The 59,309-nt window shown below is 40.1% G+C and overlaps 2 protein-coding genes across 2 annotated transcripts; both read right to left on the bottom strand.

Moving 5' to 3' along the window:
* Positions 1–4,996: 4,996 nt before the first annotated feature.
* On the bottom strand, positions 4,997–24,202 carry LOC104518898 (Xg glycoprotein (Xg blood group)). The gene is made up of 8 exons (XM_010168364.2): positions 24,142–24,202; positions 13,034–13,075; positions 12,635–12,691; positions 10,057–10,092; positions 7,104–7,169; positions 6,140–6,196; positions 5,448–5,486; positions 4,997–5,151 (listed from the first exon to the last, which is right to left on the bottom strand). Exons 1-8 carry the CDS (start codon positions 24,200–24,202, stop codon positions 4,997–4,999), a joined length of 513 nt encoding a protein of 170 aa, XP_010166666.2.
* Positions 24,203–30,885: 6,683 nt separating this feature from the next.
* LOC114818596 (CD99 antigen) lies at positions 30,886–38,497 on the bottom strand (the record flags this gene model as incomplete). The annotated part of the gene is given in 9 exon segments (XM_029085059.1): positions 30,886–30,911; positions 31,363–31,416; positions 32,245–32,355; positions 32,879–32,926; positions 34,220–34,291; positions 35,994–36,035; positions 37,550–37,582; positions 38,072–38,122; positions 38,456–38,497. Coding segments are annotated over 9 exon segments (479 nt in total), but the record flags the coding sequence as incomplete, so codon positions are not given.
* Positions 38,498–59,309: the final 20,812 nt, after the last annotated feature.

Below are 59,309 nucleotides of genomic sequence, written 5' to 3'. Positions count from 1 at the left end.
GAAAGGCGACGGCGGCGGGGTGACAAAACGGGGGCGTGTGGGCTCCGTCCCAACACCCGGGCTCCTTCCACTGCAACACAGCGTCCTCCCCACGCACACGGCTGTGCGGAGAGGGAGGGGCAGAAAGATGAGCTGGGGGAGACTCTACCGTGCAGCCCTTTGAGGAGAACATCCATGTCCTTGGTGGTGAAGGTTGCAGAGCACGGAAGAAAGACCTTCAGGAGCGAGTACAGTGACTCCCGCACGGCTTGCGGTACCCCAGGTACTTGGGATCCACCGCGAGTTACAGGAGCCTACCCTGTAACTTCTCTGGAGCCATCATAACCCCTGAGGATGCACACGGTCTGCTGACTTGTCACCCAGATAAACAGATAAATGTTTCAGAGAGCTTGTGCTGTTCCGAGCGCTCTGTGTGTATAAATGCACAGATATTCACACAGGATGTTTTTGTCAGTAATTTAGAAGTGAGGTAACGGTTACATGTAATTCAGCCACGCAATGTCTCCGCAAGGTACCTTTAGGCTGACGTGGTTCAGCTGAGCCATTTTTGCACCAAACTGTTCTGTGACCACCAGTAACTACTTAGCAGAGGACAACAATTTAAGACAGCGTGCCACCGAAGAAAATGCACATACCACTCAACTACTTAAACCTGTATTTCCAGCCATTTGCAAAATATTGGTATTGCCACTCCAAGCTGCAGCATTTGCTCTCTCAGTACTGAGAGTATCCTAAAGGTCCACCAGAGAAGAGGATGTCATTGCTCTGGTAGTGGAGAGGTGTTGAAGGAAGGAAGGAAGGACATAAATGCGTAGGAAACCAAGCTGCACTTAAACCCTGCAGCCACAAAATTCTCAGGAAATGTGTTCATCATCTGCTTATATAGATGGGTGAACTGAACAATAAACTTACGAGTTGCAAGGTCACTGTTGTAGATAATTTTACTGTCAGATCTATTTCAACTGGAGGACTTTGTAATCAACAAAAACATTTTCTTGGTACTAAAAAAGGATGTCTACATTTAGATAATTTTCTGTTCTACTTTTGTGCCAGCAACTTTTTTACTGTATGGAGCAGATTTTAAATGTCAGAGCCAATAATACAAGCTAGAGTTCTGATGGTCTAACAGCCAGTTTATATTCCTTCCTTCCCTTCCAGATTTAAATAAGTTAGATGTTCCCTACATAAACTGCCAATTATCTGAAATAACAATTATTATTATTATCATCATAATCATCATACTAGTTAAAAGGGAAATTAACACTGAAAAGTGTGCCTGCACACCAGTGTATTGGTTGTATGTTGATGTAATTAGACCAAAGGGCTTCAGAGCTCCACTTGGGTGGGTGGGGTTTACCAATTCAGGTTCATGGTTTTTGTTCAAATTCTCCATAATGAAATCTGCTTCTTGGCTAATAATATTAACACAAGTAAAAAATTATTTTGAAAATGCTATGAAATTTAAATAAATTGTAATAATATTTCAAAACTAAAATTGTTAATAGTGCACATAGATCCTTCTATGGATATTGGTCCTGCAAAAGAAGGATTCTTAAGCCATTTTATTTTTTTCCCTAAAGTCCTTAATTTGAAGCATTTCTCTCTATTCTTCAGCATTCAGCAGGACATAGATTAATTTGTATATAAAAGGTATTAGCTGGCATATGTCCCAGAAAGTAACAACAAAACCAAATAAAACTCAGATCATCTTAGATAAAACACAGTATGTGTTTATTGAAAATTTTCAAGAGAAAGAAGTAAAATTGTTAATTTCATTGTTAAACAAACAGTGTTAACCACAAAACACTTTAACATTTCATTAATCAAAACTTTGTGTCTACCTGGCAAAATATGTATCAATCTGTTTTAACTATTAACATGGAAAATTAGTATTTTTAAAAGAAATACCAAGTATCCTTGAAAACCATATTAAAAAAACATTATCATTCATAAGTTGAAAGTGATAGCCACAAAAGTGCTAATTTGTTTGTGTGTTGTCAAGATGTTTCTGTATTTAAAGTGATGTACATTATCATTTCTTACTTTCAGGATCAAAATAAATATTATGGTAATCTCCTCAGCAACCGGTATATTTATCCATTTAAAGTATAATTTAGATAGAATAGTATTTTATTTTATGAAAAGTCCTTTTTCAGATGATGTCTTTCTCTCAAGAATTTAATAAACACAAAATCATGTTTACCTCCATCTACATGGAATTTCACTATGTAAAAGCATGTTTCACATATAAGATGAGAAAAAAACACACAGATTTCCTTTATGCTTCAAAGAGTTAGTTAAAATGGCTGTACTGCAGAATTTTGTTGGTAAACTACTAGTTTTGACAGCTTTCATCTGCGTTTCATTAATGTGCTAGTATTTTTTATTCATTTAGCTAAATGAAGGAGGAGACACAGGAAAAGAGTTTTTGTTGAGAGACTTGTCTACATAAGGGCATTAGTTAGCAGAGCAAGGCTGATCAGGAACGAGAAAAAGATGAAACAGCCTTGCTAGCAAAACTGTATCAAACATACCTCCACATATGTATGAAGTTTAAAAGTTGGTGTGACTTAGATTTTATAGAACAAAATGTCACAGACTCATTCTAAATAATGCTGAAAGCTTTTTACCTGCTTTTCCTTTACAGAAATTATTTATAGTATGTTTTTTTTAAAAAAACAGCCTGCCAGATTAATGTCTTTAAAGGCTCCTAGAACAGGATCTAACTTTTCTAGAAAAGAAACAAAATTTATGTCAAATTCCAGTCCCTGAGAAGAGCTAAACACCATTTCAATGATAAATAAATAAATAAATAAATAAGTAAATAGAATCAGCATGTGTTCCTCTCATTTTTATTTTTCTTAAACAGTGGTTTGTCAATGTACATATTCTTTTCATGCTATATTTTAAAATTAAGAATGGTTTTTCCATCTGTAGCTCCTTTCACTTTGATAGAATTCAGACATAAATGCAAAGTAAAGGCATTAAAACTTTTAATCCTTTATACAACTTTAAGTTTTCCTTGAACATTATAGACAATACAGAAATATACTAAAGAAACCCAACATGTATGAATGGAAACAGCAATTTCCTTGTTCCTATTCTATCAGAAGAATTAAGTATTTTGGCTAATTTTGAAAACAGGAAAAAAAAAAAAATTGTTCGATGACTTAAATGCTCGCAAACCAAAATTGTTCAGCTTATATTAGACTTGATTTCTTTGTTGTTTAAAATAACTTCCGGATCCAAATGTGTATTCAGCCCTTATGAATGCAGGTCAGATAGTTTGATACTCTCCCCAGATGTTTTAAGCACGTCTTTGATGATCTAAAGCTCAAGGGGCGAGAGTGATGTCAGGTGAAGAGAGTAAGATTACAATGTCTCCACAAAACATTCATTAAAGGAAGAATTTTGTCAGAATATTAAAGTAGAATAAACTTGTTGGATCTTGTGGGCTGAATGTCACCAACTACAGGAGCCTGTGATCAGTGGGCAACTCCTCTTTCAGCGGTTTACACTCTAGCCCCACCTGAAAAATGAAGATAGAACATTCAGCATTTCCACCCTTTGTCAGCTCTTCTGGGCTTTTTTTTTGCTCCAGTCCTTTCAAGGCAGCAGGTGGGAAGGAACCTTATATCCCCAGAGACGTATGGACAGCCTTCTGCTTTGTGTCCCTCGCGACTTCCAGAGGGCCACAGGATCACCGACCTGATGCTTTAGGTACACCCCAGCCATAGCAACAGAGGAAGATAATTGACTGTCAGACCCTGAGGGCACAAACAGCCTTCAAAGCCCTGACCAACCTCCCCCAGGGCACCCTGGGCTCTGCTCTGGCTGGATCTCCCCTGGGTAACCCTGCCAAAGTGTTCCCCCGGCACCTGGCCAGCAGCAGCCACCCCAGAGCTCGAGGCTTTCTGAGGCACCGGGGGATCCCAGCTCTCTCAGAAATGCCTGTGAAGCTTTTCCATACACCTCCTGCATTTTACTCATGTCACAGAATCACAGACTCACAAAATTGCCTAGACTGGAAAAGACCTTTAAGATGATCGGGTCCAATCATAAACCTCACACTGACAGGTCCTCAACTGAACCATGTCCCTAAGCACTATGTCTACAGGACTCTTCAGTCCCTCCAGGGATGGTGACTCCACCACCGCCCTGGGCAACCTGTTCCAATGCCTGATAACCCTTATGGTGAAGAAATTCTTCCTCATATCCAATCTAAACTTCCCTTAGCACAGCCTGAGGCCATTTCCTCTTGTCCTATCACTTGTTACTTGGTTGAACAGACCAACCCCCACCTCTCTACACTCTCCTTCCAGGTAGTTGTAGAGAGTGATAAGGTCTCCCCTGAACCTCCATGTCTTAGTCATTAGTCACATTACTGAACAAGAAACATGAATTACAGGTTTAAATTGACCTCTGTGGCAAAGGGCCGGGGCTGGGCTGTTCCTGAAGAGCTGGGAGCTGAGGGGAGCCCAGACTGTTGCCTCCCCAGGGGTGGGCATGCACAGAGGGGCAGTGATGGCAAACAGTCCCCATGGATGGGCCAGCCATTGTCACCTGAATACACAGCTACCATCCCACCTGAGGACAAGTCAGGAAACCCAGCCATCCAGGCTCACAGCCGGGACAGAAGACCCACCCCGGCTGGAGCTGAAATGGAGGCCTCGACCAGAACATACACGAGGATGCCCCAGGCGAGGCAGATCTGGGCCACACAGACTGGTTTCCACACACAGGGCCACGACAGTCAGTCACCTCTGTGATGGCAGAGAACTCATGGCATATAATTTCCTTCATAAAGTGACATACATCCATCTTCTGGGCACCTTATCGCTTCCTTTACTTGTCCTTGATGATGAACATTAATTACCAGTATCTCTTACAGACCAGTGATGTTGTTTAGGATGAGATTTTCAAACGCCCACATCCCTGACCAATTTCTGCCCCCACTAAAATTGTTTGTAAAGTTCCTTTCTGCTCCAACGCTAAATCAGCTCAGAAAGCTGGAAACCAGTTCGGTCTTACCTTGTGGTTTGAAACAAAGTTTCTTGTTCTTATAAGCAGAGTAGGCTGCTATTGATCCAACAACTAATATCACAAAAGCAGAAATTATAGGAGATGTAACTCCAGCTACTAATCCTGAATCTGTGGAAAAAGAGAGATTTTTTTTTTTTTTTTCAGACACCATCTGAAATGGTTTGAGTTAAGCTTATTCTCTACTAAGGTGTGTTTTTGCCAAGCTATGAGAATTCTTTTGTGAAACACTGGAAATTCATTAAATAGAACTGAGCAGAAGACTAGAAATTATGTTACATTACAGCTGGTGGGAAAATGTTGTCTTAAAGCCTAATATAGCATATGTGCTACTTTTGTAAGGCTAGCATTTTCTTACTATTTTATGATGATTTGAAACAAAATATAGAATAAATTATTTACTATACCTGTGTTTCCTCCATGATTGAAATTATGCTCCTCTTCTCCTGGAATAAAAGGTGAAGTTTCATCAAGAAAAGTTTTTCATCTTGTTTTGAGAACAAAGTCTTTACTCAGCCAAGTGTGATTTCATACAGAAGGGGAGAGAGCGTGGCTGGGCAGGACTGTGGGAGAGGAGCCCCCATTCCAGTCCTGACTGACAGCTGCATTGGCCAGAGGAATTACCATCCATCCTCCTCTGACACTTCGTTTTTGGGGAAGAATATTATCTTCTAAAGAAAGGATAATACTTAGCAGTCTACATCAAGCTGACTTCACAGAGAGTGGGAGGCCAGTATACTCTGGCTATTGTCTGTTGACAGGCAATCAGATGATTTATCAATAATTTAAGTCAAGATCATAGGCTCAGTGAATCTACTTTCACTTCTCAGCAGAAGCCCCTTGTTTTGGGACTGTCCTATTTAAATTCAAAGGGATTAAATGTGCAAGGTTCTGGAATATGCCAGAACGCTACAAAATGTTTAGGAATATGTTTCAAGTTTGAGCTTCAGGCTCAAAGCCATGGTTTGTGAAAGATAACTAATCCAAATAAAAATATCAGAGTCTTGTCCTATACCTTCAGTGACAAATATATTTGCCAAAGCAAAAGGAGCCAAGTTACAACTATTAGGGAGAAGCTGCAAGAACTGGCAAATACTACCTGTTACGTGTGGTGGTAAAGGCTTCCCATCAAAGAGATCTGAGTCATCAAAACCTCCTGCAAGACAAAAAATAGGATTTCTGTTGCAAAATTATCTGATCAATGGTAACCCGTTCAGCTCCCTTGTCCAGTCTTTTTGTAATGTACTAGGTAGTGGTGAGAGACCTTTGAAATTCCAGTTTCAACATGGCAGATGGGTGAGGTGTCTTGCACTGGATGCTCATTTATTCAAATTCACCTGGAAGCTGGACTGCTAAACCTGTTGATATATACCCATTCTGCATCTGTATTGGCACTTGTGGGAAGCGTGGGCTGGAGATCTCAAGTAGCATGAGCCTTTATATAATATGGTCATTTTAAATCCCAGTGATTCCTGAAGCAGGATTTCAGTGGGTCCTTTCTAGGAAAGACTCCAGAAGGACCTGTCCATGGCTCACCACCACAATCAGAAGTAAATATGGGATACATGGTGATAGCTGGAATAGATGCATCACATCCACTTGGTTTAAGTGGGTGTCTGGGACCACCCTCAAAAGCAATACAGGCTTACATCCATCTCCCTAGTCCTACCCATTGCATGCCCCAGGGCCGTCTCAGATGCACACCTCAGTATGGATTTGAACACAGTCTTATCCACACGCTGTGGCTAGATGCCAAATTTGCACCTTAGCATGGTTCAGTATATACATAGCCAAAATGAAAAGGTATACAAGGTGAGTGTTAGACTCATGCCACTTAGGAGTCAACGTGCCACATTTTGGGCAGGTAGAAAAACTTTATGGTACTAACACTAAAACTCAGCAAATCTTTCCAAGTCTTGCGTTGGGAACAGTGATTACAAAAGGGAGATGGAGGGAAGGGATGATAAAAACTGTTAATAAATAAATAAAAGAGGAAACTATTCAAAATACCTGCTCTGAACATTTCATAGTGCCAGAATTTCCTTAGGAAAAAATATTCTTACCAGAATTACTATAGCTTCCTGGTCGTGGTGGAAGAGGTGGGTATAAAGGTTTTCTTGTGATGTCACCTATTGATAAGTCATATTGTTAGATGGTTTGACAGGCAAAAACGAGAGCTGTAAATAAAGAGTATGATAACCTGAGATTTTATACCGATTTCTAATTTGTCTTCTGGTGAATTAAGAAAAGACTCTTCTCACTAGTTAAAAAGTTTCAAGCACTATATTAACAAATAGCTAGCTACTAAAACTTATCAGAAAGTGGAAAGGGAATATTTTCAAAATTAAAATGAGAAAAGAATTCATAAAAATGTTGAAGGAAAATATTTCATGCAGTTCTGGCAAGTGCTAACATTGTGTAATGCTGACAGCTGTGAAGCACAGTGTGTTACTGTAGGTGTCAGTGCTGCAGCTATGCAGAGCCGACAAAGAAGCTGGTGTTCTGGTCTGGGCAGGAGGCAACAGGCTATCTCTGTGCCATCAGCAGGTTTTACTAAAATCTGGAGATTAGTTTCATCTAACAGATGCTGAATTCATCCAATGCGTGATGAATTTTCTACTCTTGAACAGTGCAAAATTAAGTCAGACTTCAGCTTTGTTTTTTAGGACTTGTGCTGGTATTTGGCCTTAATTTTTGCCAAAGTATTAGGAAGAGATGCATTGGACAGAGCAGGAGATCTGATGACTAATAGCAGTTTCCAAACTGCACGTAGAGTGCTGGAGTAGCAAGAGCTAACTCAGGTCAAACCCTGACAAAGTTAATGTCCAAGGCTGTTGCTCTGCATATACAGAGTAGGTCCCCTCCTACCATCCTTTCTCCAACCAGTTCAGTCACATATTTAACTGTTTTCACAGCCAGACAGTGAATTTAGCTCTGAATAAATCAAAGTCAGGTCACAGAAATAAATACCAGCTTCCCTCCCTCTCCTTCAGTCTTTCACATTCAATACATGCCAGTTGCCCTTTTATCATGTTTTCTTCTTGCCTAGTTGGTAAATATAATGCTGCTGTTTGTGAGTAACACTTAGGTTCTGATTCAGCAAATTATTTAGATATATGCTTAACTTCAGGCAAGTTTAGCCTACTGCAGTGAATGGATTTTAGGTAGAGTCTTACAGCTTTGCTGAATCAGACTTTGCCCAATTAATTCTATTCAATAGAAGAAGAGACTTCTTCTGTTCCAGAACTGTGTGTAACGAACTAAGACTCATCATCACACAACAGCAGAAAAATACTGATCCCATTATTCATTTCTATTATGATGCTGCACTTATTCAGTCTTCTCTAAGCATAAGAAGATATATTCTATGGCACAGCTAATGAAAAATAAATGTCTTCAGAACTATTGACGAGGTGCATATCATTAATCCCATGTAGGAATGTCAATTAAGAACCTGAACTGAAAATAGAGCAATTAAATAAAAGCGGAGGGAATCAGAATTTGCCATCCTCTGAATGAAAAGGTGAGTTTTAGTGAAGATACTTAAGCAATTCATTAGTAAGTTAATCAACATACTAAACCCATCCTCTTATAAAAGCACCCATTAAAAACTTACAGGAATGGAACAATTAGCACAGGCAGGAAGAAGTGACAGTATAGACATAGGAATTATAAACAAAACTAGATTCAGCTTTATAAAGTGTGGGCTAATGTCATTCAAACACAGGCATGAAATGCCACAGGGGAACCTGGAAATGCGTAAAGCCTTGGAAATGGGAAAAAATAAAATTATGATTCTCCAAGACTGAAACATGAGCAAACCAGACCACTGTGACTGGAGTCATAGTTCAGGAGTTCTGTGCAATGGGCTGAGAAGTAATTTTCTTTTGTGCAGCCTCAAGGCTACACAATTTAAGTGGAATCTTAGGCTTTGATTCAATACTACTCGCATTTTACATAATTTCAGAGTACAAGAACCTTTCTGGAGTACTTCACATCCTTGGTATACCTCTAAACACACTAAACAAAATGTGGTGCAAAAATTCCCAAAGTTGAGGATTTCCTATGCCTACACAGCTCAGCACAGTACAGTGAATACTTCCTGGGTCAGTTCTGGATGTTATAGAAACACCTGGAAATTATAGCAGGTTACAACAGCTTTACTGCTTCAGGCTTAAGCTATATCTTGTCCATCGGTGCTCCTCTCTGAAATATATCTTCCAGCATTTCTGATTTGGGATCAGCAGAGTTACAACAAGCTCACATTTCTCTCTATCCACGGTTACGTCTGATGCCTCATCTTAGGCAGGTTCATTTTTGGTAGGTGAAGAAACTACTGCCACCCTGAACCATCACGGCTGAATGGGCAGTACATCCTCTCCGCAGCCATGACTCTGGTAGCCTACCACGGTAAGGTAAACCATAGCTGATGTAGTTCAAGCAGGTAGGCCAGACTGCAAGCAACCAGACACAGCCCAGACCGCTGTCCCTGCGCTGCATGATGGCCTCTGGCAGAAGGGCTGCCTGTACTTGAGTTGTAATGACTCCCATTACCACAGTTCCTCCTACAATCTTGAAATCTCACAGAATCACAGAATGTTGGGGATTGGAAGGGACCTCGAAAGATCATCTAGTCCAATCACCCTGCTGGAGCAGGGACACGTAAATGAGATCACACAGGAAGGTGTCCAGGCAGGTTTTGGATGTCTCCAGAGAAGGAGACTCCACAGCCTCCCTGGGCAGCCTGTCCCAGTGCTCTGTCACCCTCACCGTAAAGAAGTTTCTTCTCAAGTTTAAGCGGAACCTCCTGTGTTCCAGCTTGCACCCATTGCCCCTTGTCTTATCATTGGTTGTCACCCAGAAGAGTCTGGCTCCATCCTCGTGACACTCACCCTTTATATATTTATAAACATCAATGAGGTCACAAATTAATCTCTTCACAAATTAGGCAGACTTCAGAAAAAGCCTGTGAAAAACACCCAACAATTATATCTGAGAAAAAAAGGGAATACTCACCCCCACCAAGAGCATCTCCTAAATGCAGATCATTGTCTAAAAGTGAAAAGGAGTAAGACATAGAGAAGTGAGTTACACACAATTCTTGAGGGAAGTGTTTGACAAACAACTTTTTCAGGTCAGTCACACAAATTCAAATAAGATATTACACTTTTCTTGAAAACTGTTATAGAATTTAATATTTGCCTACACAGTAATTGACAAATGATACACTATTTTCTACTCAAAATACAAAAGGTTTCTTCCTGCTTTAAATAAACTCAGAATAAAACTCATAATGGAATCAAGATCAATACCTCTTTAATACAGTTGCAAGTACATAAATAAAATTAGCTATGTTAAGATATTAAAATGTACCTATTTTTAAAAATATACTTATTTATAAATATTTATGTCTCTGGTTAAAACTGATATGTACATATGCGGCTCAAGTGTAATTTGTTGAACTGCAAAATCTGAATACCTGTTTCAAGAACAAATACTAGGGAGCAATAAACCTACTTAGGGAGAGAGAATTGAATCAACTAATTTATGTAAGGGTCACAGTGACATAAAAAATTTTGCTTCAAGCAATCATATGTGCCTGTCTGAGGTTGGGTGACAGTCTGTTTTGGGGTTTTTTTGGCTAAGCTATAAAGGTCTTAAAATATACTTAAATATCTGCATGTGCATGTTATGCACTGAATCAACAGGCTATTGCCATTCTCCCAGCACTGTATATGTGTATCCCTGTATCTGGGCTGAAATTTTCTTTCCAATAAACAATTTGTCCATGAGCTGCAGATGCATAAATGAGAGGAACTCCATTTCCAACACTTAGGTGTGGATATGAGTATTTGGGCAACATCGTAGTGTGTGTGTGGAATGACACTAAACTCTGAAAGGTCACTGAGTAATAGGCAGAAATACATTAGATGGATATCATAACTCCAGGGATCCCTTTCTTACTCCTTATAAATGCGGAGTGCTGAAATGAATCCGAAGGGACAGCAAAATCTACCTAAATTTTGATACCAATCCTTATTGCCACACAAAATTAGATAGACACTCAATTTTATTTTCATTATAATTGCATCAGAACTCCTGAAACACAGGAAAATCCATCCAAATGCATCACCATGCAGAAGTTTGCCTTCATCTGTTCTCTATATCCACAAGAAATGTGAACAGTATCTAGTCTCCTTTGTGAAAAAACTCAGAAATGCCTTGATGCCACCAGGAAGTCTGGCAGGAAAATAATAAAATTCAGACTACATGACTCGGTTTGTTCTTGTCAAGCCAGGTGATCCTGTCCATGTCTGGCCAGCAGAGAGTTGCATTTCAAAAATACCTTTACCTGTCAAATGCTAACACTGTAAAAAGCAACAAATTGCAAACTGGATTCAATTTATTATCAAAATGAAGAATTTAGGTAAAATGCAGGGTTCCACTCTGGAGGGTTCATGCAGGGATTTGTGACAGAAATGCTAAGGTTGATATGAATGAAATACAAATGGAAATGCATGTTCCTGTAGGGACCAGAAGAAAAGGGTTAACAGAACAAACAACAAAGGTCACCATTCCCAGCCATAAAATTGAGGAATGTGTTGTTTCTGTCAAAACCAGCAGTCCTGTGCTCCAATAAGACAACAGCACAGATAACTTGTCAGCAGAGGAAAAGCAGAAGGGCACTCTAAAGCCAAAGGCTGCAGCTCCTCACCTCTTCCACTACTTTTCTTGTTTGCTCACACAGAAAATCAACTGTAGACATAGTCTGTGTACCCCAAACAAGCAAAACCAGATAGTGGGCAGCAACCTGGCCTAGAGGTCAAAGATGTTGAAGTAAGCAAGATTATGAGGCAAAGGATCTGTCCATAAAAGCTGATGACTCCTAAAGGTTATAAAAGGATCTGTACATAAACTAGCTTGTCATTTCTTGTCAAGAAGAATCACAGAGACAGGATGAGGACTCAGTAGCTGGCATACCTTATCCGCGTTGCACATGATGCTCACCAGACATCACCTGATGCAGGTTCTCACCTGAGCACACACATCTTGTTGCTCCTGAGTATGTGGGTCTGAGGGTGTGGATGAGTTAACTCAATGGCAGGAGGAGTGTCAGTGAGTAAAATCAACTGATTTAGAGATTTGGTAAATAAATATCACCTTCTCCTTCCATTACATTTTGTGTTCAGTTTTGTTACATTAGATGGGAGGTACCTACAGGAGAGCTCCAACTCATGCAGAAGTTTCTGTGTGGGAAGCGATGCCCAGAGGACATGGCCTGTTCAGTAATTGGCCATAGCTAAATCAAAATCATCATCTCAGCCAGCTTAATTTCTCAATGATACTGCCTGAGTAAGACACAGAGGGAACCCTGAGGTTAAGATGAAGCATCAGGCAGATGCTAGGACAAACTTTTGTATCACATTTCTGCACATATTTCCAAATCTAGTAACATACTTTGCATACAGAAGACAGCTAGTATTCATACAAATTATCTCAGCAATGGTACGTTAGCGAATATGATCCAGAATCTCATGGAAGACAGTTTCTACATATGGAAAATCAGTTATGACCCATTGTCTTCTTTACTCACTCAGCACAGGCCTTGTCGGTCTTCTGATCACTGTAGGCCTCCTGGTAATTATGTCGTCTGTGGGACACAATGACATGCCAATAAACAATGACATTTTAAACTTTTTCAACTTATCAAAAGAAGGTATCTGAAAATCTAGAGAACTGCATTCAATAGATCTTTATGTATCATGGCAGAAGCTAAAAATGAAAGGATATATTTTCAAAGCCCTTTTTTGTTTGTTTGTTTTAAAGAAAATTTTAATTTTATGACAGAAACATTGAAATCTAACATTTCTCAGTTCTGTATGGGTTTAACTTCAGTACTAGCCACTTCATATTCCAGTCTTCAAGGAAAAGGACTTGAGGTTTATTATTGGGTCTAAATGCCACGGTAAATAAGGATAGGAGATTTACCTACCTGGGTGATCAAGAGCATCAGCTAAATCAAAATCACGTTGACCTAGATGAAGGTGACAGAAGGAAAGAGACTAAGTCAGTGGGCAGGTTTCCATGATCTCGAGGTCTGAGGGCTCTGGACAGAACCAGAACACCAGTAAGAGGCAAAAGAAAAATCCATCCAAAAAGGAGCAGTGCAGAGCAAGCTGTCAGCTGTTGTCCCTGCTCCGTGCAGTCCTGAATGACCATATGAGATGGGCTCATTTAATTCAAATAAGCTGTTCATTCAGGTAACGCAGAGAGAAGCTGCTCTCTTGTGTTATCCCTATTGAGCCACAGTGCAAAAATGCCTTTGAAGAACATGGGTTGCCTGTTACAGGGCACAAGGGCTATTACAGAGAGAAAACTGAAGCCCCAGTCAGCTCGGTACTTGCAAACCAAAATCATTAGATGACAACTTTTAAAATCTTCACTATTGTTTTACTAATTCAGCTTCAGAGAAGCAGCTTTACTGGCAAACCTGCCTGGTGATCACTTGTAACATGAATCAGCCTTTTCTTTTTTTTTTTTTTTTTTTAATTCTTCCTGTAACACGTGCCAGCAGTAAAAGATACAGAGATGTGTTTACCTAATTTGGTTTCAGCTGTACCTTAAAATATCTGAAAGGGGAGAAAAGAACCCTTCCTATTCTGAGTTAGGTGACAATGATGTCATTAAATGTCACAGCAGAACAATTAGCATCCTGACTATTGACATTGGCAGATAAATAAAAATGGAAAATATTTAAAATGTATTAAACCGAAGCATATGACTTTGAGTGAACAAACACAGTTATTCACGTGAGTTTTACTTTTCACTCTCTGCATTCTGCTACTTTCATTTTAATACACAGCCTTCATGAATCACCTCTTTGCAGAGTCTGCATCCATTAGTTTTCAACCAGACTGAAACTTCACTGTCCTTGTGTTTGCACACCAAATACAAGACCAGCCTGCACAAACCTGCAAAAAGTCATGACATGCCATGGCTTCCCTAAGCAGAACTGTTTTCCTGCGCTCTATTGAGTAAGCCTTTTGATCTGCATCTATTTATTATCCTGTCTAAAAAACTTAATACCCAACTCTTCAGTGAAGTGTTTTTCCTGGTAAGTCTTGAACATTTCACAGCAGGAAAGGCATCAATTGTTCAAGCAGGGAAACTGAGGAACAGAGAGAGGTTGTGAGAGGTTCTCCAGCACAACAGTGCTCTGGGTTCAGTTCAGCCTTCTCAACAGGTGCTGTCCATCTTCATGGTATTCTTCATGTTAATCACTGTTCCTGAATAATAGCTCACGCCTGTGTCAAAGAGCTCCTGGGAAGATTAATTATCAGTGGTAAAACACTGTGTGATCCTCAGATAAAAATCCGTGCAGAACCATAAAGTAGAAATGTTTTGATTCACATGAGGATTTTCATGTAAGTCTGTGAACTTAATTATACCTGGTGGCTGACGGAAAAGATAAAATGAAGCTGGAATGCAAAACAGCGAAAGGTTTCTAAAGCAAAACTGTCCCTATAAAATATTATGACAAACCTGTGTTTGGAAAGGAAAAGCAGATAACAGCATAAGGCTTTCCTGGTAATGTTTATTAGAGTAGCATTTTATCTCTTATCATTTGAACTGATCATGGACTGTCACCTCATCCAACCGCATCTCCTTCCCCTGCCCTGGCCACTCAGCCAACCTAGCTAAGTCCAGTAACCTTTGGACTGGGTCCTTAGATGGATAATATTCCAGGACCCTGTCAGGTTATTTTTTTTTATATGAATCTATTAAAATATATAAAATTAACAAGTGGATTCCTCAGAAGGTATTCCCTGCCAGAGCCCTGAAGACATCGCCAGTCCTTACTGGCCCTCAGCCCCTGCCCGTGGGCTGTCACAGCCCTGCTGCTGCCCACCCATGGGACCAGTTGATCCTGTTGCAGACCCTAACCTGCAGGCTGACTTCCTGCTTTGCCTCAGTGTATATGGTCATATTTTATTTTTCTGAAGCACTTCTTCAGTGCCAACAATACAAGCTACTTAAGTTTGACTGTCCTTTGATTTTCTGCTCTGGGTAAATCTTCATTCTTGCTCAATATCCTGAGTACTGAAGGAGGCTGTCTGACCTCAGCGCTGCTGCTGCAGGATACTGCCAGCAGAGTTCAAACCAATTCTCATCAAGGTGAGTCATCAGAACTAGTTTTGTACCACCGAAGAGCTGTTGGCCAAACCAGCTCCTTTGTTACAGGTCCTGACACGCAGGAACTAACAATATGGAAAGCAGCTACCAAGGTTTTAATGCTGTAAAGAGGACATGACAAAATCCTCTTGTGAAGGGGGACTCTGGAAAACTTTGAGGTACAATATTTCTTTGAAGTTAGGGAAAAGAAAAAAAATAAAAGGAGGAATTTAATCAAAATAGAATATGGAATTCAAACAAGATGATGCAGATGCTTCCAATTGCATAAGAACCAAAGCAAAACAATGGACTGAAACAGTTACTAACATCTGCCCTTCTCTTGGACAATACTGATGTTTCCCTCTCCTGTTGCATGTTTGCTCTGTTATCAAAAAAGTGGGAAAAGACAAGAGGTGTTCTTTTGAGACAGCAAGGGAAAAAAAACAGAAATAGAAATAGAAGACAACTACAGAAATTTTAAGAAGAGAAAAAAGAAGCCTGAAAATCCCCTGCAGAAATTATTCAGATTGATTTTTTAAAATTATTTCTCATGGTAAACCAAGTAATAAAATAAACAGCCACCAACACAGAATGACTAATTGGGAGTAAAACAGGAATCTACACTGAAATCTCTTTGGCTGTGTAAATATGAACCTTGACAGATGGCTAGATTGTATGTGGACATCTGTGTAGCATGGTAAACGATATTCCAATAAACCAAAAGACTGCTTGAACTTCCATCCTGACTTCCTCCAATAATAACATCGAATGACCGCAAGGAGTAAGATTTTGTGGAGCCGAATTTTAAATGCTCATTATCATTTCTGAGACTGCACCTAGACATTTTAAGAATCTAATTTGGAAGGATAACAGATGGTTAAATAGCTGAACAGCCCAGATTTCATCTGCAAAATGGTGGGTTTATAAACAAAAACACATTAGAGACTCAGAGAATATTTAGCTCAATAAGAACTGCAGTCACTTTAGGGAACTCTGAAGATAGATGACAATGGAAATAAATTATTCAAGCTTCTTCACAGAACAAACAGACTGAAAGAAAATCATTTTCTATGTATAAAAATGGCCTTTTTTTTGGACCAGCTTCCATAATAGAAACAGCTGGAAATATATCGATGAAAATGACAATGAAAGAAATTTTAGTGGGGAGAAAACATCTTTGTTCCTTTGGGGTTTTTTATTTGATTGAATTTTTTTGTGTGCAGTTTTTGTTGGCTTTTTTTTTTAAAAAAAAAGGGATAAAGTTATGAAGAAATTTAGCTATGCAGGAGATATTATCTCAAAGTTGTCTCTGTTACAGCTTTGGGCTAGCATGCTATTTCTTGGCATCACTTCTAGTCTTTCTTCTGGGAGTATCCCTGTTTTTAGATAGAAATAAAATTATGGTAATAGTGGTTTTTGTTGGGTGGTCTACAATGATTCATAACAGACAATTTGAGAAAATGCTTATAAGCTCCTGCCTGACACCACGGAATAGTCCTTATCTGCAAACGAGAAAAAGCCAAGCTAAGAAAGCAAGCCTTCCAGATGGATATAGTTTGTATCATGAAAGGACCTATTTTAATTACCTTTATGCTAGCTGCTCAAATGCAATGAACTATACTAGCAGCAGGACTTTTGCTGGCACTACCAGCCTCATTTGGGATGAAATTCCTTCATCTCCACCCAACACATGTAGCTGTGCCAGTAAAAATCTGCAGTAGTGTAGATGTGGCCTACATAGCTAACAGTAGATTTCTCTGTAGCAGGCAGGCAGGGGAGAACAGAGTCCATGAAGCCAAGCACCAAAACACAGCAGCTTAAATTTCAAAGTTACTACATTTATTTTTACAGGTTTGATTCTTCTGGGTAGGACATTTGATTTCACTAATACCCATACTTTCTATGAGCCTTTTGTATATCATATGTGGAAGGCTGGTGTTATAAAATCCTTTTAGACTGCTTGCTCTACTACGGAGACTGTTACGGCTGCTGTTTGCCACAGAGATACTGAGCCAGTAAGTTTCTAACTTGTAGTAAGTTCCATTGAATATAAGACACATCCTGCTGAAGCATCACAGAGCTGAGGTTGTCTTATCCCACCCACCAAGGCAGCCCCCTGCAAAGTCAAGTCCTCAGGCACATGTGCATTTAATGCTTGCAATTTTTGCCCATGTTAGTTTTCTGAAAATGTGACTGAAATATCCAGTCACTAAAATAGAGAAAGCAGCATCTTTTGCCCATGGTTGAATTTGTGACCTATGTGTTAAATAGATCCATCACCCCTTAGCTATGTAGCTGATTGATCACAAGGGACTGAGGTCCCACAGTTTTTGAGAAGGATTTACGAGAAACAAGGCTGGATTCTGCAGGGGGATGTTACCTGTTCATCATCACAACTGTAGTCAGAAGTTTTCTGATAAAGGGCTACCATGGCATCACTCTGCAATTTTTAATCTCCGTAAGTAGGCTCAGTCTTGCATTGGATCCATATGAACACTGCTTGTGGCCATTAAAATGATGCACATTTAAATAGGACAACATGAATATTGCTAAGTGAGAGTCAGGTTATGTGACAAATTAAATTAACTTCTCAAGCATTTAATATACATAGTCTAGTATCAAAAATTAAGCTAAGATCCATGAGAAAATGTGTTTATATGTGTATATACATTTATCTGGCCATGTATCTTAAATGGATACATGCACATGTGTTAGATAAATCCTTTTGTCATTAATATGATTAAATTAATGGGTTTTGAGTGCATTGCTAGCATTCATATGATTGGGATGAGATTACCTGTGTTACAAATAAATTAAAAGCAACTAACTTAGAAATGTGAGCTAGACAGAAGCAAAAGAATGTTGATTTTTCATTATTTTAAAAAAAGAACAAAAAATATTTCTTCAGTGTAATTAAATAAGAATTGTTTTGTGCATACAATGAGCTTAAAACATTATGAAACTGGCAGAGACTGAGGAAGAAGTGAGTGACTCACAAATGAGAACAAAAATTTTCTAAAAAGGAACAATATGTTACCAAAATCACTTGTGGGACTCATTTTTTTGTTCTTTTTAGCTGAAATGGTAAGTTATTCTTTGCACAGATCATTTCTGATTGTTATACAACCATGACACATATTTCCCCTGTAGTGAGAAAATGGGAAGTATTCCCCAAGTACGTGATTCAGAACATATCCGTTTACTGATCCAACTTTATTCAGCAAGCAATTATGTTTGTTTAAAGGAAATTACTCATGTAAGAAAAGTTGTGGGAGAACATAAAGCTTTACACCCCACAGTGGACACAGTGGACAAAATCTCTATGAGTGGGTACTATTTCTTTGATGTAATACCCTTATGATCCATATTTCCTGATGAGGTTACTGTAGCTTTTTTTCCATCATGGCCCTTTCATTCCATAAACAACGATTACCATTACAACCCCTTGATGTTGGGGTGGAAAAATGAGTATACTTTAAAATCTGTAATTAAGGTCTAAGTTCCAGCCTATAGACCACAGCATATGGACCTGATTATTGGCTTCATGTTTTTCTAGGCCACTTCTGTTTATAGTTTGAATTCAAGGGAAATGAAAAGGTCTCACTTATTCATACAAGAACATATTTAAATAATTTAAATAATTACCAGCAAATAAGATGTACTAATAAAGCAAGAGTGGCAATACTGCTTTAGGTCTGTGCAGCATGGTCTCATCAAACATGAAAGAAAATCTTCTAGTTCGATGGTGTTTGTTTTGCTGTGGACAAACAACAGCTGTTCAAAGGTAGCTGCTGTTCTTTATGATGTGATATGCCCTACATACATAAAATAAACCATATATAATTTTCTATATTTTGCTTCAGAGTGAGTACAGAATAAGCTGGTGTGTGCTATAAAATTATAGGCAGAGCAAAGGAGTTGGGACCTCCGATGAAGCAGGACCAGTTGTTTGCAAATCTTACTGAAACTCAGATTTTCAACTTTTTGTCATGAGGATGCGAAGCTTAGGTCATAGCCTGGGCTGATTGGCCAAATGTTCTCTCTGTCCATGTGTTGTTATTTGCCTTTTTCAGGCATTTGGTCTGAGGGTGTCAGGGTTAATGATGGTCAAGTTACATGAGGACTGTACAAGCAGACAGGCCCAAACAAGAGACCTATATGAGTGTTCCTACTGAAACCCTATAGTGTGGCATAAGCAACAGCTGCGTTGGGCTTTCTGGGTGACCACTCACTCCCTAGTTAAGAGACAACAGAGGGAGCTGAAGATAATGTGGGCAGTCAGGGAGATGCCAGGCTTTTTTATTTCTGTTGTTCACAAAGTCTCTTTTAATGTTGCTCCTCCCACCTTCATCCCAAGTACACTGGCAAAATAAATGCAAAATAACCTTTATCTCTTCAATATGAGTAGCACAGATCTCAGTAGTGCTATTGGGTAACTAACGTTGAGTTGAATTTGTTTCAGAAATTCTGTTGTATAACTAATCCTGTGCTCCCTGAAGTCATGGTAGCCCACTGGCATAATTACCTATGTTGCTTCCAAGAGGTTTAGTAATACTGCCAATTCAAAGTGGACAAAGTGGACGATCAGGGCATGTTATACAGATTCTTTGCTTGTGTATTTAAAATGCAAGACAGCAAAGAAGCAAAGCCTTCTCTGCTTCATGCCATTAAAAACTTGTTTTCTGTAAAAGAAGAATGCAGGAAAGAGTTGCTAGACGTCAGCAAGCAAGTCTGTTCAGCAACAAAGTCTCCATGGAGTCTCAGGAGCCACCATCTCCTTTCATTTCAACTAAATGAGAAAAGTAATTAGGCTCCCTTTGCAGAGCTGAAGAAACCTCTGTGTATGCTGCTGGAGCACGCAGAGAAGCCTCTCTGAATGGTCTTTAACAAAGGGTGGTGGAGCATCAGTTGATATCTGGACTTCAAAAGCAGGAGATTCAGAAGAGGATCTGGCAGCTTAGCCTTTGGAGGCATCAGAAATCAAGAATCTGGGCATGTAGAATGCTCTGTAAATCTGGGTTGGATTTATGAACAAAGAGCCAGCTATCTTTTTGTTACTGCTATGCTCAGGAAACAAAATGACCCTTACAGTCTTTGTGGATAGAAATATCTGCCTTGTATCTCAATTTCTTCTCCTTGCAAATGGGAACCTGCAAGGCAGGATTGCAGTTTTGATGCGATATAGAGTGTGATCTGAGAGGCTTTGTTGCTGTTAATTCAGGACTGTTCCCGGTGTGAGGTGCATGTCCCTGGTTCCTCCACCACTGATGTTATAAGACCTGGGATGTAAGGAAGGACTTTGCTTCAGTTTACCTGCTAATCTTAATGCCTAGTCTGGCCTTTGTTTTCATTTAATCTGGAGCATTGTTGCCCTTTGAAACATATTGCTGTGATTTAGCTTTTTAAATAAATTCCTCAGGAATTAAAAATGCATTGATTACAGGCAAAACTTATATAGTGTAAGTGGAATTGTTATATTTTCATAACCTGTTTGAACCCTTTCTTTCAATTGAAATGGCCTATTTGCCTTCATGAGATATTGTGCTACAGACAAGATTTTAGATGGTGTTTTCCCATAACATTCATAGATGTCAGCTCCCTGTGGAAAAGAAGACTTTCCTCAAAACAATCTGAACCTCTCTCCTCCTAACCACAAGACAAAATGCTACAGAAAGACATATTTTTATTGATTTTTAATCTTGAAAGAATTATAACATTTACTTGTATAGTTATTACCCTCAGTAATATGAAAAGGGATAGACAATCACTGATGCAAATGAGGGAAAAATACAGACTGAAAACAGGGAGTCTGGGCACTGCTACCAGGCTTGCAATGTGGCAACAATGTTTGAAAAGTGAACCCAAGAAGCTGAGTAACCACACTGGCTGTTAGCTCTTCCCAAGCTCTGATGTTGCAATAGCTCTGCTACTGTTAGCATTTCAACTAGTTCAGGTATGTCTGTTTATCAAGCTGCCATCACACCTGTGGGTGATAGTGCTGACATGCCTACAGATGATGGCAGGTCTGGTATTGGGAGTGAAATAGTTTTGGTGCCGAGCAACAAAAGAATTCATTGTCTGACATATCCCTGCTGATACCATGAGTGCTTTGGCACATACACAGGGACCTCACACAGAGGGACAGTGAGGACTGGAGGTTGATGGAGCAGTATAAGAAAAATAGAACTGTGCTTTGCATCTCTCTCTCATTCTGTCTTTTAACTCCAGTGAAAATGACATTATTCATAAAACTAAGACACATAGTGTCTCAAATCCAAACAGGTTTGTAATTTTCTCCCCATAAAGTACCTCGTTAATTAACTGAGAATGTAATTAGCTTTGAGTCAACATCTTTGTAAGCCTTGGCTGGACACTGGTATGTGCTTTACTGGCTAGAAATAAATGCTGTTCCTTTTACCCACATAGCATGCAATACTTGATATAATAAAGTTGGTATGTCTTAAACTTCATCAACCTTTCTGCTGTCTTTGTTACTGACTAAACATGTGATCTATCAGTTGGTCTTAAAGACCATGGACATGTAGAATATATCTGTATTGGGAACCTGAGGAGCATGTCTGAGCAGTCAGGTCTGAGTAAGATTCTCAGCTGCTTTCCAGCTTCACATAGGAGAGAGCTCTCAGGTTGCACTGCTTCCCTGCTGCAGGTGTGCACACAGGTGTACAGCCCGAATGGGACCTGCAGTATGTTTTCAAACTGAGGTGTATGGCCCAAATGGTACCGACAATATGTTTCAAACAGGTGCATGATCTCACTTACTGGGGGGCTTGGACCTGGGCTGTGTCTACACTGCCACATCCTAAGTGGGCAGTGTAGACACAGCCAAAGCTGAATTACCACAGGTCAGCTGAGCCACAGTAACTGACGTGGGACGTTAGCATGAACTTCAGTGGAAGAAGTTTCTATTAAGTTTCTTGCATTTGGCTTGGGCTAAAAGCTACTCAGACAATTAGTTGTTGAAACTCAACTTATATGGGAGACCTCATGTAACCTTCCTAAGCTTACAAATAACAAGAGCCAAAGTGTGTAACTGAAGGTATGGAAGTCTGCAGTAAGCATGTTAGTTTCTGAACTGTATCAGGTCTCACTTTCCTTGTCCAATGTGGTCCTTGGTTATGCCATGCTTATGTTGAGATGTGTCCATCAAGGTAGTCTAGCCAACTAACTGAAGATAGCCAGACATAAAGGAAATGCTAGATGGCAAGGGGAGTGATGTGATCTGGCCTGGCTGTGATGCTTCTAGGAGCTATCACAGATGGTTACAGCTTAAATAAGAATTAAAAGGTGAATCATGCCATAGACATTCCTATCATAAGGATTTTGACCAGCTTTTCACCAACATGGCCGAGCCTTTCTCATATCATGTCTTGATTAGGACTGAGAAGTGGTTCCTGTAAACATCCCCTGAAAGATGGTAAATACTTTGATGATAAAATTCAGTGGCTGTTGCCATAGACATAAAATGCTTCCTTTTGCTTTCCAAAGTGGACTATATAGTTTCCACAGTCATAAGACTGTGCCAAAAGCCCACAGCAGCTTTCAGCACTGACTTCTTCCCCAAAGCAAGGCCTGAACTGGCTCTGAATTAGTACAAGAAGCAAGAATGTTTAGGCTGACTATCTTTCTAATTAAAGTAATAGAGTATTTGGAAATTGGTTTGCCCATGCTCAGACTGTTTGAACAGAAATATTCAACATCAGAGTCCTCCAGAACAAGAAAGTCCACATGCCAGTGACGAGAGATCCTGTGAATCATCGCTGTTCACAAGATACTACAGGGCAGACCAGCACAGTCCTACTTCTTCGCTGTTTCTATGTCACTTTACCTGCTGAAGGCCTCCAAATAATTCCTCATTTGTTAAAATGGAACTTTAATTTAAGGCAAGACCATCTTAAGGCAATTTAATTTAATTTAAGGCACTGCCCATCTCTGCAAGATCTGCTAAGGACTCCGTTTAAACTGGGGGTGGTGGGAGGATAAGCAGCAGCGGCTATTTTGGAACTAGTGGTTAATGATTGATTACATCCTGCAGTCAAACACTGTGCTAGAAGTTTTTGAGTAATGCTAATACACAAAAAAGAAAAGGTTATAAGTATACTACATGGCAGATACACAACGCTGAACCTATTTGTTTTTTTAATAAAAAAAATTTACAAAATGTTTTAGTAAAAGAAAACTGTGCTAGAAATTATAACAGAGAATCAATGTGAAAGGACTACATTTTCCCAACTGCCATTAATTCATCAAAAAATCTGTACAAAATGTATTCTTCATTAATCCTACATGTAAAATAAAATATGCATGCTTGTTTGTGGATTTTATATATTCAGGAATATGTCGGCTAAGTTTAATAAATTATTAAATTACAATTATTAAAGCATAAGCACTAATATTAAAGCATGAGCATCTTTAAAACTGAATCAGAATTTGATTTTACAATATAACTAATGTGCTGCAAAATATCAATAACCAAGAAAAGCTCTAGAAACATGAAGTTAGTAACTGACTAAGGATCTCTTTGGAAACTTTAAGTTCCCCTGGAAGCTGTCATTTTATAGCTTCTGTTTAAAGTGTTTATACTCAAGTCCAAGCTTGTGAATAATTTTAGGGCAGCAACACTGAAAAGAAGAAATTATAACAAGCAAACTCCAACTAGCATGGCTATTATGAGTGATCATCCAAAAGGTATATATCTTGTTAGAAACTGCAGAAGTATTTATCTAAACACTCTTGAATGCTTTTCATGGAACAGCAACAAAAATAACATCAAACAGTATTTCTAAATAAACAAGCATATTTTTTTTTAGGGATTGGGTTTTAGGAGTTGTTTTTGTTTTTGTTTTTGTTATTTTTTTTCCATTTTTAATAATCACACCCTAGAAATAAGCCAAGGCAAAGGTCACTTACCTCTTACATGGACTAGAAGAAAGCCAAGGCACAAAAGCAGGATAATTCTGAATTTCCCCATGGTCTTCTGTGCAGTGCCTTGATTGCACTGGCTGTTTTTTTCCAAAAAATGATGGTAGATGTTGCAATTGCAGTGCCAGGGTTTGCAGGGGACGCTTGGAATCAGTGGCTCTATCCAAAGAGTTCCCTCACCATCACACTCAAGCACCGAGGAAGAGAGAGAAGTCCCTAAAAACCTCTTCTAGTACAAGGTAAGTGATGAAAGCAGACGGCCCTACTACAGCCAAGCTGTGCACAGCACCGTAGGTGCCACCTACCCTCTGAGAAATCTATTTATCGCCTGGGCAGGGAGTGTGGAGAGCTGGGGAACTGGCGGCAGCACCCAATGAGGAGGGAGCCAAAGCACCCTGAACCCACCTCTTTCCCAGAGGGAAAGCCAACCTGTTTGACATCCTTGCCTTCAAAGCAGGGTGTGGTGCTTTGGGAGCTCAAGCAGCTTGTGAGACGAGACTGGCCTTCTCTGAAGCGTACTTGAAAAAAAACCTCTCAGATATACTCTGTCCTCACAGCAGTGCTTCCCTGCTCGGTTTTTGGCTGAGCAACAACTGCTGATAAAGAGAATCCTGTCAGAGTCCTAACTGCTAACTCAAGCCGCTGAGCGAGGGAAGTGGAGGCCAAGATCTGCTTTGCAGAGACTTGGGAATTGTTTACACAGGGATGACAAAACCCCGATTTTATAAATTTAAAATGTGATTAACTGCAGGATGCTCAGCTCCCTGTCAGATGCTTATCTTCACAAGGTAAATGTTGTCTGTCATGGGTTTTTTTCCATTTATATATTTTAAGATATAAATATCTGTGCATATCCTACATGAAGAGAGATCTCAGTGCCAAGTGAGAGAACACAAAGCTTTGGAAAATGAACAAAAGTCATGCATCCATCCATACATAAACATACTTTAAAATCACTGATGAGATTTAAATCCAGTTTTGTTATAGCCTCTCTAGCAAACACATGTGCCAGTGCACTTGTCTGTTGAACTGGGCTGCCACTGTCACACTGGCGCCAGGCGCCAGCAAGGAGACTAGTGTGCACCCTCCCTTTTGCTGGGGGGTAAGCTGCGGGCGTTTTTGTCAGCGCTGTTTTGGCTGGGGCAGCACATACTCTGTTGCCATGAATGGCCGATCTGCAGGCTTGTGGTGTTGCAGTCTGATGTGGGGCACAGGCTGGCCCCAAGCACATTTCTGTTGAGTTACTGACAACATACAATACAGTGCGTGCACTGAATTCATGCTTTTATGCCAACTACAAGAAAACTGGTGCAACAACATAAACTGGACTGATATTGCATCTTCAAGAAGCTTGATGTTCAAATAAGTTGTCTCCCCTCCACCCAAATTTGAGCCAGTAGAATGGTTTCTAAAGGCCTGCCTTATTGTATCACACGGCTGAACTATTTTTAAGCTAGTAATAGAAGCTCTAAAGCTCAATTTATGTATCATCATTCTCCCTGTCAGGGCCAATTGCTCAATCTCAGAAGAGTCAAGGACACTTAGGTTTAAGAGGGGACTTTGTCAGCCAGTGAAAACAAGAATTATACCATGACAGAAGCAATCTTGTAAGTCCACTCTTTATTTTTTTCCAGAATAACAAAAGCAGGCACACATGTGCTAATCTTTGTATCAGTGATGAATTTGCCTGGAGGGAAGAGGAAAGTTAGCAAGGTTATGTACTAGTCCCAGGCAAGTCGAAGCAGCTCCCAAATGTTCAGTAGCTTTGCTTCAAAACAGTTGTTCTTGTAAGTGAAGTCTTCCCAAGGAGATTCCAAAATGCTTTATCTCACCTGTCTAATATTAGTTCACTGGGATACTGAGGATTCTTAAACTAAATTTGAAGACGATGCACCCCTTGTCTAGTTCTTCTGAAGCCAGCTACTGCTGTCTAGCTAAATAAAAAAAAACATGAAGAAGGCACAGGAAAGGCAAACTGAAAGAGTGGACCTTTCATTGGAGTTGGGATGTCTCCAATACTTATCTCACTTCTGTTCTTGGGGCATTGCAGGAACTTCTTAATCTCAGCTCCCTCTGTCAAAGATACGCAAGTTATTGCTTGACATATCATACAATATTATATATTAAAAACAAATGCAAGGCCTTACACTTGACCATAAATTGCAATTTTATCCCTTTGAGAAATCATTGACTGGTCATTTTCTATTTAAAGGTAAAACAAAGTTCTGCTTAATATTCACCTGACAAGGTGGATGACTTGCCAAATTTTATTTACATTTTCTTTCAAGAAAAAAACCCATATATTTAAGAAATAGCAAATGGGTGGAGAAATGGAGCCAGCGTGTCTGTCTGTTCTCTAAACAATATACTTGCAGCCCATCAGGCCTCTTTTAGATGAGACAAGCTAAAAGAGAAGAGGACAGTTGCAGCTCACGACAGGTGCAGCCCCACCCTTCTTGCGGGCAGAGATTAGACATTACTCTCTTTGGCACAGATGACCTGCTGTATGAGTCTATGAAAGAACCAAATTATACATTAGAACTACTGTGGAAAGCCATTAATATCCTAGAGTATTCATATTTTGTCATAAAACTAGAAGTATTAATTTAAATATTGAAATATCTGGTAATATTAGACATTAATTTAAATATGAACTAAATACACAAGTGAATCAGTGATACAATTTCTTGACAACAAAATAATACAATTATCAGAGGAGGGCCACTAAATTGGTGAAAGGCTTAGCGGGGAAGCCGTATGAGGAGAAGCTGAAGTTGCTTGGTTTGTTCAGCCCGGAGAAGAGGAGATTGAGGGAAGATCTCACCGCAGTCTATAACTTCCTCGCAAGGGGAAGAGGAAGGGCAGGTGCTGATCTCTTCTCTCTGGTGACCAAAGATAGGATCAGAGGAAATGGCAGGAAGATGTGCCAGGGGAGGTTTAGGTTGGACATGAGGAAAAGGTTCTTCACCCAGAGGGTGGTGGAGCACTGGAACAGGCTCCTCAGGGAGGTGGTCATGGCACCGAGACTGACAAATATTCAAGAAGCATTTGGACGTTCTCAGACACATGGTCTGAATCTTGAGACAGCACTGTGCCAGGGCAACAGTTGGACTCGATGAATCTTGTGGGTCCCTTCCAACTCACAACATCCTATGATTCTATGACTACACACTAGCTAAAACTTCAATGGTTTTCCACAAGCAGATGGAGAAATATGCATTTTAGTATTTTATCCTTGTGGTTCTTAAAGTACTCCAAATACAGGGGTTTCAAAAAATTGTATTTTTGCTCCAATCAAGTGTTTTTCCTATTCCTAATCACCTCTTCACTTTCTTTCAAAAGTGTCTTTTCTATCTGCATAACAGAAAAGAATAAAAGGAAAATAATCTTTTCAGTTTATGAAAAGGTTAAGGTTTGTTTCATAATCTTGTCAAGTGAAAAACACACAGACAATAGTAGTTTAGACAGTCACCTAAAATAATCAGCGAGAAAAATACTGAAATGGACAATTGGGGGTGTAATTCAGCCCAAGGTACACTGAAAGTTGAGTGCACTAAAAAGTTTTCCTTAGCATTCAAAATCTGGCACAGATATTGAAATGAGCATGAAAAGGAGCTACAGTAAAAAGCTGCCAAATTTTATGCCTAAGAATCACCTGCTTTCATTTCCACAGCCCAATGAATTTGTTTGGATAAGTTTGGAAAAGTTTAGATAAGTATTTGAAATGGACATCACATTTGAAACAAAATATTTTTCAAGTGGACCTTTTCACTGATACTTGGGTGAATTAAATTGCCAGCTCAGCTCCCTTGCAGAAACTAACGTGACACAATATTCTACAAGAAGATCCTGCTTTGCTTTTCTCCTCCTATTGCTAAAGGTAACTCCTGCTCCTCAAAGGAGGTAGACTGGAGAAAAACCAGAACTGAACAGAGTGTGCCATAGGAACAGGACAACGCTCTTTGTTGCCACCCATTTTAACTCAGTTTAATGGTGAAGGTACCTCATCAGGTGTGCACTTAACAGTTTGGGCCTGGAGAGGGTAATAATTTTTAATCCCACTGCACAGTCTGATCAAAACCTGTATGGAAACAGGAATTAATGTACTAGAAATTCCCAAATTAGGATCTGAAAGTCACCAACAGCCTGTAAGGGCAGCAGCTGATCCATGGGAGATGAACATAAAAATACTTCAGTAGGGTGAGGAATAACTGTTAACTGATCATGTTTATTGACCCAATTAATGTGAGAACTAATGAATTAGGATATTTAGTTATGCAATGCAAGAGCAGTTGAGCTAGGAAGGCCACACGATTCAAGACTCAGTGGGTAGTGAGGCAAGTAGCAACACAGCAATTAATACCCTGACAACTGAAAAATAAGCAAACTGCTACTTTTTATCCACAGATAAGTAACAGAAACTCATAAATAGGCAGTTTCTTGTTCACTGCAAAAGAACAGTCTGAAATTTCAAGCCTTCTCTTTAATAATTTCTTCCTAGGTGGCAGCAGCCAGTCTTTCTTCCTTCTCAACACACTGTTACTAATTACTTTCATAGCTGTGCAAATTCTCAGTAGATTCTATGTTACCAAATCCAGGTGTTCTTCAAAAGCCATGCCTGTCCTTCACAAAGATAGATGTCTTCTCTGCACTTTGCACTGGTAAGCACCCTGTGAAAGCTGCTCGCATCTTTGTTGCTACTGGCCAACTTCCTTCTAAAACAATCAAAATGTCTGTAAGAAATAAACCTGAACTGCTGCTGGAGCAGGAAGACAAATTCCCTTTGAAGATTGCTTCTCTGGTAGAACACCAAATTTTTTGTATTTGTAGAGCCTCTAAGAAGAAAAATACATAAACATTTACTTTTTTTTACATTTATTTTTAGAAAAATCACAATGTTGATAGGAGGTTTTAATAAGTAATTTTTAGGCTTGCAAAAGCTGAAGAAGAATTAAAGAGTCTGGTTAGCTAAAAGCTAGTTTGAGTTTCCCCTGCCATTCTATCCCTAACAAACACTGGTTTATTTCTGTTTTCTTTACACTTGGCATTGATGTGAGATACCTGTTTATTCATGCAGGTAAGCAATACATTTCATCTCTTTGTATTTACATAGATCAAATGTTTATATAAAAATCGATTTTCCACCCTCAAACACACTTAAAGTTTTTAGCACTTTTATACTAAAAGCAGAAGTGTGGCAAAAAGAGGTTTCCTAATTAATTCCATAACAAAATACTAATATCTATGTAAAGCTTTGTTGCAAGCTAAGAAACATGTACAAGAAATTCTTAAATGAATTATCCTTGGCATACATTCATATTTGAATGCACAGATATATTTACATGTTTAATATCCAAATTCATAATGACTTCTAAGATGTTCCATGAAATGGCATCTTTCTGTAGAACTTTGCTAGGTGGCTGAAGCACATTAGTAAGACACATGCTGTAAAACTGCATGAAAATTGGAAATAATTAGAATGAAAGCCAACAGAACTGGTCAGGTTATTCCTCCCAGACAGAACTAGCTATTATTCTAGACTTAGTCCTTTAAGTGTTATGAGTTGCACAGTTTACCATGTTTCCACAGATACTTGAAACCTTCCTGTGGCTTTCAAGAGCCACAGCAAAGCTCACAAGTGCTTTCAGTGAGGATGTAATCATAGGTCCTCATCCTGATGGCAATCCTTCACAAGTCCAAAAGCATTCTTCACACATATGCTATTTATACTGTTCGATGGATGCTTGTGGAGTGAGGCTGGGTTGTTCCAGTCAGTTGTGCTACTATGTACTTTCAAACTGTAGTACTGTTTCAGTCTTCTAAGTGCGTATGGTGAGCCTTCCGAATTCAAAGTATCACATTATTGTCTGTTAAGGTTTGGGTTATGGAAGTCTGAAGATGTTAATCCCCACTCCCCAATACTTCATCCACAACTGTTCAGACAACTGCTCAACATCAATCTCACCAGATGTACTCAATGCAATTGCAAATCAGGCTTTTCTACATCTGACCAGCTCAGTTCTTGCTAAGCAGGAAGGGTCAGAAAGGATGAAGGGTCTGTGTGCACTAGTTTGGGTGTTCTGAATCTGTACCAGACAGATGCAATGAAAAAAATGCAAAACCAAAACTTTGAATTTTTGTCTCTTGGATGCTCAAGAACAAATATCCATTCTGTGGTGGCTGACCCAGGCAGCTACATGGATTATATCAGCAGCACCCACACCCAGATCCATTATCCACACACACAGAGCCATTTGCTTTCAGGCGCCCACACCATATACAAAGTTGTTTGATTGGTACACTCACTGCATACAGGATACTAACAAAATGTTTGCACTGCCTGAAAGCAATGGTGTAACAAAACATTAATTGCTTGTAGTTTTTGGAGACGTAAGGAAAAGTTAAATTCACTGAATGCACTTGAGACATACCCATTTGTCACAGGAGTACAGGAAAGAATGTAAAGGCACAACATACTTCTACACTCCTGTCATTAAGGCCTTATATTGGTGTGCAACAATGCTTCACAGGGCTAACCATACAGAAGTACTCAGGTCTAAGTCACACTCCCAGAGGTGTTTCCAACAAGAACTGTTTTCTCATGCAACTTCAGACACTGCTTTTATATTATGCTTTGTTTGTTTCCTTGGTTGTTTTTTTTTCCCCCCCCAGGCAGAATGCAGGCTCTCTATCCAGTTTCAATGGTCTGTTTTTCATCATGTTTTCTTTAATTTACTTCTCCAGAAGTATGCGCTGAACTAAAAAGTGAAAAAGATTAATACACTAAGTTAGTACACATTTTAAGTTATGGATTACTATGTAACAGTATGTGTGGACAACAGATTTTTTCAGTAGGCATTTGAAATTGTGGGAACAGGCTTGTGTTTTCATAACTGTCTTTAATAACACTTTTGCAGAGAAAACTCAATTCTTTACATTATTTAAACTTCTCTATTTCAAGGACTTCTCAAGGCAATAAATGAATCTGTTCAAAGAATAAAAAGCTAGAGAAGAGTGGCCACATTATCAGGACTGAAATCTTGATTCAGTGCTAAGTTACTTGTAATGGTAGTTAAAACATCTTTTTTTTTGAAACAAACCAAAACAAAACAGTGCAAGTAATTTTCTCCACTATGACAGATGTCAATAAAGTGCATTTAATAGGATCCCCATCAAAGAACTGATGTTCCATCTAGATTCTTCTCTTACCAGGTGGCTCAGATTGCGCTCCCTGATGGCTTTCCATATTCACATTCTCTTCATCTGCTGGGAAATAAAGATGTTTAGCATTCAAATTCTCTTACCTTTAAAGTTGTTGATGAATATACATAATTTAGGAGAAGAAACAGCACTGAAGAAACTGGGCTACTGATAGCAGCTGAGGTTATCTTGTGCTGCTTGCATGTTAATTTTAACGTGCATGGTAGATGTTACAAAGTTTCCAAACTTCCCAAACTACAAGACAGCAGTGCCTTGCTGGATTGCTGCTCTATCATCTCCCTTCAGGAATCAGTCAGAAATATTAGAAAGGACAAAACCAAAGCTTCTTCCCCACCTATCAGCCATAGTACTCTCCAGGTTCTCTGATCCAAGTTATATCTTATTTAGGTGGAAAGGAAGTAGACAGCAAGCAACAGACAACGGGAGAAGAAAGAATCATTTGGGTATGAACATCTGGGCAATTGTCAGAAACCTAACATGTAGGCAAGCATCTTGTGAAGACACAAAGGCAAGATTTACAAAATTAGATATGATAAGCATGAAAATAGTCTCTTATTCCCAACCTCCGCTCAATTTTCCTTAAAGAAATGTTTTCTTACAGTCTCTCCTGCTTACTCTTTAGCAAGAAGTGCTTTTATTTTAAGTAATGTAAAGTCTTAAGTCTGTCTGCTTCTGAAAGTCTAAATTTTGAGTGAGGCATTCTTCAGACACCCTGTCTTAGATGACGAGTAAGAAAGGTTACTCCCTGTGAATACAAATTCACTGTGCTATTAAAACTACCTTAGCATAAGCTCAATTTCTAGCCCCCATATAAATACAAAAACACATCTCCTCAGACAGTAGAAAACAAGACTAATTTGGAATTCTTACCGCTTTGTTTGAAACAGAGTTTCTTCTTCTGGTAAGCAATGAAACTAGATACTGCTCCAATTACAGTAGCAACCACAGCACTTACAATTCCAGCTATTGCTCCCTGAGAACCTGAAAAAAGAGGTTCATATATGGTTTTCAGAATTGAAAGCAATCTCAAACTTGTCTCAAAGTAAATGCTGTGAACACTTCCAAAAAACACTAAACTGAAATTATTACATGAAACTATAGTAATCAACTCTTTCTGTCTTTGTGAATAATGAAAAGTGAATCCTCTAATTTTATATCAAATTTTATTTTCTTAGCAATGCCTATAGTTAAACAACTTAAGCATGCCTGTTGTAAGTTCCACTAATTTAAAAAAGCTATCTTTTCATAGCGAAATCCAAGTTGTAGGCATGCAATCACTGCACCAGCACCTCTGAGACCTTAACACTTTTGAATCATTTGCAACATATAGATTTTAAAGAATTGTGAAAGCAGAGCTTGAAAGTAAGAATTCTAGATTCCACAAAAGTTTTAAAGCTGAAACCCACTACCAGCAGTGACCATTCTAGCAGAATACTAGCAATGTAGAAAAACCCAGCAAACAAGCTTCAGACATGCAGACACCATCATACACATAAATTTATGCATTTACCCTCAGCTTCTTCACCACTATTTGGATTTGGGCCCTTTCGTTCTGTAAAAATGAACAAAACGTTTAGATTTACATGTCTAAAGAACAGTCATATCATATTAGACAACCTTTATGTTAATTAACCATGTAAAATTACAAGCCATCTATTACATAGAGTACTAAGATCTCTGGCACTCAGACTTTCTATTTTCAAAGTACAGCTCAAGGCGATGCCAGCCTCAGCCTTGGGTGCTCAGCACTTCTACAAAATGAGTGCATCACACCTGTGAAATCTGGTTTAATCAACTTGTTCACCACCACAGAACACTCAGTGGAGAGGAACAGCATATAATTTCAGGGTAGCATTCAACCGTATTTCCATGGAACCAACTACCTTTTCCTAAAATCCCAGCCTCATTTACTAAATATTTTTGCAATTCTCTTAGCAAACGAGACAGAAGTTCTGTAAATACTAGCTTTATTCGGCACTATGCAACTTGCACCACTGAAGCAGGAACCTGTGCAGATAAAAACACCAAACAAGTCTCAACAGATGCTTCTTGCCTCTGTGAATTTTCAAGTTACTGCCCCAAAGGAACCTTGGAAGGTGAAAGCTTCCCCAGAAGTTAGCACCAGTAATCTCTGCCTGGGACAACTCTCTGAAGAAGTCAGTAACCAGCAGCATGTCTCAACATCATCTCAAGATACTTAACCTAACTCTGACCCGGGAATAGTAAAGGGCAGTAATGCAGACAAGGATGACTAACCTCATCCAAATTACTGCAGCTTTGTCCCACAGCTCTGTACTGAGCTGTGCCATAACAATTAGATGTGGCAGATTACTCAAGACAAGTTCGGTTTTTATACTGCTGAGAGTATATATAACCTACATCACTTGGAAGTCTGAGGATCAATTAATCGTGTGGGACAGATGAAATCTTTGAGAACACAAAGCAAACACTCTTCTGGCCCACCCCTGGGCTTCCTAACAACAAGAGCTAGAAGAAACTGAGTATGTCACAGAAGATATGAAACACCTGGATGCCTTTGAGAACAATATTCATGGTGAATTTTGAAATAAGTACCACATTCCCATCTCAGTTTTAAAACCCATCTTTCTTAGTATAACAGTGAAAATCTTTGAAGGTTCCTAGACCAGTTTTACTTTTTAATTATCTGGGGGGTTTTGGTAGAGACAGAACACATTGCTTTTGAACTGGAAGGTATCCTTGTAAGTTTCAGATACCAGAACCAAAGGTGTTACAAGTTAGACCATGTTAACCAGCTTATGAGCAAGCTTTTTTCAAAAGCTGAGGTTGTCATAGGACCAATATGAAGCACCACCTACTGTCTTACCATTGCTGCCACTACCATCGCCTCCCCCTTTTGGTAAACTGCCATCATATAGATCTGAATCATCAAAGTTGCCTATAAAAAATAAAAATAATATTATCTTACATGTTTTAAGTTCAGTGAAAAGACACCTCAAGGTACATAATGACATAGAAGTTTTCTCTAGATCGTTCATCTGAGTTTGTGGTAGTTTTAGGCTCAGTGTCACAGTCACAACATGCTCATGTTTCAAAAGCCCTCCCAACCTCAAGTCCCTTCAGCTTGGCACTATACAGTTTGATAGCAGCACTGCTGCCTCTGGACTTCCCAAACAACTGAGAGAATTCAGTGTCCAAGAGCAGGTAGCACTGCACAAGCCATAGGCTAAGCAAGCAAGAAGCCCTGTAAGCTACTTAAGTGGAACAGCCCAAGTCTCACTATCCTGTTAAAACAGAAAAAGGACATAGACAGGAAAGGACCATTTATTTTCAAGGCTGCAGCTGTGAATGTTTCTTCAGAGCTGGGTTTCTAAGTGACAACCAATCTTTTGAACCTGAACAACATAGTAGCTAGAGGAGGGGGGAAAGAAAAAAAAAAAAAGAAAAAAAAAAAAAAAAAAAAAAAAAAAAAAAAGAGTTCAACATGCTACAGTCCAGTGGCTGTAGTATTTGCCTAACAATGGGAAGATTCAAATGTAATTCCTTCCTCTAATTTATTGCAGGACTAGTTCAACTAGTCCTTCTCCATTTCCACTAGACCCTACCTCATGGGGTCTGAGTTCTCCTCCTTCCTTCTGTTGCCAAATGAATCTTTAGCTTACGCAAAGCAAATCTGCTTCAAGCAGAAAAACTAAAAGCCTTGCATCAGAGGACGTTTTAGCTGGGTGGAAAAGGCACTCTACTGAGGCATGCAAGAATTCAAATATCTGCTGAAAGTCAGGCAGGAGAAGGAACTAGAACCAGGGCTTGCATTTCAGGTAAGGGCTCTACCATCATATTCCTGGATAATGGCATCATCACAGCTGCATCCTGTTTTGTTCTGAGTTAGGCAAAGACAGAGAACACCTCTAAAGCACAACAGGCAGGGAAGGACATGTACTTTGAGTCTACCTTTCAAACATAAAATAATTATATTTCTCAACTTGGGCCTTTAAAATAAAAACTAAAAAAACAAAACAAAACAAAACAAAAACCTCTTTAACTTTGAGCTCTACCTTTAATTTAGATGCCTTAAGAACACATTTCACAGTTAGCTCCTACTGACTTTTTAGCATGACTAGCAGGGACTCAGTTTGTGAAGATGACGAGACCCAATCCAATACACAGGTGTTCCACCATGCTCCACAGCCCTGCACCAAGCACACACATTGTCCCATCCTTCCTCTTCCCCACACCATCCCACTTTTAAGTAAAAGGAAAGTGACTCAACAGGTTTGTTATAGAATTTCAAGATTGCTGCAAAGCTTATTTGCAAGACAATTTTTCCTCAGTCCTCAGTGTTTATCCAGTTTATCCATCTGACATACATAACAGCCAATTAACAAGGTGTAATTATTATAAGTTTAACTAAGAGAGTAAAACCACAATTCAGCATTTTGTGCTAGAAGCCTTACCAGTACGTGTAGGTGGACCTTGCTTGGGGTTATCTACATACAAAAGAGAGATTTAGGGAAAAAAAAAAAAAAAGAAAAAGGTTAAGAGATCAAAAGCAGACTACAATACAATAACTTTGAAAGGGACTAGGAAAGACTAACAAATACTTTTCTACTGTTCAGAAATTCCTGTTAGGTCAGTCTTACCTGTGCCTCTGGGATTTCCAGGTGGACCTGGCTTGGGGTCATCTGTAGACAAATAAAAATAAAGTGATCAAAGTTACTAGTGTGAAGAGACCAAAACCAGAATATATAGTGACCTTGAAAGACTATCTTCCCCATGTCATTTTCCTTTCATTAGCTAATGCTATATTTGCTTGGTTATTTTAGGTTAAGCACTGTACTTCAACGCAATTAACAGTGCTTCTGCTACATTAGCCTGTATGTCAGACCCTTGCTATAACTGAGCATACACAGAAGAACTCAAAGTGTTATGCAGCATTTTAGCTTGCACACCTGATTTCAAATGCTGAATTTCTTCACATTTTGCTACCAGGTACAGATTACTTGGCTGTTTCCTCTTTTAAAACTAACATATTTTAACCAATAATAAAGGTTGGCACCTCACTGGAAAAAAAAACAAAAAAACAACCCACAAAACCAAACAAAAACAAAAACCAAAAGATACACATGACAGAACAAGAAATATGGTCCCCACAATGACATTTCATTCAGTTTGCCACAAAATAGGAGAATAAGAGATCTTAGTAATTCTCTCTGTACTGTTTGGTCACAGTCTTTGCTGCCCACATCTAATTAACACACCAGCAGTGGTTTTCTAAAACTGTATTTTCATCAACAGCTGAACCAATCCAGTGGCCCATTTCTCCTGTGTGCTACTTCTCCTTGATGTTGCATGGTCTTCCCACCTCCTAGCTCTAGCGCAAGTTAGATCAGGTCTCCTTAGGCTCTCTGTATATTTAAAGTAAAGAGGCAGGCACCTCCAGAGCACAGCTCTAAGACCCCAACATAGGATTGCCACCCTATAAAGGACCCTCTCTTTTCACTTACTTGAACCATCTGATTCATTTAGCCAACTGTTTCTCAATTAGCCAACTCTGATTTCAAAAATGTCAGCAGTTGGAAACGAACTGCTTTGAGAGAGACAAAACTTTGAAAGGCTAACTCAAACAGAGCAGCAAACAGTGCTACTGTCCTACAGGTGTATGTCCTGTGCTAGGAAAGCCACCTATACTGCAACAGATCTAGTGATGGTACTCAGAATCTGCCGGGCATTATCTGCCTAACTGGGTGCACCTTTTACTGGCCGAGTGAAAACAATACTGTAATTTCTACTGCTGCCCACACTGCAGAGCTGAAGCACATTAGAAGGTGTACCTTCCCTCATGTTATTTCAAACAGATTAATGCTTCCTTTTGTTACTAAAATTACTTTCTACAAAAGAAGAGCTTACTTCGGATTTAAAACTACTTTCATAAGTAATAGTTTATTGAATTAGTGCCATCTAGCGAAGACACAGCAATGAAACAAGTAGGACTTGGATAAATGAATGAAATATATACAGTTTTTGTGATCCAGACCCTTAAAATGAAGGTAAATAAACATAACCAGACTGCAATTGTTTTTATCTCCAGTCTGTTACCTTAATTAACTCAGTGTCCTTATAACATTTAGGTAATAAAGGATGGATAGACATTGCACCAAGTACTACTGAGCAGTATCCAGGAAAACATGATACTTACCAGGATGAAGAGCATGTTCCAAGCTGAAATCATCTACAAAAAAAGAGGGGAAGTTCTAAAGGTCATGCAAAAACTGAACTAGTTTTAGACTATTTCTACACAAAATGCACCTCACAATGTTTTCACCAATAATATAATGGCATGTTCATTCAGCAGTGGCCCATGGTAGAGCACTATAGAGCTTCCAGGTATTATCTATCAAACTACACACTGCTTTTGGTGATCATGGTACATGCCAAAGGCCAGCTCAAGGTGAGCAAGCTCAAAACATGCAGACTGAGAGCCAACAGAAGGGATTCTCACAGGGTCTTTAAGCCTGTGAAATCACAAAGTAAATTTGTGAAATCACTAGCAGAAGACTCCAAAATGCAGAAATTCTCTTGCTGTTAGGGAACTGCTTTCTTTTATAGAAATATCACAATTCTGTGTGCCACTAAATTGGAAAATTCAGGCTCTCAAATGAGTACGTACAACTACACTTGACTTCACAGTAAAAGGCATTACAAGCCAATTAGATCTCACCAAAATCTGATGGTGATGGCTTCTGAGATGGAAGAGGCTTCTTTGTAGTTTCTGTCAGGGATGGTTAGAAAAAAGAAGTTTAAATGCTATTTAATACACTGTTCAGAATATTCATGAAGGACAAATGTAAGCCTATGTCTGTACAATGAAAAGCACAAGAACAAGTCTGTACAGCAAGATATTTTCCCCTTAAGAGGAATACCTGTATGTTCCCAAAGATATATTTTAGTTCTACGCAGTTAACATTTTGACATACCCATAGCTGAATTGTTCCACTGAGGTTTAAACAAACCATACATGAGGAAGGTATCATGCTTGGTCAACATGGAAACGAACAAGTCAAAAGAGCAGCCACTATTTTCCTGTATACCTTCCAAAATTTGCACTTACCAAGTGCATCTTGTAAGCTGAAGTCATCAAAATCACCTGTAAAAGATGAAAGCAACAGTAAGAACACTGTTTTTTCTTACTCAAAACCAACATTTATCAGTCATAAGCATGTCTTTGATGTATCTTGAGGTGTTTTCTGCTTCCTGCATCAGACTAGAGGAATATTTCGAGTCAAGGCTGAAGACAGACATTCTTCTCTATTTCCCCAGACCAGCATTCACGCATGTCTTCAGAAAAAAAGGAACAACACTAAAAATTGTCTCTCTAGAAAGGATTCAGAGGGCCAGAACATGTATTCCGGCAGTCAATGTAATACACTTAATCCTTTATTCTTGCCACTGCTATTGCATACTTTCTTAGTGCCGTCCACAGCATATTCTTTCCCAGCCTTCTTTCCACTGAACCACAAAATAAGCAGGGGCACAGCTCAAATTCGCAACAATGTACAGGATTCAAGTGTGAAGAAGAGCCCTGGAGCACAAAGGCCAGTATGAAAGTTATATGATTGGGTAATGGATTTAATACTTTGGCATTAAAAATTAATTTTCTTGAGTTTATAGAACTAATCTTTTGCCCTAACAAAAGTTAGCAGTGTGAAGATGGTTAAGTTAATAGCACAGATGATCTTGAGCAGTCTCTTCAACTTCCTAAAAGACAGTTAAATGCAGCTGTCACCACTATGGGCTCTCCACTCCAGGTAGATTAAGTTTCATTTTCAGCCCTTAGGAAAAGAACATTCTCTCTTGCTGTATTAGGTCCTTTGCTAGAGCTACTGCTGCTTACCCAGTCAACTGCAAACACACTAACTCAATATATTCATGACACAAACTGGTTTCACAGCACGAATACAGTAGTGTGGTCTCAGCAGCAGAGGCTTGTAAGATAAATGGACAGCTATAACAACTGCTTGGGATATTTCTGATAGTTCATCATTTTTACTTTCACTGAAGCATGGAAAAAGAAAAAGGCATGAAAGTAGATACCAGCTATTCAAGAAAAAGACATCCAAATATACTGCTCCAGCCTCAAAGAAGCCTGAAGACTTTTTCTACCTACTGAGTATCAAGCCAGCCAGAGCAGAACTTGTTTCCAGACAGAGCTACCTTAATTCAGAAGACACACACATAAAGCATTGATATGTCTGGCTTTTCCTCTAAGATGTAGCTACAGAGGAGGAATCAGAACTGGCTACTGCAAAGTCTGAAGAGAGGAATAAAAACAAACATAAGAAATGAAACCACAAGCAGAATGTTCCTTCTCCTTCCATGACAGGCCAAGATAAGACAAAGACAACTCATGAGTCCAGTATCAGAAATAACAGATGCTCATCCACGTGATGACATCTTTCATCCCAGCCAAGGTAAAAACTGAAATCTCTCTCCCTTCTCAGATAACTGCACTAATAATGCCTTTTTTTCTTTTTTCTTTTTTTTCCAGAGAAGAAGTGAGACTAAGATACTTTTTTTTTTTTTTTAATATGGAAACAAGAAATGACAACTGGAATTAAAAAAATCAAAGGCAAGTTTGCAGTCTCCAGAAAACATCCTGCAAACTAGCCTTCAGTCTGGTCAACTGAATTGCTACAGCAGAACCTGAAATCTGAAGTTTAAGCAGAGATTCCCACACTGCAACATTTGAACTGAGTACCACCTTGCTCATAGCCAAGCAGGGAGGTAGCACTGCTTGGTCAGTGACAGGCCCCTTCAGGGAAACAGAGGCAATTCATGGCTTTATTGTGCTACATGAGCAAAGTGTATGTAGAACCTCCTGGATAAAGCAATTAGGCATAGATCTTGGATAGAAAGCAAGAAGATACTTTACTTGGTGTTCTTCACTCCAGGTGGAGATCATAAGCTCTTTTACATATTTAGCTCATGAAAAAACTGTTTCACAGAATGCAAAGTATTTGCAGGTCATTTATCTGAAGCCTGTACAATCTTACAATACAATCTGAAAAGCCTCAGTAAAAAGATCAGTTGCTAAGACCCAAGTCTCAGTTACCTCTGAAGTTGTCCCTTTCTTTAGACTGCACCAAGAAACCTCCATATTAACAGGCAAAAAAGGTCAAAACACTCAAGAGAAATTTAAACAGATATTTGCATAGTTGTTCTTCAAACTTTAATTCTGGATTGGGTTTTTTTGTCAATTACATACATATCTCAGGCTACAGTCCTCCAAGGAGGAATGCCTGAGTCAGGACCTGCTCAGATATTTGCTAGTCTAACTCTAAAAAGGCAGGCAGAAGGATCTGTTGAAGATGCATGCTCCTCAAAACACTCTAGCAGAGTAGCAACCAGAGGATGGATCATCACCATCTGTTAACACCATCTGTCTTGAGGTTAAAGATACATCACTAAGTCAATGAATGTTACATTGGTGGGTGTATTTCAAGAGCACTATTCCTTTTTAGGAGTGGTAGAGGTTTAAAACAGGCACATATACTCAACAGAATGCTTTGGTGCAGCTGAAGTTTTACCTGGAGCAGAAAAGAGGCTATTTGAAGAGTCTCCTGCTGCCACTAAGAAACTTAGTCCGAGAATTCTGAATGGTTCCAGCTGCAGTGGTTTCCATCAAGAGGAGGAAACCATTTTAAAAGAGCATTCATTCAGTGACATTGCTATTTTAAGAGATTGTTTTCATATATGATCTTCATGGAGGAATAATTTATGATGAGACTGCTGACTGCCAATCTCACATAAGACATGCTTTGAGAGAGTCGTAAACAAATTTGAGAGGTAATTAAGGAAAAAAAACATTCTATATTGACTGCAATTATTCAATCTTCTGTAACAACAATTCTGTTTTCCACGCATGCAGCAAGATGTCAGGCTCTTCAAACACATTACTTCATGTCAATAATGGTAGCAGAAAATGTCAAAACCTAGTTTACGAAACTCATTACAATAATATGCAGTCTGAAGTGCTGGCAGTCTCCTTTCCCAGCAAAGAATGGTTGTTTCTCCACTGTTCATGACAAACCTTCATATGTTTTTAAAGCACTTGCTTTTACAACTGTGCTCACTCAGCTTTTAGTATGGGAGGGTCCAACTAAACTAGAAGTTCAATTACCCAGCCTGAAGGGAGCGGCTCAGAACCGGGGATTCAGCTGGTTCCAGGGAAGAAACAATCAGCCAACAGAGAAAAAACTATAGAGGTAGAATGAAGGTAGTAGCAGGGTTCATGAAGAAAAAGTCAGCAAGAATATGCTGCATTCCCTACAGATTTAAGAAGCACCCAGAGTAACTGAGCTTATGAGCGTTTTCTTAGTCTAAGCAAAGACAACTGCAAATTAAGCAGCTATTATGTTGTGTATAAAGCACAACATACCAGGCAATTTTAGCTCCTACAGGCACAAGCAGATTCAAGAATATTTCAGGAGTACCATTTTCCTTCCAGGTCCATAGCTCAAATACCAGGACCTCAAGAGACAGATCCTCAGCAGGCTGTCCCCAGTAACCTGCACAGCTGTATTAGATGGGGGAAAAACAGTAGCAAAAAAAGAGCAAACACAAGCTTTTGAAAAGCTGATGAGCTAGAGGGTATTAAAGACAGACAAGTACCTATGCAAATATGAGTCCTCTGCAAAGACACATCACTGCCCTCAGATGCTTACTGCTACAGTATTAGTCATATTTATATTCCATTGCAGAAGCCAACACGAGCTTTGGGAAGCTCCTCCACTAGTCATGTGTATGGCAACATACCAGGAAAGGAGACTCATGATGAATCACCACAACCATAACTTTTTGAGTAACAGACTACTTGAATTTTGTTTTTCTAAAAATGTTGGTGCTCTCCTTCCCTCCCACCCCAGCGCCCTGCACACCACAGGGTGTCATAGAGGCTGCATGCTGCAGCTTGTCTTCCAGTTGTAGGCCTATGGACCAGGTGATAGCAGTCAGCTTGTCCCTGCCCCACTGCTGGATGTTACCTGCCACTCCAAAAGTGGCCAACTAACTTATACTCATAGAATCACAGAATATCTTGAGTTGGAAGGGACCCATAAGGATCATCAAGTCCAACTCCCTGCTTCTCACAGAACTACCTAAAATTAAACCATATAACTAAGAGCGTCACCCAGATGCTCCTTGAACTCTGACAGGCTTGGTGCCGTGATCAGTCTCCTGGAGAGCCTGTTCCAGTGATCAAGCACTCTCAAAAGTGAAGAACCTTTTCTTAATGTCCAATCTGAGCTTTCCCAATGAAGCTTCATCCCATCTCCTCATGTCCAGTTGCGGGTCACCAGAGAGAGGCGATCACCACCTCCCCCTCCGCTGCCTCTCTTGACGAAGGTGTAGACTACAATGAGGTCAACCCTCAGCTTTCTCTTCTCCAAGCTGACCAAACCAAGTGACCTCAGCTGCTCCTCGTAGGTTTTGCCCTTGAGGCCTTTCACCATCTTGCTCCTCTTCCTCTGGACACACTCTAATAGTTTAACAGAATCACAGAATCCATTAGGTTGGAAAAGACCATTAAGATCATTGAGTCCAACAATGTGTTGTCCTTATATTGAGGCACTCCAAACTGCACGCAGTACTTGAGGTGAGGCTGCACCAGTGCAGTGTAGGGTGGGACAACCACCTCCCTCGACTGGCTAGCTGTGCTGTGCTTGATGCACCCCAAGATGTCTCTTTCGGCTGCCAGGGCACATTGCTGACTCGTGTTCAACGTGCCATCAACCCAGACTCCTAGATCTCTTTCTGCAGGGCTGCTCTCCAGCCTCTTGTCCCCCAGTTTGTATGTATAACCAGGATCATCCTATCCCAGGTGCAGAACCTGGCACTTGTTCTTGTTAAATTTCATACAGTTGGTGATTGCCCAGCTTGGGTCTGTCCTGCTGCCTAGCTGCTCATTTTCATGAAATCTGCAAAAATCTCGAGCTCAAGGAGGCCTCTCATCTCTGTAGAGTTTACATGAGGTTTGGTAGCCCTCTCAAGGGATAAGGATGCTGGTAGCCTCAAGGGCATAAACTCTTGGGCAACCAGGCAAAAAGCAGCTTCTCCAACTTCCAGTAGGAAAACTGTATTTTATACTCCCATGTCTTGTACTCCTTCCCTTGGGGGACTGAAAACAGGAGGAGCAGAAATATTCAACACCTAACCATAAAGAAGCTACAGAAAATACAGGAAGGTCAACACACTGAAACTTGTTCATTAAATGCTTGAAATAACACAGCAAAGCCATCACATCCCTTACAATTGCTTTTTAAACTTAGCAGCATTTGATTCCAATACAGGTCTTGCCCCACTGGCATTAGTTACCTACAACAAAAGACTTCTACTGCTCAGCTCACATTCTGACAGTTGTTTTCCAACATGTCCAAGAGGAGAATTTTAATCACAAAAAGCCTGGGAGAAAGGTGACATGGTTCTCCACACTTTACTGAAAGAACTGCCGTTCTAAAGTTTAAATGGAGAATGTGGAACATGAAAACTACTCCCTGCAGGTGGTGGAATGTAGTTAAAACCATACTCCTCTCAGCCAGGGCAGAGGTTTGCAGGCAAGATCCCTCTGCGTCAGGCAACGCAGATGGGATGTTTACTCCCACTGCCAAGCAGCAGTTTATAATTAGCCCTGCCTGGAGTCTCATGAAATTAAATCCCACACAGTTGGTTTCAAATCCTGTTCCTCCTATAAGCACCCACCTATTGATGCTCCTTTTCAAGTTTAGTTTCTCTGCAGAGCAAGAGAAAACAAAAAGCTTTGCATAAAGTTTTGTTCAGAAGAATGAAGCCCCTTCCTACCTAAAATAAATATGGCCCAAGCACAAAGAAGAACTTTAAATCAGCCAAAAAACAAAGATAATTTTTTACATCTGGAGAGTGTCTGCTTTCTGCACATCTGGAGCATTCACTAATGTATCTGACAGGAAATCTAAGCCTCTGCTGCAACCAATAAAAAGATTTATTTCCTCTTCAAAAAGATGCATAAGACTACCCTAATAACTATCATATTTTTTTTTACAATGATCCAAAAGCTACTTCCCGGAAAAGTTACTTTATTTGCACCACTCTTGAAAATATAGTACAGAAAAAGTTAGGCAGTTATGTGGCCTAATCTTTTTCTGATCTGACTGCTAGAAAATAGTTTTTAGATTAATCTGGTTTATTTTAATATTTGTATTACTAAGTATTCCTTCCACTCAAAAGTGGCAATTTAATGTTTTAAATAAACAAGGAAAAAAGCCCACAAGGCCACATTTTGACTCAAACTATTTACTCAACTGTAGTCATGTGAGGGTTTTTTAACAGAACATGGTAAACCAAACCATTTGCTGGAGAAGAAAAACCCATATTTTGAAGCAGAGTTTTGGGAATTCTGCTTGTCTAAAAGTTTCCCATGCACTGGGCAACTTTTATTGCCCCTTTGAGCAGTAGAAAGTAGGAAAATACAATGGGGCTCTAAGCATTAGCTATAAGCAGAGTTTTCCGGGGAGGATTTGATGTTGGAATAAAAGGACAGAATGAATAGCTCTAAATCAGCAGAAAGTATACAGAAGAACAGAGTCAACCATGAAGCTAGAGAATTAACACGATGGCAAAAGTCCTGCCAAATGCCAAGCTGCTTATCCAGGAATGAGAAAGGCTAAAAGTGAACTACACAATAGTTACAAAAGGTCTAAGAACTCCTGTGAGCCCATTCAATCAAGTAGTGAAGATAAAAACAAACACTCAGCATCTCAATCACAACCTGCCCAGTGACAACTTGTATACCATAGTCTGGTTGTTTTCTCCCAGTTGGTAGTTCTGCACGTCCATAACCAATGCGACCACTTTCCCCTCAAGCAATGGTTTGGACACTTGGTGATTCTCTTCTGGTCACAACCCTCACTGGTAAATCAACATCAAATATCAAACAGCAGAGACGGAGGTCCCAGAGCTCCTTAAAAGAGCTTCCAAAGCACTGTCACTAACAGCAGCTTGGAAAGACCTAAAGTAATTTCCATGCTTCAGGGAAAGTTGTTTCTTGCAGGACAGTAGATCCCCCACATATTCAAAACAGTCAAAACCTGGCTGACCATGGTCCTGGGCAACCTGCAGCAGCTGACCCTGCTGCAACATGGAGTAGACTGGAAGGTCTCTAGAGGTGTTCTCCAGCCTCAGCACACTTTGGCTCTGTGACTTGGGCCAGTTCTAATCACTGGACTAAATTCCTTGTACTACAAAACTCATATAACTGTAGATAAGATAAATTACTCTGTTCCTCTGCTATTTTTTTTACAGATGTGAAATGAAATATATTGCTCTGTGTCATAAAGCTTATAAGTGGAAACCTAACAACATTAACAAAGGCTGTTAGAAGAACATTAGAGTGACAGAAGCATCAAGAAATGACCCTTGCATCAAGAAATTATGAGTTTAGAGGCACCTGGATAGGAAGTGGGAAGAGAGAAAAAGGGGTTTGAAAAAAGGGTTGGAGTTTTTCCTGAAAGGAAAAGGATGGGAAAATTTTGAAAAATGGCGTGCTTTAATGTGTTGCTGTCTGAATACAGACAGCAACACATAAAAAGATATTGGAGATATTTATTTGATTTTCACTTGTTTCTTCTTACCTGTAAATTCAGGGGGGTCTGACTATGTTTCAAGACTGCAAATGCCATATACTGTGCTTATTGCAATTTAATCTAAGTATTTGACCTTACCAAGTATAAATGCATTACTAAAATTACTCAGTGTTTTAATAAAGTGTTTTCTAAAAAGCAAACGCTTCTCTCATGCAAATTCAGGGACTAAGGCAAAATACAACCTGCAGACAAAAATAATCTTGTCTGCGTTCAAGTGCAGCACACTCTTGATAAAGGCTGCAGGTGTCTGATTAAATATTGCCCAGCCTTACATTATTTAAAGCCTGCATGTTGGTACTTGTATCTGTAAGTGCCAGGTACATGGAAATTTTCAACCTTCTAGGTAACTGCTTGTGAGTTCTTGGGACTCTTCCTCACAGTAAGAGCCCTAAACCACACAGGCGTCACTCTGTGCATTAAGCATGAAGTTACTTGATGTCAGCAATGCTGGTCCCCAGCTGTGCAGTGTCGCCCCACACGTGGGGCCACAGCTACCACTGCCTTCTCTTGCTTCCATGCCCACAGAAGCCAGCCCCTCCTGCCCCTCTTCCCAAGGTGCTGGCACAATCACCCTTCCCCCAGGGAGGCTCACGAAGAAGGCACAGCGGGCTGAGACACCTCTGCTCTCCATCACTGCCTCTTCAGAAACCTGTGCCAGGGCTGGGTGGGAGCTCTAAAGCAGTCTTGGGAAACCCTGTTCTCAAATCTCACCAAGATCAAGCGAGCAGTGTGCATCTACTTGGCATTCAGCCACTTTTGAAATTCTGTCTTCGCATAAGAAATGTCAGTAGTTAATTTTTTACAAGCCTAAGAAACCAAAATCCTTAAGTACATGTTGCTCACAGTCTACAGCTTCAAAGTTTAAGCTGTTTGATAAACAGGACTTGAAGCTTTCACAAAGCTGACAAGCCTTGCAGCTACTACTCACATAACCTACATTTCCATAACCAGGAACATTCTTACCACAAGGCTCATATTTACTCTTGTTATGAAAGTTCCCCTCCTTAACTATTACATCAATCAGTCTTTGCAGTATGGAAGTGTATTAACTTTGTTATATATATTAGTTCACATTATACATTGCAATGTAGTGAGGTAGTAGAATTTTATTGGAGGCTTTGGTATTGTTCATGCTTAAGTAAAAGAAACCGAAGGACAGCTTAGTCCTGTAAATAAGGACTTCATTTATTGTAAGCTTAGAACTGTCCATGAAAGATAACCCCTGGACAACCAAGATAATGCCAGCATTCTAGCCCCTCTAACATCTCTTTGAAACCCTCCCAATGTCAGCTGGAATCATAGATAAGTAACTACAGTGAGACTGATTCCAGGGATGTCTGGACCAATACACAAGCAGCGAGAAAGCTGCAGAAATATAGCTGCTTTGCCAAGTTTTAATATGATTAGTAAGCAGTAGTATGGGTGTTAGTGATTAGTCAAATCATGTTGTACCTGAACATGGGAAGGGTATAAGAATCCTGGGTAAAACCACATTCAAGGTGCTCCAATTCAGCTGGGACACCTCATGCACACGAATAAATATTTACTCTAGTAATTCGATATTTTGGTTCTAGCCTCTCACTAGCAGACATCTAGCAATAGCTTCAGCAGTTCCTGGCAAGAACCTTTCTGCAGTTGACTGACATCTGTGAAACCTCTTGCTCTGTAGAATGTTATTTCAAAACAGTGGGCATATTACAAGCAGTCAAAACTACACCTTGAAAACTGCGGAGCAATGTACACAGTGATGGCACTAAGATGGACACCAGAGGAGCTGGTGGGGCTGGGAAGGGACGTTCATTCAAGGCCCCTTGAACACGCAGTCTTCTCACACTCATGAACAGATTCATGAATGTTAAGCCTCACTGGGATAACAATCCAAATCACAGCAGCCAGTACCAAAAATTACCAGTTAAATACACTGGAAAGACGACAATGGCATTTAATCAAAAGATTAGTCTCAAACTGAAGAAACCTGTTTTATCCAAGCAAGTTGCAAACTCCTCAATATTGTATAATTCAATAAATTCACTGACTCTCTTGCATAACTGGCATCAAGTAACCTAATGCTGTTTTATCACCAGAAGTTTATCTATACTCCTGTTCAGATAACATTCTAACCTTTTTGCACTGAAAACCTCTCTATGCATCTGTACAGTTCAGTACCCTGCCCAGCCTTGTGCAGAGAAAGGGAGAAGTGTTTTCAGGGCAACTGTGTGACCTCTTGAGCCATGACTTTGAGAGTTGTGTGCTTTTTCTGCTCATCCCAATATTCAGTATAACACTTTCCGCAGCGATAAAGTGTGTAAGATGATAGACTGGAGGCTTCCCTCCCCACCAAATGGTCAGGAATCACTAGCATTTTGTTTTGTCTGCATCCTTATTTGCTCATACCCTGCACCTCTGGTAGCCTCTTGCATTGGGGCAGGGAGGGATGGAAGGAAGAGCATTCCTTTTATTCCTGCGGGAGCTCAGAGGAAAAGGGAAGTGCAGCAGTGAGGCTCAGCTGCAGAAAGGTTAGGGAGGTCTGCACTAGATGAAAGGTGGTAAAATTTTAGCACAAGGAAGGAGGAAGTATTAAGAAACCAAGATGTGTGATCTAGCAGCCAGTGAAGTAAAAGCTCCAAAAATTCAATGGTTAGAGTGGTAAATAATCCTCAGTCTGATCAAGGAAAAAGAATTTAAATCATAACTTATGATGAACAAGTAAATGGACACTTGCAATACAAACAGAACTAAGTCAGGAATACTTTTATTTTTACAGCAGTACACCAAAATGATGGCTTATCATAAAACAAGACTGGTTTATGTCTGCTGGTACCTGTAAGCTGACAATTTCATTTCACAGCCTGTTTCTTTTACCTTCCTCATCAGAATTCTTACCAGTTCAAAACAATCTGTATACTAATAGCAAAATTAAAACAAAATCTGTAATCTAGTCAGAAACATTAACTGAACAGTAAAATTAACTTTGATTTTCTAGACTCTTTTCATCATGGCTTGTTCATATATGGTTAAAAAGATTTTTCAGTCTTTTCAATCTACATACTTAAAAATAGCTACTACAGCTTTTGCTAAAAGAACGAAGAGGAAGACTTTGGGTTTTACCATGAGGGTTTCCTGTGGGGAAGGCAGAGGTAGAGGAAACCAGACCCATTACAGTGGTTTGCAATGATTCAACTCACATTTTAAGTAATTTCTCTGAGACTGAATCAGTTCAGGCACTAGTCAACTCATTTTATAACAAAATCTACTGTTCTGCTCAAACTTTCAATGTTGACATGTTTCAGTAGCACCAGTGACACTTTTCTTCCTGTAAGTATTTACTATTAAGGGACTAATTGAGATAGAGTTGTATTGAGCGACAATTCTGTGAGCCAGGATTTCACAGCTTGTGTTCCACTGCACCACACCAGTATTGGTTTGGAAACGTGCAGACTAGCTTCAGCCACAGGACGTGTGATGGGACAGCAGCCTGCCTCTCTGGGCAATGGGGAACACTGGAAAAGGCTCACTTTTTCTGCTTCAACTAACTCTGTATCATTTATGCAAAATCACTACCTAAAGAAATATTTCTGAAGGACAGCCACACACACAGAGATACTGCATGCACCCACGTCACTGTGATTAGTTTTAGTTGCCCAAACCAGACAGATAAAAAACTAAATAGATGAGTTAGAATCCAATCAAGTGGCAGCCACAGATATATGGCAAGCCGGAAATGTGGCATGGGTTTTGTCAGATGAGGGTTTATTTTTTGTTTCTCATTAAAAAAAAAAAAAAAGGTACTTTCTATCCTTCATTATGGTTACTTGAAGAACAAGATAAATCTTCCTTTTTTGTACCAAGGCTATGTTTAGTCATTCCAATGCGTTCATGTGCTCAACAAAACATCTGGAATGTGTCCACATTGAAACCTTAAGCATTTCTAGTTCAAGTGCATCTTACGAAAGTACTTCTATTCTGCTCTATTTAGACAAATACTTTTACCAAGAATTCTCTTTGTCCACCTTAAGAAATAGTTTCACCACCTCCACTCTGTTTCTGTATCACTATCTAACATAAACTGGATTTTATATTCCGTGTTATCACTGCAGTGAGGCACTACACATGCCAGACTTCAGTTTGTATTATAAATTGACTCATTTTGTAGAACACCACAAGGAAAATAATAGGAGTGAATGGGAAAAAATTGTCCTCAGGACAGGTAAGGATTGCAAGCTGAAGGGCACCATGTCTGGGTGTAGGACTGGCAGTGGAGACAGTGACAAAGATGCAACAGCAACACCCAAGGGAAAGGAGCAGAAGAAGCAGTGGGCAGGGAAGAGGAAGAAGGAGACAGAGTCAGAGAGGTCTGGGTGCTGAGCAGTTGTCAGCTTGCTAAAGCCACAAGCTTCAGAATCATAGTTCTTGCCTGAAGTTTTGAGGAAAAACGGTCCACATCTCTGCTTAGTTAGCACAGTAAAGTGCTGGCCTTTAGAGAAGGCCAAAATAGCAAAAAGTAAACTTGGAAGTTTTTGTGAAAAGAGGAGGGATGTCATAAATCAGATTGCAAATTTGCTGGCTAAGACAAGCAAGGACAGCTCTGATCTGAAGAAGTGATGTCTGTACATTCATTCGGAATGTCTGGGGAGGGAGATGGCAGGGAATAGTTAGTGAAGTAACTACTGCATTTGGAATTCAATCGCAAGATGCCTGGCATCCAGGTTATACTGAGAAACACAGAGGTAGGCAGAGATTTCTGGCATCAAAGAGGGAGAATACAGACAGGCATGAGAGCTGGAAGCGAGGGAAGAAAGAGAAGATTGAAAGATAAAGATAAAAACACACTAAAAAGCCTTATCCAAAAGCTTTCTACATAGGCTTCCCCAAACCTTATGCTGAACCTTGTTTCTAAATTTAACAAGGACTTGTGTGCCTCCAGAGCCGTCTGTTTTGTCCAACAATAGCATCAGCTCTAATAAAAACTGTATCCTACCCAACACATTTGCCTCACTTATTTTTAATTCATCACATCATGCTAGTACTACTGTCACCACTAGCCCCTTCCCTCTTCACACAGATTCAATATTTTCCTCCAAATCACAGGGAAGAAACAAGTGGTAGTAAAATGTAAGTCTAAACACTCCTCCATTTTTTCCAGACAGAAAACGTTTAGAGTGTACTACTTTTACTACACTCTAAACTTGTAGTAATAAAAACAGTAATACTACCAGTACTGCAAATAACAAGCAGACTTGTAGAATTTGCTGTCCTGGAAATATCAGTGTAACAAATTTTTCACTTTATTTTTCCTTCAAAATACCAGACTTCTTCAAAAACAGAAAAGATGTAAGCAATATTTTCTGTGGTTAAGCAAAAAAAGACAGTTTTATAATTAAAATTGGAGTAGATTTTTGCCAATTAAATTAATGGGTGTTTAATCAAAAAGAATTTCTGCTTTGTGGAAAGATTAACTTGTGTGCATTGAGTCATAGCATTTACCTGATGAAAGAATAACTGCTATCCTAAAAACCAAGTTTGTTTTTACCTACATTAACGCTCTTTGTCTCAAAGTAAAATGAGCTTTGCAGATACTTTACGTGCATCAAGAAATGAGTACTGTTTCTTGTGAAAAATTACAAAGAAACAAGAGATCCAATGGGACTTTTACAGGACTCAAGCTATGAGGGAAGTAGAGTGGAATTAACATCTGCAGTTAATTAACAGTTACCTCAGTCAATAGGTTTTCCTGTTACAAGCACAGTTAAAGATGACATTTCTTAATGTTTATAGTATGTGGACTCTTCACAGGTGACTGAAATCTGTATAAAGGAAACCAACTACATTTGTTATACAGTCAATGATGTTGTGTGATGAGACCTGACTTAAAATGTAAATGTTTTCTTTTAAAATTATATTTTCCCCCAAAACACATCAGAATGATTCCTGCATTTGACATGTTAATTATGCACCTGAAAGAAACTGTTCTATATTTAGAAAAACTGTTCAATATTTAGGAAAACTATTCTAAACAGGCCTTTGCCACAAAGAACTAAGATCTTGGACTCTCAGAGGAATTTGTCTTATGACTTTTTGTAATGCTTTGTAGAAAATCTTCAGGATCCTATTCTTCTGGGTTCCCCAGTCACACCAAATGTAGAGACTAAACCAGTTTAAAAGGAGCTTGTGATGAGTATCACTGCAGTAATTTTTATATTCAACAGGTGAAAAATGGGCTTTCCTGCAGCAACCAGGGAAATCTTTCCCAGGCTAGAATTTGCAAGCATATAGAACAAGCAAGACTTTTTTTTTTTTTTTTAATCTGAAAAAGAAAACTAAAAATAGTTTTTATGATACCAAGCAACCTTCCAAACACTAGCTTTTGCAATATTGGCCCCAAGTCTGCAGAAAAGCTGATGCAGCACAGTTGCTGCCTCTCTCTGCTTTTGCAAGATGGCACAGACACCTTCTGCAGCAGCTGATAAAATACAGGAAGACAGGCAAAGGGCAAGACACGCAAGCTGGAGCGCTGTTTCTCTGTATTGGGAAAAATTTGCAGGGGCTGATAACGTGGTAGCATCCTGGCTGATCAAGGAATGACCTACTACATACCATGCTGGAGGCAGCATGTGGTAGGATTAACAGCAAGGCCAAGGATAATATTGACATTCTGGCACTATGATGAATCTTGAGGAAAAATGCCTGGAAAGAACAGGAATTCTGCATGCCTTTCTTCTAGATGCTGGGACTTACAGATGCTCTGGAATAGAAAAGAAGAAGGTATGACTGACTTGAATGGAAGGCCCTTCAGAGGTGCAGCATTGCCAGCTGAAGAGATGTGAGCACAGAGCAGAGTCAGAGCTCGGTTCAGCCACTGCCTTCTCCTGCCCCAGCCTCTGGACCACATACTGTTCTGACAACCCATCTGAATTCACCCTCGGGAAAACCTGCTGCTGGCCTGGCAGCAGGTGCCGATGACCAAATTTATTGGTCTGTCTGGGTAAGGTGGCAAATCAGCACTTGGCCCCACCTACATCATGCCGTAGTGGATACTGGTGATCAATGTCCCTCATTGCCCATATGCAGCAGTGATGAATGAGTAGTTATTCACAGAGTAAGCAGGGAAGACACATGCCTACCTCTAGTGGAAGAGAGCCTCAGTTTGAAAACACAAGATTGGTAGCCCCTACTTGTTGCCACCAATCCTACTGCCCCTGCCCTCCTTGGGCTTGACTTTCTTCACCACTATAGATGGACAGATGAGCCAGGAAGGCATTGGGCTTCGTACAGGAGGCAACCAGCTACAGGACTCCTACTGACCCCAACGATGTTGCATGCACTCAAATAGACCCAGTTGTTCTTCCCTTGGCAACCCAAATAATTTGCTGAAAGAAGTATTGAACTGGTTTAGGGGCCACTGGTGAGATTTAAAAAGTAATTAGTAACTGGTTCCCTGGAAAAATGAGGGGAGAGGGGCTCTCAAACACATTTACCTTACAATGGTCCCGTTTGGCCTGTCCAGAAGCACAATGGAGAATGGCAGTTGACAACAGAGCCTTGAATGATGCAGCTGCTGCATTAGCCACTGTAGTTCCAGGTGTGCTGCAGCTTTTGCATGAGCCAGAAGCCAAAAAATATACCTCATATGTTAAAACTGATGTTGCAAATGCTTTCCCCTCAATCTCTCTGGCTGAAGCAGAAAGACCTCAATTGCCTTCACCTGGAGTGGTGTGCAATATGTCTGGAACTGGCTGTTGCAAGGGGTGGAAACACAGCCCTACCATCTGCCATGGCATCATCCACAAAACTCTAAAGCAGCAAATCTCCAGAGAATTTTTCTACTGCATCGATGATGTATTGATTAGAGGAAAAACTTCCAAAGCAGTTCTAAGTAATGAGCAACAGGTAATCTTTATCTTTCCTAACTTGAACTGATTAGTCCATGGACAGTAAATCAAAATATGAGGAAGACTGAGCTTCTCTGTCTATAAAATGCCTCAGCATATGATGAGTTATATGCTGAAAATAACCAATGGAGTTGTTTACTGATGGAGCCTATAAAAATCACAGCAGGAAACGGGGCTCCAAGCTGCTTGGAACCCCTCCACAGGGGGGCTGGCCACTTGCAAAGGGACAAGAGGTTGCCATCAGTTTGCAGAAGTAACGGCCTTCTTTGGAACATGCTGCTTTGGAACATGCTCAGGAGCATCAGTGGCCCTGAGTATACATGTACACAGACTCCTGAGTGATCATTAATGTGGTGCAGAAATGACTCAGACTGGAATTGTGATAATGGGCAGCAGTGAGGAAAAGCAGTTTCAGCAGCAGAAGAATGAAAAGTAATACAACAGCTATTTGGAGAATCATCTACTTGAACATATATTGTTAATGTGCATATCTGAAATTCAAAGGCAATTTGAGAAACATCATAACCAGGCTGACCAGTTAGCTCAACTTGCCAGCATAGATTTAGGCTGTTGAGCTCAAAGGAAAGCTATTTTTAGCCAGGTGGGTCTACAAAACCGCTGCTCATGTACTGGGGCAGAAAACGCAGCTTAGACTTGTCTGAGGAAGCCACAGTGCAAGCAACTAGGTAGTATGAGATCTGTGGAATAGTGCAGCTCTCGTGGAAAGAAAGAATGAATGATGAACTACTATGTGCAATGGGAGAAAGGGAAGTTTGGAGAAGCCTGACAAGTAGATCAGCTCCCTTCTCTCCAGCAACACTGGCAGATGCTGTGTCCTCACAGTGGCAAAGCCAGCAATGGGCTGCTAGAAGCTTTTCTACTTGTAAAGAAAATGCAGGCAGCACCCTAGATGGAACAAACTTATGTGTTGGCATGATGGAATGCAGCCTTGGCTAGACTCAGATAGCTGCAGTCCTTTCAAAACCACAGCTGTCCAAGAATGAGGGGAAGATCGTGGAGCAGAGCTGGTGTATCATATTCCCTCTAATCCCCAGGCATCTGGAAAGGTGGAACAGTACAACAGTTTACTGGAAATTGCACTCCAGGGAAAGCAAATCTCATCTCTATGAAGCTGAGCAGGAAGCTAGTTAACAGAAAAGTAGGAACCCATCACAGCAGCCTTGCAGAAAACCATATGCCCCAAGTTCAGTTGAGTGACAAAGTACCAGCAAACCAAAACTGAGACACAAGTTTATGTCCATCCTCCTGCAGCAACTGAAATCCCTAAGGGAAGAGTCCTTATCACCTGAGGACCAGGAATTACCTACTAGGTTGTCTCTGGAAAAGTGATAATGAAATTAAATATGCTGTTACATATGATAAATTATTTTATTTTGTTTCATATACTATGCCGTGTGTTTTGGAGACATAAGACATATTTTTTTTAGACAAGATGTATGTCCAGACATTTCCCAGGTACACACTGCTCAAGAGTACAGGGCATAAACTGGGCAGGGTTTCAGCAGCGGAGGGCTGCAGGGTGCCAGGTCTGGGAAGAGGCCTTGAACTGCCCTGTGCCACTTACAGTCACGTCTGCTTGGCACTGACTGGGCACATAAAATCTTCAACTGGTCAGAGAAGCACAGCGCATTCGCGCTTGAACACACGTTAAGAAAGAGCATCAGCCAGCGGGGACAGGACACAGATGAGGAGACAGTCAAACTCACAGAGGGGACATATGGGAAGGAGAGGTTCCATGCCAAGAGGGTACATCCCTAAGGAGCAGCTGTGGGCCACTCACATCAGAGCAGGGACACCCCTGAAGGACTGCAGCTGTGGGAGACCCATACCAGGGCCACCCACACCAGGGCAGGGACAGCCCTGAGGGACCATAAGCGAACCTCACTGGGGCAGGGACACAAAGAAGTGAAGAGCAGAGAAAAATCAGTAGTTAAGCAAGGAGGAGCAGCAGAAAGAAACCATCAGGCATATGACTTCACTGCTCTGCCCGTGATCGAAGGAGCAGGGAATGGGCTGAGTGTAACTTGCAGGAAAAAACAGGGAAGCTGAGATGGGGTGGATAGGGATGTTTAGCTTAAGCTGAAAGTGGAGAAGGGGGAAGACCTTGGGGGTTTGATTTATCATTTTCTTTATCTCAACTCCCAAATCTATTATTAGAATTTTGCATTAACTGACAGCAAATTAAAGTAAAAGTTCCCTGAGTTGAGACTGTTTTGCTCATAACATTCTCCCAAAACACTTTTACTAGATTCCAAAGAACAGGTTCTTGTGCCAGAGCATGGAAAAGCAGTTAGGCTAAAAGAAAGAGGCTTGCCCCTGGCAAGATGATCTTAACTAATGAAGATTACTATTATTACTGCATTTCACTAACACAGCTGTCACCTGATGAAAGCTGATTACAGTAAGAAGTTCAAGACAGCAAGAGTTAAAGCAGAGTCCTTTCTCAAGCACAGGCGACCCCATCACATGCACCAGAGTAACATCAGGAAAATATTGAAATTGGTTTTGGCTGGATGGCAGTAGGCTGAGTCACGCTGAACTCTTGCCAAATCACTGGAACTGTGGAAAGCTTAAGAATTGTTGCAGTGATGTAATTTTGATGTAGCAGTGCAGTGGCCATTTTACATAAATAACAACACAGAAAAAAAACCTCTTACCCATTTCAAATTAGATGAAAAAAAAAGATGGAGAAACATGTGCTGCCGTTTTCAAGTTCATGCTGTCATGTATGTGCCCTAGCACTGCTACTAAAACTGTTCAACTAAAAGAAAGTTGTGGGGGTTTGAGTTTTTTGTTTGTTTGTTTTTAATCAGATTTAAAAGGCAAACAACTCCAGAGCCTACAAAACGGAGGCTGGTCCGCAGGAGTCCCTGCCCCAGCTGAAAGCTGCATCTACAGACAGGCTCATTTCACCATCTTTCATCCAAATAGTTCTTTTTCTCAACACTGACTTGCCTCAACAAGAAGTCAGGGGCACAAGCGTTTCCTTCCCTTTGCTCATAGTCCTATAATTACACCAGTCTACCAAAGCAGGGATCTCCACCTGTAACTCTCCTTAGGCTACTGATCTTACAACACAGATACCTCAGCCTCCAGCACGTATTTTGCTCACCTCCCAGTGTTCACTACCACAACTGTTTCTTGTGGCAACTGTATTTCAAACAACAAACTCTACTCAAATCCTGCAACGATACTTAAAGCACACATTCCTGAATCCAAGCTGGAGATCCTCAGCAAGGAGACAGCTTTTTTTGCTTTGATCCTTCTACAGTAAATTAGGGAAAATTTTGAACCTTGTGTTTGTGTGCAGTAGTTTTTTGACACTCACCCTGTATGGATTTTTTTGTTTAATTCTTCTTCTGCTGTGCTCTTCATATAAATTGTATAGAAGATCTGCTGCTTAGTACCATTTTTTGTTGTATTTTGAAAACCAGATGCCTAAAATTAGATGCTGGGCTAACCTGGTGATTTTGCATGATGGCTGAGCTGGTCCCACACCTCACTGCCAGCCGAAGCAGGAAGCCTCCTGCCTTCACCTCATTTCCACTCTCCAATGTTCGGCCCTGCCACTCCCTTGCGTTGGCTCTGACACCCACCAAACACTCCGCAGAGCAAACTCAATGCACCAGATTAATCACTTGGTGACTTATCAAGCTGAATCATCTCAGTATAGGCCCCCATGGGCACCAGACCAAACAGAGGAGGAGAGAAATGGAAAGGTCCCACTCCTCAGCAGGGGCCAGCTGCTAGACATCCTATGGAAACTGATGATATAAAAAACTCACATTTGACCTTCCTCTGGATCCAGCCTCAATGATATCTAAATTGCAGCTCTGCCTGACTTGCAGAGCTCATATTTGCCAAATGAGACAACACTTGAATGCCAGTTTTGAGGTTAAAACTGCAAGCTCTTTTTCTAAGCAAGCTCAAATAACAAAGATCGCACCACCAGAGATATGAAATTCCTCTGAAGGGCCCCACCCTCCCCAGGCTGACATTCTCAACAGTTCTTGAATTCTTACACATTTTGTTTAAGGAAAAAGCCTTCAAACTAATTATAACGTATCTACTTGTTTCGTATTATCAGCATTAACCAGTACCCAGATAAATTAACCAACTTTTAAACCGCAATCTGTTAAAAATGTAGCTTCATTTTCCTCATTTTTTTTTTAAAAAAAACCAAAAAACCCTGAAGGCAGTTTTTGTGCACCTTCTCTCCAGTGAAGCAGAAACCAGACAGATTCTCTTCAACCCCAAACTTCTTGGCAGAAAGTTTAAAAAGACTTGTTTTGAGTGACTCCAAATACTTCCACATCTTAAGAGCATCACAGCAAAGATCTTGCTGTCCATTACCATGAGGACTGCTTGCAGAGGTAGAGGAGTAAGTTCTCCACATAAGTGGTAAGATGATATCTCAGTGTTAGCAGCCTGAATCATCTGTCAGTTTTAAAGGTGGTTGCTGTAAAATTGTACTATTTTTCCAAGAGCTCAGCTTTGTTAACCTAGTAGTTAAGACCACAATAAGGCCACAGCAGAAGAACCGAATTCAAACAGGCTTGACGCCAAACTGCGTATCTGGCATCCTGCATGTAGGATCTACGGCTTCCAGTCAAAGCTAGGAACAGGTACTTTTCCTTCTCTCTTACAGGGAAGAGATATTTAAGTTTTGAAATTATATTTTTACAAAACACCTGAAAGAAAATACCCAGGCATAGCACCGAGTATGCTTATTAACACAGTAAAAAAAAAAAAAAAAAAAAAAAGTTCCTTAGAAATAAGTCATATGAATGGGAAATAAGTTTGCACTCCATATTCCAGTTTAGGAGTTTTCCTCCTTAAAAAAAAACTGGTATTGGCAACTTTGCTACTTTTCTCCCCCACCCAAGCTGTTTCCTTATACCAAATACTGACCTGCTATTACATACACACCGTATTGATCAGGGCTCAAAAGCTTCTCAGAAAATACACTGCTGTGGTTTACCCTGCAATAATATTTTCTTTTTTCTTTTTAAAAAAAAGGCTACTGTGTGACAGCAGACTTTCTGGTGAGTAACTATGTGATGCCCTGGAATTGCCGGAACTCTGCTTTCTTTCCTAAAATGGAAGCCGAGCTCCAGCAGAGCTCTCCGCCGCCCCGAAACCCCCTCCAAGCCCCCTCCAAGGACCCCCCTGTACTGGGGCGAGCACCGCGTATTCAGCGAAGAGATGACACTCAAGACGGCGTTTCCAGTGCGGGAGGCGGGCAGAAAGCTCGGGAATGCTTTTCCAGTTAGTTAAAAGGGGGAAAAACAAGAAGAAAAACAACCCAAAAACAACCCAAAAAAGGGCTGGAGGGAGAGAGCGCGTTTCCTGGCCCCAGACAGACTAGGGCAGC

This window comes from Antrostomus carolinensis, unplaced genomic scaffold (assembly GCF_000700745.2).
Source record: "Antrostomus carolinensis isolate BGI_N321 unplaced genomic scaffold, ASM70074v2 scaffold1665, whole genome shotgun sequence".
Classification (NCBI taxonomy): Eukaryota; Metazoa; Chordata; class Aves; order Caprimulgiformes; family Caprimulgidae; genus Antrostomus; species Antrostomus carolinensis.
This window is presented reverse-complemented; position numbering and strand designations above follow the sequence as displayed.

Bases quoted from the DNA above. Each gene is read 5' to 3' on its own strand.
- LOC104518898 (XM_010168364.2), bottom strand. From the start codon at position 24,202: ATGGGGAAATTCAGAATTATCCTGCTTTTGTGCCTTGGCTTTCTTCTA. The intron at 7,170-10,056 runs GTGAGTATTCCC...ACTTATCAATAG, and splicing joins AGGAGATGCTCTTGGTGGGG to GTGACATCACAAGAAAACCT. The intron at 5,152-5,447 runs GTATAGTAAATA...CTTTTTCCACAG, and splicing joins CAATCATGGAGGAAACACAG to ATTCAGGATTAGTAGCTGGA.